Source organism: Electrophorus electricus, chromosome 18 (genome assembly GCF_041902795.1).
Source record: "Electrophorus electricus isolate QZ-2024a chromosome 18, ASM4190279v1, whole genome shotgun sequence".
NCBI lineage: Eukaryota > Metazoa > Chordata > Actinopteri > Gymnotiformes > Gymnotidae > Electrophorus > Electrophorus electricus.
Window position 1 is genome coordinate 19,255,999 of NC_137514.1, and position 72,065 is coordinate 19,328,063.

General features: G+C 39.2%; 2 protein-coding genes across 3 annotated transcripts; one reads left to right on the forward strand and one right to left on the reverse strand.

The window, feature by feature from the left end:
* Positions 1-11,685: 11,685 nt before the first annotated feature.
* LOC145651981 (uncharacterized) lies at positions 11,686-15,403 on the reverse strand. Its single transcript, XM_081700876.1, has 3 exons — positions 15,062-15,403; positions 11,914-11,934; positions 11,686-11,782 (listed from the first exon to the last, which is right to left on the reverse strand). Exons 1-3 carry the CDS (start codon positions 15,401-15,403, stop codon positions 11,720-11,722), a joined length of 426 nt encoding a protein of 141 aa, XP_081557002.1. The 3' UTR covers positions 11,686-11,719.
* Positions 15,404-26,165: 10,762 nt separating this feature from the next.
* On the forward strand, positions 26,166-42,297 carry LOC113591293 (NACHT, LRR and PYD domains-containing protein 3-like). Of its 2 annotated transcripts, XM_035534927.2 has the most exons (10): positions 26,196-26,247; positions 29,758-30,028; positions 30,333-30,488; positions 30,950-31,012; positions 31,625-33,446; positions 34,060-34,233; positions 35,285-35,455; positions 39,026-39,178; positions 40,199-40,245; positions 40,399-42,297. In XM_035534927.2, the coding sequence occupies exons 2-10, from the start codon at positions 29,767-29,769 to the stop codon at positions 40,950-40,952; spliced, it is 3,402 nt and encodes a 1,133-aa protein (XP_035390820.1). In that variant the 5' UTR covers positions 26,196-26,247; positions 29,758-29,766; the 3' UTR covers positions 40,953-42,297. The 2 variants fall into 2 exon arrangements, with proteins under 2 accessions (XP_081557800.1, XP_035390820.1); XM_081701674.1 differs by lacking the exons at positions 26,196-26,247; positions 29,758-30,028 and adding an exon at positions 26,166-26,187.
* Positions 42,298-72,065: the final 29,768 nt, after the last annotated feature.

The window sequence follows — 72,065 nt, forward strand, 5'->3', positions numbered from 1 at the left end:
ACTGGCGGATTGCTGCAACCTTCTCCTCAAAAAAGGTAATAAAATCTTCCGGAGTAAGAGATGAGGAAGGAGGGGGAGTATTAAAGAGAAAAGAAAAAATTGTGAAGAGCTTGCCTGGATCAGATGATGATTCGAATTTCTCCTTGTAGTAGGATGCCTTTGCAGATGTTACTTCCAGTGAGAACTTGGAAAGGAGAGACTTGTATGAGCTAAGATCTGAATCTATGCACGATTTCCTCCACCTCCTCTCTGCAGTCCTTAGTTCTCTCCTGTGACAGCGAAGTGTTTCTGTTAGCCAGGGGACAGGTGGGGAGGACTTAGCAGGTCTAGAGGAGAGAGGGCACAGAGGATTCATTGATGAGGAGAGTGTAGACATGAAAGTATTTGTAACTGTGTCCAAAGAGAGAGCGGATAGAGAGTCAGAGTGAGGAAGGGTGGACAAAATAGTAGAAGTAAGGGAAGAGGGAGTTATGGAGTGCAGATTGCGATGGAGGAAGGAGGAACATGTTGGAGAGGACTGGATGGAAAGAGAGGGAAGGGAGAGAGAGAAGGATAGAAAGTAATGGTCCGAGAGGTGGAGGGGGGTGACTGCGAAGTCCGATGTTGTGGTGGTATGGGTGAAGATCAGGTCCAGAACATTGCCCACTTTGTGAGTCAGAGGAGAGTGGTTGAGGGTGAGGTCAAATGCTGTCAACAGCAGAAGGATACAGGAGCAATGCAGCTTGTCTGATGGAGGGTTGAAGTCACCAAGGAGAATGAGTGGATATCCTTCAATGGGGAATTGACTCAGAAGGATGTCAAGCTCATCAATGAAGTGATCTAGGGAACCTGGAGGGCAGTAGATGACATTGATAAGAAGTTTGGTGGGGAAAGACACTGTAATGGCATGAAATTCAAAAGAGGAGATAGAAAGTGTAGAGAAGAAAAGTGGAGTGAAACGCCACTCTCGAGACATTAGTAAACCTGTGCCACCACCCCTGCCAAGACGCCTTGGAAAATGGGTAAATGAAAAGGCAGAGGACAGGGCAGCCAGAGTCGCCAAGTTCTCAGGGGTGATCCATGTTTCTGTTAGAGCCAGGAAGTGTAGGAAGTGGAGGGATGTCAATGCTGAGATGAAGTCAGCCTTCTGGACAGCAGATTGGCAGTTCCAGAGCCCTCCTGCCACCACGATACGTGATGGTGTGAAGCATTGTGAGTCAGTGAGGTTGCTGAGATTGCAACATCTATGATTGTGTCAAAGAGATCTGTGGAATATGTGGACAGGAATTGTGAAGCACATTTCAGATGCTTGATTTGTAGATGTATGAGATAACAATTGAGATAATATGAGAAGATACTTAGCTGAGTTTATGAAGTCCTGTAGGTGAGATGTAGATGAACTGATTGAGAACACCACAAAACCTCCTCCAGATGTTGATTACTGCTGTTGCGGAGTCGTCCTAATTTAACTCAATTCAATAAGTGCTGAGCCTGCCCCTCAATTCACACCTAAGGTCAGGGCGAAACTATACCTGTAGTGAGTAATGACCACTACCAAGCAACTAACAACTAGGTTTAGACAACAAGCCTTGAATTTCCCAGAATCTAAGACAAAAGTAAGTGAATTCAGAGCCTACCTTAACCAAACAGATGACAATCCAATGAGACAAACCAAAGCACACTATGGTTTCATAAGGGGGTTTCATACCCCATGTAATTAGTATTTATCAGCCAAGGAACAGGAAATTGAGCCCTGTTTATACACATAAAGTATCAATATTAAATTATATTTCTCAATAAGATTATAGGATCTTTGATTGACCTGTGCTCTTCATTCCACTTACTATTCCACTGCAGATTAGCTGGCTGTTATATCACTGTGGAGTCTTGCAAGCCTCTTAAATCAGCTCTACAAACAGAAAACTCCTTGAAAGTACTATACCTCAGTAACAATGTCCTGCAAAATTCAGGAGTGGAGCATCTCTCAGATGGACTGAAGAGTTCACACTGTTCTCAGACTATTTATAATATACACAACAGCAAATCCAAAAAATTGGTATCCTATGAAAAATATAAATAACACACCTGCCAGCCCACACACACACACACACACACTCACACTCACACACACACACACACTCGAGACAAACTACCCACCAGCCAGCACACACACACTCAAGCCAGATAGATGAACTACACACAAGCCAGCACGCACACACACATAAACTACAGCCAGGCAGACAAACTACACACCTGCCAGCCCATACACACAAATATGCAGTTTCTAGATTTGTGATAGTGTATAGAAAACTGTTTAAGGTTGGTGGTTTGTGTGTCTCTGTGTGTGTGTGTGTGTGTGTGTGTGTGTGTGTGTGTGTGTGTGTGTGTGCGTGCGTGTGTGTGAGTAGACTATGTAAACATGTAATGATGTCTGATGGGAGTTTAGCATCTATACTGATAGTACTGCTGGGTGATTCAGGGGCTGAGAAGCCCCTGATACTCCCTAATCTCCATGGAAATGGGATCTTGGTCCTGGAAACAATTACACTTGAGTGTTCTGAATAAAGTTGGGAAGCTCTGTAGGATAAAAGAGTCTGGAACCAGTATAGAGGGAGAAAAATGGTCAGAGAGAGACTGGAACTAGTATAGAGGGAAAACAAGAGTCTGAGAGAGACTGGAACCCGTATAGAGGGAGAACAATGGTCTAAGAGGATCTAGAACCAGTGTAATGGGAGAACAAGGGTCTGGAGGAACATCTGCAGGAACACAGCAGCTGGCTGGTTCCAGTTCAGCATGCCAGTTTTACATTGGCAAGCACACGTGACTTTCACTTGTGTTTTGATGTGTGTCTGCACACGAGCACCTGTCCTACTCCAGGAAGAACATGCCAAAGGGGCAGCTCCAACTGGCCCACTTTTATTACTCCTTTAAACATGCCCTTGTCGACTTGCCCCACCACTTCCCCTTAGGGACATCCTCGCTGACATCTAATGAGGTGCGTTAGATGAGCCCTGGGAGGGTGAGAGATCGAGAGAACATTGCTAGACTTCAGGAGCAGAACTTGCCCAGAAGGCACTGCAGCCTGATGCAATTTCCTGTTCCAAACAGAGAAAGAACACAGTAAAATTATGCTCTGTATTGGTGGAGGTTGAAGACAGAGTACTTAATATTTCGAAAAAATAGGACATTTGATTTCTCCTGTTCAAACATACTTTTCCATCACAAGTCACCAAGGAAACCATAGCAACTGAAGCCAGAGTTCTTGCTGCCAAAGCTGATGAAAAAACACCTCTGTAAAAAACACCACTCTGAGCTAACTGCATTAAAAAACCACTCTCACCCAACTCTGTAAAAAAAAAAACAACTACAACAAAAATCACTTTCAGCTAATGCTGCGAACACCAGTCTAAGGTAACTCTAAGTAGCCATGCACAGGCCATCTGCCCTTCTGAGACATGACCAACATTGCCCAAGAATGATAACAAATCAAGGCCCAGGAGAGGTGTGGGGTCACAGGTCACCTTGACAAAGCCATCCATGTAGAGATTGTTATACTGTAATCAGGAAGACACTAGTTCAAGCTAAAATATTTTAGCTACTGGTCCAGCAGATGTGGAATTCCAGGGTAAGAGGACTGCTGTAAGGATTGCAGTCCGTGAGTCTGGATGGAGTGTTTGTGAGGGTCTGTGTGTGAGTCTTGGTGGAGTGTTAGTGTGACACTAAGTGTTAGTCTTGGCAGAGTGTAGAGTGTAGAGAGCATGTTTTGTGATTTGTGAATGTGAGTGGGTCCTGGCGAGTGGTGAGATGGGATTTGTTAAATTAAATTAATGAACTGTGTGTTCACCTCAGTGACAACAGGTAACACATTACCTGTTAGTAGTGTATCATTAAAATTGGGGTGTTTCGCTTGTGCTGTAGTCCTGACAGAGTCTTCTAATTTTATATGTTATTGTCTGATTTTCTGACATATAAAGGGTCTAAGAGCGTTCATCCTTGCTACCTGTCCTCCTGTTAACGTGTGGTTTTTGAATGACTCAGAATGCTGACAGCCACACGCTGATGCAGGAAGAGGGCCATTGCCTGGCGTGACTCATCCCCAGACTCGCATGAGCCGATCACTTGGCTTAGTCATTTTTCAGAGGAAAATCCTGAACTCAGGACATAAGAGTTCTAAGCATCAGCCTGGAGTTTTGCAATGAATCACTTTGTCAGCATTTTTAAAGAGAGCCTTGCAGGACTTTCCCTGTGTCTGCGCTCTGCTGGTCTCTGAAGGACTTGCCCAGTTAGCAGTCTTGCCCAGTTAGCACACTTGCCCAGTTAGCAGACTTGCCCAGGTCGCACACTTTTTCCCTTTTCTCCTGTGTTCTACCTCTGAAACGCTTTCTTTTGCCTTAACTCTCCCAGAGGCTGCACAATAAATCATGTATCTATCTCTTTTTTTTTTTTAGAAAGCACTTACCAGCCCTTTGAACCGCCCGTGTGTATGAACAGGGTTATACAAACAAACTCGCCTTGCTTTGACTTGACTTGAAATCATCAGACCCCGTGACTGGGGCCAACTGTGGCCCTGTGTCTGTGGCCAACACTGATCTGTTGAGTGAAATAATTAATTTAGGCCTAATTGATTAGAATTCATTAACAAAAAAAAATTATTTACTAGAAAAATGGACTGATTCACTAAAAAAACAGACTGTTTAAGGTGTAGGAGGAATAGATACTGTAAAATATCTTTCTGCATTGTATATGGTATTAATATTGTAAGTAATGCACAAAGTCACATTGTGATTTAGTTTACAAAGATATGAATATTACAGTAAATAAAATGTAGTTAATATGTGATGTTTGCAGGGAAGGCAAGAGATACTAACAGACATTTGGGGTGTCCTTATTCCCCGTGAAGATAAACTAGCACACAGTCGTGCGCTTGGTAAAGAGTGAAGGGAAAGCAAAATTGTTGGCAGTAACTCTGGAGGTGCTGAGACGCAGAAGAGCGGCAGTACACACTCGCAGCATCTATTAGCATGAGTGAGGACCAATGTGCTGGACAAGCTGTCCTGAGGGGTAAACAAGATGCAACCCCTAATAGCCCAAACACCTTAATACCCCCCATAACATCCCAAATACTACCAAACAGCCCAACATCCCCAAACACCCTCCCAGCAACCCAACCCAAACCCCATATACTGCCAAATACCCCAACATCCCCATCAATCCAACCCACAATTATCCAAACACCCCAATACCTATTGACAACCTGACTTAGAAATACAGTCAAACACACCCACAACAACCCAACCCCCAAATACTGCCAAACACTCCAACACCCCCTGAAGAACCCAACCCCCAAGACCCCATTCCCATCCACGCAACCTCCAACAACCCAAACATCCCAATAGACCCCAACAACCCATCCCCAAATACTACCAAACCCCCCAAAACCAACTCAACCCTAAACACTCCAACACAACCCAGCCCCCAACACTCTAACATAACCAACCCCCCAGCACTCTTACAACACACCCCCCCAATACCTCAAATGCACTAACTTTGCCAACCCCAGCCCCAACGACCATACACCTCCAACTCTGCAGTGTATATACCCCATGCAGTCATTTGATGTTCAGCATGAGTAGCTGCAAATAAACCACTAATTTCAGTAAAGGACTGAATGTGAGACTTTATATTTGCGCCTGATTAAAGATGTGAGTTGCTGATAAGTTCTGTTGCTGAGTTCATGAATTCTGTTTGTCTGTTGGGCACAGTGTTTGGAGAGCATTTCAGTGTAGTCGGGGTACTTTCAGAGAAGTGGGAACATAAAAAGAAACTGTAGTTCAAAAAACCTAAGGGCTAATTCCACCTAATGCTAATGATGCTTGTTTTCAGTACACAGATGTTACACACAAACACACACACACACACACACACACACACACACACACACACACACACACACACACACACACACACACACACACACACTGCTCCCAACTCAGTGAATCACCTGACCCAGTGTATCAGATGGTTCTGGAGCACTTTTGGAGCTGATCTTGCTGAACTCTGAGTTCTAAAGCACTCTGGGGCCTGCACAGACCCAAACCAAGCATCAGTCCCAACACCATTCCCAACACAATTCCCATCACTATTCCGAACAACATTCCAAACACATCCATCACCAGTTATTTCTCCAACCCTTCAGCAGTGTCTTGCATCCTGCTCCTTACCATGACCTCTGACCCCTAAAAACATCCATTTCTCCAAATTTAAAGACAAACAGTGTCCGCCTGCGAAGCTGCCAGATGACTGGCAATTACGGAACCAGGCTGTGGGAAGAAGGGTTGTGTTGGGAAGATCTCCGAGGTCAAGGGGTCATCCTTTTTTTTAAGGCCTGACTGTAGGAAAGAGATTCAGTTGGTACCATTTGGTCAGATGAGAGGCCACTGGAATAGTTATGGCTCATATAAGTGAGCCCAGGAACCCAGAGCAGTAGAATGTAGAGAGGCCAGGGATGAACAAACACACACATACCCACACACACACACACACACTCACACACACACACACACAGATTCAGACTGACACAGTCTGATTCAGACTCAAATAAACACAGATATACTCTCGGACACAGACACAAGCACATAAACAAATGTGCAAATGAACAAAACAACAATTAAAAGCCCTTCAGTTGTGTTTCATACACACACTTTACAGGAAACATTGTCATCATCCAGACCCCATCACTGCCTGACATCACTCCCTGACATCACTAACTGACATCACTGCCTGACATCACTCCCTGACATCACTAACTGACATCATTGCCTGACATCACTGCCTGACATCACTAAGTGACATCGCTAAATGACATCGCTCCCGGACATCACTACCTGACATCACTAACTGACATCACTGAATCTGAATCAGGAACATACTGAATCTTCTGAATCAGGAACCTGCTGAATGTACTAAATCAATCAGATTAGCCTGGACAGATAAGTCATGAACAGAGGAGTGTGGGCACTTTATTAGGTGCACACATCTTAGTGTTTTATAGTTCTGCTATTATACACTGTGCACCATCTGTCCATGTCAGACTACAGTCCTCACAGTTCAGGCTCTGACCACAGGACTGCTGGCCCGACTTTATTTCATGGGTAAACCATTTTCAACGCGGCACTGACTGCGGCATGGAGGAGCGTGTGATGTGCTGAGCGTGTCAGACATGGCAGCGTTGCCAGGGATTTTACACATCGGTATCACTGTTGTGAACAGTCTGCCAGCCAAACATGTCCAGCCAACGGCCCTGAAACTGGCCGCTGACGAACAGATGGAGGATGGCAAACAGAGGGATGTTATGGTCTCTCCTTCAGCCCCCCCCCTTTACTGTGGTTGTAAATAAAGGCTCCTTCCTAATAAAGTGCACTTGGGATGCCACGGGGGTCACGGCTTTCCAAGCGAAGCAAAAAGCATGTCCTATTTTATTCAGAGGGAAAAGACCTAGCGCAAGAGAGTCATTTATCATGCTGACGTCCCCAGTGATGTGCCCCCTTGATTTAATAGCACCTCCTAGAACCCGCCTCCCGCCTGTCCTTCCGTTAGCATAAACTATTAAACTAATTGTCCTCTGGGCTCTTCATTAGCATCTAATAGCACCTTTAATCTCACGTGATGTGACATGGGGTAGAGCATCTGTGAATTATGTTGATTGTTATCACGGCATTTTTCCACACTGTGCAGCATACAGCCAAGCTGCTGGGATGATGGTATGGTCACCAGACACATCCAGATCGGGAACGATGACTGGGACAGCCTAGAGCAGCTGAACTCTCAGCGCTCTTTGAAGAGGCGTTAGGGTCTTCATTCAGGAAATCTGACGTAAGATCAGGCGGCAGAAGATAATTCCATCAGTGCACACACCAGTGCAGTAGAGTTTCAAAACTGGTCTTTACTTCTCTTGAGGATGTTGGTCGAAATACAAGCAGTGCGAGGTGGGCGAGGAGAGTTGAGAGTCATTGGTGTAACAATGAAATGAGATGTCACGTTTCCTAAAGTACAGAGCCAGAAGAAAAAAAGGTCCCAGTGTTGACCCTTGTGGGACACCTGTGAAGAGCCATCAGGGATTTGCAGGGGTTACTCTCCATGGCACCTGTTCAATTCAATCTCGCGACTAACTGTGCTGAAACCGTCAGAGAGGTTGGGGAGTGTGAAGAGAGGTGGCAGCTTGGGCCGATCTGGTGGTATGAAGCTTCTGTGTAACTGCGGTGAGTGCGGCTTCTGTGGGTTTGGAGTCACACTGTTAGGGGGTGGTGTTAAAGTCCATGCCAAACACAGCACCATGTTTAAATTTGTGTTTTTCCCCACACTGGCACCACATCTTCTGTAGGCGCACTGAATTTGCGTTGTTTTGGACTTCAAGCCATCGTGTTTTGGCCTGTATTTGGGGCAGGGGGTAGGATCTTCTCTTTGGATGGATCAATCGCCCCCAAGCTTTGCTTTTTTTTTTTGCTTTTTTTTTTCCTTCCACAAGACACTCCGTACATTAGCTCTACTCCCTACCACCTGCGATGGCACCCCGGCGAAGCTCCACCTCATTTCAAGCTCGGGTGGCAGTTCCTCGTGGTCACCGAACGGTGAGATTGCCTTCGTGAGCCGTCGCGTGTTCTGCCGGAGGGCGTTCGCCGGAGCGTTCACGACGGCGGCACGGAAAGACGGGCCGGGAGGGCAACGGAGATGGAAGAGATGCGAAGAATGCATTGTGACACAGACGAGGAAGCGATCTCAGGGAGAGGAAATGCAGAAAGGGGGTTTAAAGAAAACATGTTCATGGGCGTTTCTTATGCAGGATTGCCAGGGGCTACGTTCACTGTTCAGTGGTTTACTCACCCATGTCTTGATGTGCAGAGGCTGGTTTGTATGGTGCAAAGCAGCACCTCCAACCACAGAAACGAGGATCATATTTACAGTCATTCTTTCTTACCATAAAGGTAATGACCGAGTGTGGATCGGTGATGTATTTGCATTCAATAGCCCCTGGAGATAGTTATTGACATGGATTGATGTGCGTTACTGCATTGCTGAAAATCTGTTACTGTAAAAAAGCAATTATTTGAGTTTACAAACCTTAATTGGAAGAGGAGGACCAGAGAACACTGCATGTTCCAGAGAGGTCGCTCGGGGCACGTCTGAGGCCTGAAGCTTCAAACATCACATCGCTACTCACTTCTGGTTAAGGTGGTTAAGGTAGTGAATTAGTAGCCAGAAGGTTGCCAGTCTGAGCCCCACCATGGTCAAGTCACCACTGTTGGGCCCTGAGCATGACCATCAATTGCTCAATTTGTACTCAGTCATATTTGAAAGTTGCTTTGGCTAAAAGTGTCCAAAAAATAAACAAGACAAGATCTTTTGAAGAGGTGCAGGGGCATATTAATAAGGCAAGATCTGGAGATGGATTAAAGTATTATAAATAAGGTCATTCAAACTAAGAGTGGCATTCTTCTTCACCCTCTAGATATTATTCAGACTGCCCAAAGGTGGGCAGTGGTTTTGGTAACCTCTGCTAGATCAAAGCAGGCTTCAGAAGACAGAAGCCCGGATTTGATAACAGCCTGCGCTAACTGCACACACCTGGGGCTCTCTTCCAACCCCGGGCCACAGACCAGACCTGGAACATGCTGGTGCCTTGAGGATTAGCAATCAAGCCATAAATGGCTGAGCTGGCCTGGATGCCCTGGCTCCTGACCTTCTCTATAAGGGTCATAAGATGATGGATGGGAAGGTGAGAAGTTTACCAGCCTGAGTATATTGTAAGGAACTGAAGACCATAATTCCATTAGACTCAAATTTTTACCAGAGCAAGTAACTTTTCCCATCCTACAGATTCACAAAGTAACAGTTTACCATTTGATCTACTACGATGTCAAATAATCAACCAATAATGTATGGTGATTTTATTATAATCTCCAAATTGTGATGTTTGCTCTTTTTATTTTATAAATACCTGTTGTCATATTATTCTGTTCATTACTTGTCCCTCATTAATTTGTATTACTGACTCATATTACCTCACCCGTATGTTGCTTACCTCATGCATAAACAAATTGCTACTCACTCCTAGTTGTGTTTAACATAAATCCTATATCAACCAATTAGACAATATATTACAGGTAGTAGTTTGTAAGGTCTAGAAACCAGGAAAGTAATGCCAGAGGGGTGGAGAGCGAACACACTTGCGAAATGCCAGCACCTTGGATCTTATGTGGAACAGAACTAACGAAAGATACCATATTGAGAGTGACAAATAGAATAGAATAAATAAAGAGATTTAATAACAAACAGACAATCACAAAACAAAACGGAACAGACAGGTTAACATAAAAAAAACAGGCTAACAAGATGAGTGTGGGAACTGGGAAAAGGTGCATACACTTAGAGAAGACTAATGGAGAACAACAATGATAAATATAACGACATGCATAAAGACTTAGACAAGTGGGAATAACACAGAACCGGGCTACATAAGATAAACAAACAATATTCACGACGAAGATACAGGTAACAGAACTAAACAAGGAAAGCAACAGACAGTGAGGTTAACTAAACAGAGAAATGGCGAGGAATGAGTAGCTAGATAAAACAGGAGATAACTAAACAAATATGAGCAAGAACAAACAAGATCTAACTAAACAGAGGAGCGAGGATCTAGGACAAATGGGATCTTACTAGAAACATAATAAGCACAGACAAACGAGAACTAACCAGAAACCATAAAAGACAATGACCGACAAACAAGAGACCCAGAAACAAGGTTTAAATAAGACAACAATTAGGGACAAACTCGGAACAGCTGGACAAAGGGGCGGAGACAAGGAACCATGGAAACTGACTAAATCGCAGACGTGACTTGGTTGCTAGGGAAACGGGGAATGCTCAGATCTGCGGAAGTGACGGCTAATAGCCTACTATCTTATCTATCTACCTGTACCCACCACGAATTGTTTGTGTTACATTTAGCTGGTTTACATTGTTAGGATTGTGATTATAATGATTATAGTGAACTAGCCACTCCTGGTCATTAGTAGAATCTAAGTTATTTATTGTTGTGCATGTTTTCCTTATCTTTGCTTATTCAATAAACATATCTTATTACATCTGTGAGCCCAGAGTGATATTATAATGTTTGGTAGATGAGAAATAATCATGTATCGAATTGGCAACTTTCATGAGTTGAGACTGAATTATTACTCATTAATAAATTAAAGAAAATTAATAAATTTTCCGTGTTAATCAGGATGGTGCCCCAGTTAAATTTACTAACTGAACTGACAATTCATTAAACGTAATAAAATCCTGACTCCTATATGGTGACCATACAGAATAGCCTGTGTTCTTTTTTCTGACGACTTAATGACTTGATCATGATTCCTCTGATTGTATCCATCCACCTCCTTTACTTGTTTCAGCTGATTTAAGCATAACTCTTTTTTCCAGTGGATTGGTTCCTCAAAATATGTCCAAATTTAGATAGTGTGTTAAGAGAGCATGTCAGTCTATGAGCAAATGATTAAGCACTTGTATAAATTGCTCTGAATAAGAGCGTCTGCCAAATTCCGTAAATGTAAATGTGTTAGTTTATATATTAAACAGTATTATATGAGAGGCATAGAAATAAACACACAAGTAATGGCTAGAAATGTTTTAATTAGAAATAACATTTAACCAAACAGGAAATTATAATCAGATTTTTTTAAAACGTGTGTAGGGTGCTGTAATCATGCTTTCTAGCATGTGACGCTCCATATGCAGGTTCCTAAAACAGCAAATAAAAACATTCTCACAACACAATCTTTATATTATGTCACCTGAAAATAGGTAGATTTGCCTAAATAAATACAACTTAAAGGCTAAGCAAAATGATAACTTCAAAATTCATAGACTTACCCTGAGAAGACATGACATCACCTGAATCCAGAGGAACAAAAAGGTCATTGGTGTGAGTCTAAAATAATAGTTATACAGAAAGCATCTGGTGCGTAGGCAAGCTTGGAAATTTGGAATAATGCAAAAAGTTGTTTGTGTGGTTGCCTATAAGAGAGTTTTGTTTTTCTGGGTGACAAGGGAAATAAACCATCAAATGAAAACTTATGGGCCTGGTCCTAGTTTTTTTTTTCTTTTTTTTTAATAACACTTGCCCTTTTTTGTATTCAATAAAGACCTTTTTCTAACCCTTGGATGCTTGCACTCTCAGATTCTGCTCTCATGTGACTGACCTGGAACCGAACGACAATGAGAAATACCCGCTTCTCAGTATAGTTCGTTTAAAATATTGATGTCTCCTACTTACAATCACTGTGTTAGTAGCCTGCTCATCGAGAAGCAATAAAACCTGCGAATGGATCCTTTTGTTTATCATTACATAATGTGCAAGTCTGTCTTTCTATAATACATTATTTCTATCCAAATATATACTGCAAAGATGACTATATAATATACAAGAAATAAATGCTGACTTCATAGGGAAAATTACTTCATAATAGTGAAATTATGTCCATGAAACAATATTTTACTTGACATTCAATCTTAAAATAATTTGGTTCCAGTCTAGAAATGCATAGGCTCTGAAGAGTGTTCAAATGTTTGAAAAACAGAACATGCAGGTTTTCAGATCAGATTAATTGAGATCAGACTTGTTAAAGCACAATGAATGAAATACACTGAATATTTGCAAATAATTCTTAATTACTTTTCTATTCTAAATTACTAACCTAAATACTTTGAGGTTAGAGAGTATTTTATGTAAAACATCTGTTTCGTTCCCTTCTGCTATCAGACTTTTAAACTCCACTTTACAATTTTAATGCATTTTTAAAATGAGCTCGTTTTCTATGGTTTTATCAAATGTCTTAGATGTGTGCATGTATGTACGTGCAGTTAACTGAGACAAATTTCTCTCATTCAAGTACTGACAGATATGGCAATAAAGTATTGAAAACTATTGAAATACATTTTTGCAAATGAAAAAAAAATGAAGACCAAGTAACAAGAAAGTAAATCACTAATTTAAGTGGAAATACTAGTGAAGTTTAATTTTGCTGTTAATTGAGGCACATTGCATCGTCTTGAAATGGATATGCCTAATTATTTTATTAATTGTCACGAAACGCTCGCCTCCCGCGAGTCACGTGGGTTGGGAGGATCGTTGTTAGTGGCCTCACCTGCACACACCTGCGCCTTGTTTTGTTTATGTATTTAAAGCTTTGTCGTAGTGTGCAGGATTGTTGGTCATAGTGGATGTAACGTTTTGATGTAGTGTTTCTTTTGTCGTTGCTAAACGTATGCGTGTTTATTGTGCTCGTTTCTTGTTAATCGTTTCATGTTCGTAATGTTTGTGAGTGCCATTATCATTTTGTGTTTATATAAATAAATGTACCTCGCAGTCGCTGGAGTCTGTGCGTCCTGCCCCTCGCCCTGCGGCACTCAGTCCACCACACGTTACATTAATTTAAAACTAGTGCTTAATCTCAGAGTATACATCTTATAACAGTAAACTGAATTGGTCATTGGACCACTGAAGCATAAAAATACAGTTTGAACATGAATTCCATTTTGGTAGGCATTTTTTATTTGGTCAAAGGAAAGTAAAACAAATTTAAATAAAATAAAAAAGATACTCAGTATTTAACAAATTACTACTAGACCACCACTAGGCCACCTCATCTCAGCAGTTGCAGAGCAGGTGAGCAAAAGTCACACCTTTAACAGGATTGCACTTTCTTTGTCTAGATGGGATGTCAACCTGTGAAGGAACAGCAAGAGAATAACAGCACTAAACATTCTATTGCCCATTGAAATCTAAATACTGCTAGTTATTTAGTTTTGAAACTTAAACAACTTTAAATAACCTCTAAACACAAATACTCCCTCAACTATATTCACTTCTAAGCTTAACCATCATTTAAAAAACATTTGGGATTAATGAACCATCCTGTGAGAGAAACGTCCACAATGGCACAAAAGTAGGGCGTTCTCATACGTTCTCTAAATGTTGCGGACGTCAACAAAATGAACTATGATCATCTCGCATCAAACGTTAAAAAGAATAACGTTATAAAATAATATGAACGTCGGGAAAGTCCTGGATATCTTCGTTGTCTGATGGTTCCCCCCATAGAGTTTGCCAGTGAGTAAACCACAAATGAACGCCGAACGCCCAGTTCATTTACACAATAGTATTTTTATTAAAACATGATTTTCCACCCAGTTCCGTGTATGCGGTCATGCGTCTGCACTTCGCAAAAGCTCCGTCCCCCTATCTACACGGAAAGTTGGAATGCGCACCTACGTCTTGTATTACGGTAGCGCGTTTGTGAACCGATGTGGGGGAAAGCTTCTCGTACTTTTAGTAAGGAATTTGACAATCTAAGTGAAATGTTTTCTACAGATTAATTAAACATATCTTACTGTGGTCTAATGCACCAGAAGAAAATATTTGTTAAAACATGTAGAAGAGAAAAGTCTTAAATTTGTTGGAAATTCAAGCCTTCCCTGTTAAAATCTTGCTTTTGAGTTTAATCCACTACATTTATACGTAGCAATCAAAGATCATTCAAATCTATTCAAATCTAGTTCATTTTTAATTAAATCCACAATATTTATAACGACCAAATTCTTAGCTATTCAGGGTAAGAATTCCTTAAGCAAAATTGTGAATAATATATATTTGAATTGTATAACTCTAATTATCAATTCATTTGTTACCAATGTCAGTAAATTTTGGCCATATCTCTGCCTTACGACATTTCTGAAACGTGCATGTAGAGGTTCCTGAGTTGTTTTGATTTTTAGCCTACAACTTCCAGAGAATTAAGGTAATGTGAGGGCTCTTAAGAGCTGTTTCATCTCAGAATTTAAAGTCCTAAACCGTACAGATACGTACACTGACATTTCGATGGTTAGGATTTGTACCCTACAACATGCAAACATTTAAAGTCGTTTAATATCCTGTCACAACATAACACCAAGCGATCTTTGCGTGCGGTAAAACACGCGGCGCCTACGTACGGGCATAAACACAAGAAATTACTCTTACTTTTGATATGGTTGGCTCTAATAAGTGCCGGTGGTTTCGTGTTGTTTGATATCGAAGTTTAACCCAAAAGAGTGGTGCCTGGCATTTCAGAGCAAAAATCACATCCAAATAGGTGACGGTGTTCCTCTTCTCGTGCTCGATGTAGGTAACTGCATCCCTGATAACGTTCTCTAGATACACTTTCAGCACAGCACGGGTCTCCTCGTAGATCAGACCGGAGTTACGCTTGACGCCGCCACGACGGGCCAGATGGCGAATAATGGCATTAGACATGACCTGCATGTCGTCACAGCGAACCTTGTGCTTAGTTCCGCCTTTGCTGCGCTTTCTTTGACCTGACATAGCTAGTCGAATAAAAGTGAAACACTGGAGCTGTAATTCCAACATGCCTGTATTATTTTCCTCTAAAGGAGCTGGTTGGAGACAACCAGGTGGTGGCGCGGGTAAAGACCATACTCCTCCAGTTCTTATTCTTCTTGAAACTATGATTATTTTATAACTATTGCTTCTTCTTTTTTTAACTCATTACTGGGGCCCACTAGTTTGTTTCACAGTCATTCTAATAGCAAGAATTCCAGCTCATCAACTAATTATGAAACTCTTCTTAAATTCGATCATGCAAGCAAAGTTTAAAACTGCAGGTTAATGAGTCCTCAGAACTGGTGCTGAAGAACTGGTGCTGAAAACCCCAAAAATCGAGGACTCCCATTTTAAAATAGGGAAATGACATACACACTGCTAATGTATTTTTTACTAGGCTGCTTGGGACTTCATAGCATCAAAGAACCATGGGTTATCTGTTATTGAAGCATGTCGGTTTTCCAAATGCTATGTTGTAAACTCTAATTAAAGCTAATAACAGAAATTGATCAAAATGAGGGGTTAGAGTGTTGTACTGACAAGAAACTTAAAAAAAACATAAATAGATGGCAGTATGGCCAATGGAATTAAGGCCTATATTTTTAAATAAGTAATTCAAATTACTTTACCAAATATAAAAACAACTGCAAAAATGAATCTGACAGGATTAAAAAAACTTTGGATGAATAAAATGAATATGCGGTCCAATTTATTTTCATCTATCAAAAACAAAGAAGCAACTATTCTGATCATCCCTAGACAGTCTTGTTTCTTGTAAGCATAAAATTTCAAATTTGGCCATCAAAATATTTCCTTTTTGCAGTAGACTGAAGTCCACGGACATTTCAGCTTACAACTGCTATGTCAAAACGTCCTTTTGTTTAAAGTACATTTTCCAGACCTTCGCTCTCTCAAAGAATCCTTGTTTCTTTTCATCTCCTTCATAGCAGAGGTCCAAGGCTTTTCCCTTCCTTTTGTCTGGTAGCTTTTTTTAATGTTGAGAATTTTGTTTTTAATTGCATCATTTGTTTTGTAACTGGAGTTAGCAAATCCATATTAATTAGCCAAAACAAAATACATTTGAAATATTGTAGCATTTATTTTCTGTAATTCTTATCATAAGCTATTCATATGTTATACATATTTATGTAAAATTGTAATAAATATTTTGAGGCTTCTGAGGTTCTATTATTTGTTTGACTGAACAAATGATCGTGTTCTTTTTCTTTCTGCCTAAGCTAACAATTTTAAATTTTCATGTAAACATAAATCAGCCTGGAGTAGCTCTGACCACCACAGCTCAGTGACCCAGCACAGACCACCATAACTCAGACTGTTCTGGGAAAGACCACCACAGCTCAGAGTGACCCAGGAGAGACCACCATAAATCAGAGTGACTCTGGACAGACCACCACAGCTCAGAGTGACCCAGGACAGACCACCATAATTCAGAGTGACTCAGGACAGACGACCACAGCTCAGAGCGACCGAGGACAGACCACTACAGCTCAGAGTTACCCAGGACACACCACCACAGCACAGAGAGACCCAGGACAGACCACCATAAATCAGAGTGACCCAGGACAGATCACCACAGTTAAGAGTGACCGAGAACACACCACCACAGTTCAGGGTGACCCAGGACACACCACCACAGTTCAGAGTGATCCAGGACACACCATCACAGCTCAGAGTGACCCAAGACAGACCACCATAATTCAGAGTGACTCAGGACAGTAATTCAGAGACCCAGGACAGACCACTACAGCTCAGAGTGACCCAGCACAGACCACTACAGCTCAGCGTGGATGATCTGTCAAAGCACAGGCCCTACATAGAATTAATGATTTAAAGTAAAAGTGCTTGATTTTTGTTGATGTGCAAATTGGAAAGTCTTCTTTTGTTCCTTTCCATTTTATACAATTGTAAATTAGTATTATGTATTTATGACTTACAAAAGTTCTTTGTCATTTACTAATAGAATGTATCCTAGCCAGTACAGTAGAATAGAGTTCAAGATATCATTGAAATACTGTTGAAATACAGGGATCAATGCTTATACCTAGAAGTGAAAAACATGCATAACCTCTATCTCAGGCAATGAAAAGTGCAATAACAAGAGCAGCCAAGGTGCATAAGCGACTTTTACCAGAAACCCCTTACTCACCTGCAAAAAGGAAACAATGTCATGTCGGCAGATGTTCAGGAAACAAAACGTATTAAATCTGCCAGACATGTAAGTGTCACGGTTAGCTGGCCATCCAGCAGGAGGGACATGCTCACTCCTCCTAGGGATCTTACCAAACACCCACACTGCTCCCAATCCCCTGACTACTGATTAGTTTCACCTGTTCCTTCTTGTCTTTCACTTATATAAACCCTCAGGCTTCAGATGATAGCTCTGCACATTAGCCGACCATAGACTGAGAGTCTACCTGCTCCAGTGCTACCACTCACAGAGAGGATTACTTTGTTTCGTTGCATCAGTGCTTCTATTGGTGATTCCCTTATGGAAAATAAAGAGCACTTCCTCACTACCCCACCTCCTGCAGTAAGAGACTGGTCTGTGGTAAACACTCAAACACTGCACCCAAGCTGTGCTTTGAATGTTAATAAAGTGTGCACAATTCAAACGGAACTTAAGTTGGGGGAAAAAAAAAACTTATGACATCTGCAAATGACACCTGTAAGCCCCAAAAAATGTAAGACATTGAATGGGGACAAAAAATTGGATTTTTTGTTTGGTTCTCTAAAGTAAAATATGATAGACATTTGCAGATCATCAAAAATTTCACAGTCCTTGAAGCCTGCAGGCAACAAAAGATAAAACATGGTTGTATGATTTGCATTAAACTGAAATCAATGTTTTTCATCATGATCAGTGATGCAAGTTGATAAACATTCCAGAACAGCTGGTGAAACTCTAGAAGATCAGTGAAGGAGTGTCCTGTAGAAGTTCCAGTGGAATCTGATTAACAGTGTGGAAGATTACAAATGCATTTCAAATGCTCAGCTGAAGAAAGCAGGCAGAAATTATATTGTGGATAAGATGGTGGTGCACTACAGCCCAGATAGTTTAGTGGAGATCACACCGGCCATCCTGAAGAACATGAATCACAACAAACTGGCTGAAGAACTAATGAAAAAACCCAGAGAGAATTAACATATTATCTGTTTAACCACATAAACAGTAATGCTCAAATCATATTTACTACTTACACTCAGAGTAACGCCATTGAATCTATATTCACACTTTAAACTCAGAGACCTTGATTTACAAATGTTTTACATGTGCAAAACTTGATAAAACTTGCAAAATGCTGTCCTCACTGATCTACTGACTTAGTCTATGAATGACCATGTATATCATTTACATTTGCAGCATTTGTGAGATGCCCTTGTCCAGAGCAACTTACAGAAGTTACTTTGTCTATCCAATCCATATCCTCATGTGACTACAGATAGGTCAATGTCAAGAATACTCTTAGGCTTTAAAGTGCATATTTAAGTGCTTAGTGAATTAATGAACAGGTGACACTTTAGTCTTCATTTGAAGACAGCCAGTGTAGTAGCGTATGAATATTTCTTTGTCCAATCTTACCCTTGCAGCCCACAAGTGACCCTACAGCACTTCAGTGTTAGAATAAACAAGTTTTACTATGAACAAATTACCCCTGGAACCAGTAAGTCTGGGTGACACCATCATTAACAGGATTAAAGGTTTAAAAAAATAAACACTTATGACTTCTGCAAGGACACCAGGGTAAGAATAAACTTCTTGATGTTAGAATAAAATTACTCTGTTAGTCTAGGAAGAAGAATCTCATGTTCATTTTATACATGAACTGCCCAGTGACTCCTAAGCTGATGATGCAACACTCTATGTTCTCCATTTGACTTTGAAGGGTACTCCTTGTTGCTGCAAGAAGATTTTGCTAGAACTTATAACTGGTAGCAGTTGGCTGATTGTAAGTTAGTTAAAGTAGGCTTTGCATACAGCTTTGTTTACTGTTTTTGGCTTTTAGCCAACCTGATGACAGTACTGGTGTTTGCTTGTTCACCATATTACAAAAAACCTCCCTGCCTCTGTTTACCTTTTTTTTCTGGTTCATCTCGCACATCATTAACTTCAGTTGTTTACAAATATACCCAACCACCAACTTTTTCTACAGCCAAACCTACACTGGGTCACAACACTACCATCATCCTGTATTTTACTGCAAATTACACTTTGTATTGTATTTTAGATTGAACACCAAATTAAATTCCTAGTAAATATAATGTACTTTTGGTGTAGGTGTAGCTAACATGTTTCTGATTAATATTTAGATGATTTTACATATTAGATTTCTTTGTAGGAGAGTTTTCTTTTAACCATTGTACCCACATGTCAAGATGGCGCCGGTGAGGTCGGCTGCCGTCACGACTGCTCCGTCCACACCTGGCACTTTTTTCGCTCTTTTCACTATCTTTTTCGTTCTTTTCGCTCTTCCCGCTACCCCTGACTTCTCCGCAGCCCTTCTCTACACACCACGGCACGTATCTCATACAGCAGAGATGCCCTTATTTCTCTTAATCTACATAGCACTCACCTCAAGCCGTCTGTAACCCCGGACCCAAGATGGCCGACGGAGATCCTGAGGGAAAACAGAAGACGCGGCGCGAGGAAAAGGCCTCGAGGGAAGCGAGCCGGCGTCAGGAACAGGCTGAGGGCTCGGGAACACCGAGCTCCCTTACCTAGCATCCTGCTAGCCAACGTCCAGTCTCTGGATAACAAGCTCGATTACCTCTGGGCCAGGATAAAGTTCCAGAGGGACATTCGGGACTGCAATCTCCTCTGCTTCACCGAGTCGTGGCTGAACCCAGCGATACCAAACCACGCTATCCAGCCGGCCGAGTTCTTCTCGGTTCACCGCATGGACAGGACGGCAGATTCGGGGAAGTCGAGAGGCGGCGGAGTGTGTGTGATGGTAAACAACAGCTGGTGCAACAATGCCAACGTTGTTACTCTCGCCTGCTCCTGCTCACCCAACCTGGAGCTGCTCACCCTCAAGCTTCGTCCTTTCTACCTTCCCCGGGAGTTCACTTCGGTCATCATCAACACCGTGTACATCCCACCTCAGGCTAACATGGACACTGCACTGTGTGAACTTCATGAGGCTCTCACACAGTTTCAGGCACAGCACCGGGACGCTGCACTTATTATGGTTGGGGATTTCAACAGCGCTAACCTCAAGCGTGCGGTGCCCAACCTTTACCAGCACGTAACCTTCCCCACCAGGGGAAATAGGACACTAGACCACTGCTACACCCCATACAAGGACAGTTACAAGGCACTAGCTCATCCACCGTTTGGTAAGTCGGACCACGCCGCCATCTTCCTCATACCAAAATATAAACAACGGCTAAAACGGGAAGCTCCGGTTCAGAGGGAGGTTGCGCGCTGGACAGACCAATCGGTGGCCGCTCTGCAGGACGCTCTGGATGACGCAGACTGGGACATGTTCCTGCGCAGCACTGATGATGTCAGCGAGTTTACGGAGGCAGTAGTAGGATTTATTGGGAAACTGGTGGACGACACGATCCCAAGAATCACCATCAAGAAGTTTTCCAACCAGAAGCCCTGGGTGGACAGAACCATCCGCGAGGCTCTGAACTCTCGAACTGCTGCCTACAATGCGGGGATCATCAGCGGGAACATGGACGAGTACAAGTCCGCAGCATACGGAGTGCGCAGGGAGGTGAGGGAGGCGAAGCGGCACTACCGGAAGAAACTAGAGACACAGTTCCAGCAGAGTGGCTCTAGATCCCTGTGGCAGGGACTACGGATGATCACGGACTACAGGAGCCCACCCTCCGGACTGATGAGTGCGGATGAGTCTCTGGCGAACGAGCTGAATACATTCTTTGCTCGCTTCGAGGCTACATCTAGCAGCGCTAATGCTAGCAGCACAAATGCTAACGGCGCTAGTGCTAACAGCGCTAGTGCTAACAGCGCCAATGCTAACGGCGCTAGTGCTAATGGCACTATCGGCGCAGCCAATGGCACATACGCGGGGCCCACCATAGAACAGCGCCCTCTCATCATCACAGAGAGTGACGTGAGGAGAGTGTTTAAAAGGGTGAATACCAGGAAGGCGATGGGACCAGACGGTATCTGCGGGAGGGTCCTCAAAGCCTGCGCAAATCAGCTAGCCCCGGTATTCACCGACATCTTCAATCTCTCCCTGACGCTCGGTATTGTCCCGTCCAGCTTCAAGCGGTCCACCATCGTCCCCGTCCCGAAGAAACCTCGACCCTCCTCCGACCTCAATGACTACCGCCCTGTCGCCCTCACATCAGTCGTGATGAAGTGCTTTGAAAAGCTAGTCAGAGACTTCATCACATCTTCATTGCCAGCCTCCATGGACCCACTGCAGTTTGCATATCGCCACAACCGCTCCACTGACGATGCGATTGCACATCTGCTCCACACTACACTGACTCACCTGGACGAAGGGAGGGGAAATTATGTTAAAATGCTATTTGTCGACTACAGTTCAGCATTCAACACCATCATCCCCTCCCTACTCACTACTAAGTTGGGAGATCTAGGACTGCATACATCCCTGTGCGACTGGATCTCCAACTTCCTAACAGACAGACCACAATCAGTACGGGTGGGCAACTGCTCCTCAACCACCCTCACCCTCAGCACTGGAGCTCCTCAGGGTTGTGTCCTAAGCCCCCTGCTCTACTCACTGTACACCTACGACTGCACAGCCACTTCCAGCTCTAACATCATTGTCAAGTTTGCTGACGACACCGTTGTCGTGGGTCTGATCTCGGACAACGACGAGAGGGCCTACCTGGAGGAGATTAAACACCTGGAAAACTGGTGCCAGGAAAATAATCTCCTCTTAAACGTCAGTAAGACAAAGGAGCTGATCGTGGATTGCAGCAAGAAGCAGGAGCGGCACTACCAACCTGTGAGGATCAGTGGGACCACGGTGGAGAGAGTAGATACTTTCAGGTACCTTGGTGTTCACATCTCGCAGGACCTGTCCTGGTCCCGCCATACCAGCTCCCTGGCAAAGAAGGCTCGTCAGCGTCTTTACCACCTCAGACGCCTAAGGGACTTCAGACTGCGCTCCAAGGTACTGCGGAACTTCTACACCTGCACTATCGAGAGCATCCTCACAGGGAACATCACAGTCTGGTTTGGGAATAGCACCAAGCAGGACAGACAAGCACTCCAAAGGGTAGTGCATTCAGCAGAGCGCATCATTCACTCGGAACTTCCTGACCTGCAGACCATCTACTACAAGCGGTGCCAGACCAAGGCCAGGAAAATTGTGAAGGACCCCACCCATCCCAACAATAGACTCTTCTCTCTGTTGAGGTCAGGGAGGCGCTTCCGCTCCCTGAAGACCAAGACAGAGAGGCTGAAGAGGAGCTTCTTCCCACAGGCCATTCGGGCCCTGAATCAGGGAAACTGATAAACTGTGGGGACCACCACCACCACCACCATGTAACATAACTGTATATCTGTACACCTGTATATATAGATTTATACTCAATTACCCTGTTACACAACAACTGTAGATATGGTATTATACAAAATGGATCTGTACATTCTGTAGATTGTATACATATATACCCAACCATATACATTGTACATTGTGTATATAATCATAATATACATATATTGTACATACATTGTTAATATATTTTTGTACATACATAGAATATATATATTTATCTGCATATATATATATATATTTTTTTTTCTCTATGCAGCCCTGTTTCTCTTCCTCAGTTTGGACAGAGCACTCTCCACCATTTCACTGTGTGTTATATTGTGTATGACTATGTATGTGACGAATAAACGGAACTTGAACTTGAACTTTGTATTAATACACAATGTAGACAACAATGGTGGCACTCACATATAACCTTTGCGGGGAACATGACTATTCACTCAACAAGGATAACCTACACATTACTAGAGATGACACAAACAGGCGTTACCACTACACAGATGTTTAACACTACATAGCGACAATGATCAACAGGGATCATACACTGACAGGGGTTTAAATAGACAGACCAACATGTAATATTAATCCCTATACAGGTATGTGCAATCCCAGGGGGCATGGTTACAAACGACATACATGTGAATCCCCCTGCATGCGGCGGGCTGTACCATGTGACTCATGGGGGAAGGAGCATTCCATGACAATTATAGACAATCCATGATTGATCTGCATTTGACTTGCATCAGCAAAGCATAAGTAACAAATGAATAGTATTTAGGAATGTGTTATAAATAATAAAAACATTGTAAATAATACAAATAAACATTTAGCTACAATAATTAAAACTTTATATGTATATAGACTCATGCCCATGTTTGAACTTCTGCTCATGAATGAATATATTTAAAATGACAGATAAGGTAAAGGGCACATGATGTGGTACAATATCTTAAGTGGAAGGGAGTGGGGATATGGACATGGGGACACACATACACACACACACACACACACACACACACACACACACACAACTAATATAACACATGTTTTCAATGATAATGCAAATCTAATTTAACCATAGGCTTTAAAATAAAAAGATGTTTAACTAAATGGATTACAAACATTGTAAGTATAAATGTGGGTATGAATTGAACTTTTATTTAGTTTTAGTTAAGAATTATTTTATTTAACAAAGATTGTCTTCATGACATTTTTGTCCCAGCCTTTTACCTGGTACGAATTCATGATTTTCAATGCCCAACAGGTCATAGATCTGATTTATTTATATATTCAGAATGAACAAGAGAACAATGATTTAGAACAGGAGGATGTATCTGCAGAAGAAGATGAGACAGAACAACCTAGAGCATGATGAACAACATCATGAAATAACATGAGCCTTGTCAGCATATGACAGTCGGGGCAGGATGCCAAAGAATATCATAATTTCATATCGCTCACTCCCCCTGACCCAGACTACACCAGCTCCCAGACTGTGTCACTCCTCCTAGTCTGAGTAATCTCTTTCGATCTGCCTCACCTGATCAGTAAACTCTTTCACCTGTTGCTAATTTCCTTCTTCTTTTTAATACCTCTGCTTTTGCTATTGTCCTTTGCAAAGTATTTCCATGTTATTTCCATATGTAATTAGTATTCTTTCTGTCTGTTGTTTTGGTTATGTTCCCTGGTTATCACTTTTACCTTATCCCTTTCTGCTTTCATTGTTTGATTGGCCTGACACCCGGTGTGGTATTATTTATTTGAACTGTTTTTCATGACTATAACTTTGGCTCATCCCATGTATTGTATATGCTCTCTCTGGCTTCTGACTCTAGCCTGTTTTTTTACTCCAGCTTTGGAATACCCCTTATATATATATATATATATATATATAATACTCTCTTTTCACATCTGCAAGTGTCTGACTTCACTCAGTACCATTACAATATCATAATACAATGACCCCAATGCCAACACCTTATGCATTTGCCCATCCCCAGGACACTGCCTCAACATTCCCCATGCTCATCATACAATATTGGAGAGTTCCTATAAATATGAAGACAACTGAAAAATAATGGATGAAAATGACCTGAGGGCCTGCATAGAGCTGCTAATCATAGTGGGTGTGTATGGCGAGGCGAGGCTACATCTTGGCTCTGGAATCAGTGAGTGGAAGGACAATTATCCATGCCACAACACCATTGAAAATCCTGCATACTTTCTTAAGAATGTGATGATTTGATAACCTTGAGTCAAGCTTTATAAGATATGTGAGAGACAAACTCTGGCCATAAGAAAGGTTTGGGACCTCTGTGTGTGTTCTCAACTGTTGTTGGCTAATGCTTGTGTGTTGATGTGCATGTTTGTGTGTTCATATTTGCTACTTGAATGAATGTCTTTGCTTTACCATTTGAGTTCTATGTGTTGTAGTTTCATTTTTGTTTAAACTCCTTATTTGTTTGCCCTTGTCTGCATCCTGTTATAGCTTCATTCATGTTTTTGTTTGTTTAATGTCCATAAATATATTTTAGATATTCTGTCCTGATTCATACATGTCCTGATTCTGATTCATTGACCAGTCACGCTTCATAGATACACAGCTGTTGAGGGGGATTGTAAATAAGAAGCAATAATAAAAGATCATTTTAAAAAAGTAATAATAAAAATAAACATCCTCTTGCTGTGTGGCTACAGCATTTTGCACTACACCAGTGCTTGAGGTGTAAATTGTATATATTGTTAGAGTGAAAATATTGATAGCAGACATTTTAAATGACCACATTACTCCAAAGTTGGTGGAAACGGGGATGGTTGACCCCATGTTTTGTTTTGTTTTTAAGTGGGGAATTGGCATCTCCTCACATCCCTCTCAAATAAAGCGCTGAAAATAATGACATGACTAATGACATGCCCACCTATTATGTCTTACTGCCCACCCAGTCAAAGCGATCTAGAACTAGGGCTGAGCCAACTTAATGAATGAAAGAATTAATTACCCAACACAGCTTTTATGTACACCTACACAATGGCGAGAAGTAACAGCCAGTTACGTACAGTATAGTATGAATCGTATTTTTAAAAATACATTTTTTTTTACGACTTAGTGAAATATACACATGGATTTGACTAGAGTATTGTCTCCTTTGGCTTTCCATATGAAACATGAGTTGTCTACTTAAAGATAACGCCCCATACTCCGTTTGCGTCAACGTAAAAAATTGTTTCCTCAATCTATGATACTGTGTAAGTAACTTAAACATTACTAAACCATAGATCGACGGGGTATTTTAAATACACTATATGGTAAGTTCATAATCAACGCTGAAATGTGACATTGATGTATAGCTCAAAAGAAGAAAATGTTTGGTGTACTGCGGATACCAAAGCCATGAGGTGTTGTTTTTTTTTTCTGTACTGTTAACTTGATATCATGGATTATTCTTTCCTCGTGATGTCAAGATAACAAAAGGTATTTTCTCGATAAATTGTTTTTACTTGCTGTCCATCAAACGGTTTCATTTGTACTTGTTTATAAACAAACTAAAGTATAAAAAGTCTAAAGTATTCTCAGGATTTGAAGGAACTCGGAAGTCCTAACAAACGTTTCAAAAAGAAACCATGGGCGTAAGTGCTTTGAAAAGTACCGAGGACAACGTATTGCTGCGGGTTTTGCTTTCAATTCAGATACCTCAATCCACAGCACCAATTTCGTGCTTAGTTGACGATATATGTATATGGTGTCAGTTGTCAGCTCAGAAAAATAGATATAAAAAATGCTACTTTTGGGGGGCTAGCTACTGTTACAGGACAGGACAATTACAGGAGGCTCACGGTTTACGTGATATAACTATGCTAGTTATATTTGTCTTCGTATTTGTCTTGGTGTTTGCAAAAATCTCTATTTTCAAAGCAGTTCGAAGCCGTCTTAACGTTTATTTGGATGGAAAAGTCAAATGAAGCGACATCATTGGTCACATATTAGAGGCGTGACCTAATACATGTCATTTTCCGAACGATGATAATGTTGACTTCACAGACTGGACAGCTATACGTAGCGAATTGTAATATAAAATATTTTCAGAGTACACTTTGATGAAAATGGGGGTATTCTACGACGTAATTTGTTCTGCACATAGCTACAGTACAACAATATAGTTTAATCTTAAAAGGCATGTTGTTATAATGTATGTAACACATTATTGTCAGATGACAATTCAGGTGTGAAAGTGTGTGGTTGTAGCTAAGCATATACAAGCAGTGGCAAGTTCATGCCTTCCTTAGTATAAAATATTTAAAGTATTCAGTTTGCCCACATAGTGACATCTGGAATATGTGATTGAAGCATGATGTTCATTCTGACGCAGGGAGCTAAAACGGAGTCTCACCATTTCACTGTAAAGGATTTAGTTATCTTGATTAGTAATAATAGCATTATAAAGTCACATTTTAATCCGTGATGTGTGTCAGGATCTGACTTAGCTTACTGACTGTGTTGTCCTTAAACATTTATGCTTTATGTAAATGTTTATGTAATTCTGAGGGTGATGCATTTTACACACTTCTTGCTTTTGAATTTAAAAGTGTCATTTGTTGAAAATAATGTCCTTTAAACCATGTGAAATGGTCAAGTCTAAAGTGTGACCACCATTCAGGCCAGTGTAACAGTCTAGTGTTCAGTAAAATAAAATATTATGGATGTAAAGACTGCACCATATCAAGGTTTTGCAGTCTGAGGAATTCATATCACCAATTAGAAAAATATTATTGCTAATACAGATACAGTTATACAAAATTATATTATTATTATTATTATTATTATTATTATTATTAAATTATTGAAAAATGGTGAGTAATTAATTAAACAAAGTCCAGCATGTGTATTTTGCTCTGTAAGCAGCTAGTAGCTGCTTTGGTCTAATCACTAAATGGTCTGATGGGAACTGCTGATAGAAACACTTCTGTATTAACTAGTACTCTCTTCAGCCATTAACTTTGGAGATCGCGAGCTCAATCCCTGATGATGCCACAGCTTCCTGAGTTTGGGAGCATGAGAGAGGATTTGTGCTATCAGGGAGGAAAGGTGGCATACACTCTCTTCCCCTTGTCAGATATTGAAGAAGAGATGATACTCTAGCGGGTGCTGGCTTGCTGGGCTTTGGAAGATGCTCCGGTCCGAGAGCTGGGCATGGAGAGATATTTAGCCAACCATAGGTTTATTGGTTAATTTTACATTGTTGGGTACAAGGCACCTCTTGGTATTACCTGTATGTGTGAGAATATTTAGACTTGTATGAATTAACCTGTATAAATGAGTTGGTATAAATCATTTTGTTTGTGTATGTGGCTGTAAACACAAAGAGAAACAGAAATAAATGATTACACTAACTGTGTCTTCCCACTACCTATATCAGCTGTACGCATTACATTTCACATTGTTGAAATCAGTACAATGACTATACATGGGCATCTAATCTGCAAAGGAAACCAAACAGTAAATTACTGATTAACAGGATTTTAGCAGTAAATAGGATAAGAAATTATACCTAGGTAAGCATATACAACATGCACTTCCTCATTAATTGTAAACAAATGGCTAATATAGTTCTCAAAAATAAAAATAGCACAGAGTATACTAGGCTACATATGCATGATGAAGGATTACCAACTCAATAATGGCCTTTCTCACATGAAATACAATAACAATAATGTCCATAACAATACTACAATCAATGATTAACTTATTTTAATTGCATTGATTGCAAATTGGGGCTCGATTATATATCAAGCATGGCAATATCTTTCTATATTCAGGCAGTATTACACTCACACTGGGCATGCACAATCTACTGCCCAATGAAACTGTGATGTCATAGTAATACAAATCAGCATAACAAAGGCACTGTGTACTTTCTTACAGTTAGTGACACTGGCCAATCACAGGGATCTGTAAGATTATGCTGACAATGTAAGCTTGTGCTGGAAAAGTAAGGTGGAAGAAAAACCAAGGTCATAAGTTTGAAGCTCAGGGAACAAACCTATTGCATATATGATTCATTACAAGTTGCTCTGGACAAGAGTGGCTTTTAAATGCTGAAAATGTATTGTGATCTATAGGCTATTTAAACCATGCTTTACCAAAGTGAAATTTACACAATTTTCCATTTATTCCCTTATGTAGTCCATAAGGTAAGACAAGTTTGGTGTCTGTCAGTTCCTATTAGTTTTGCACTAGAGGTATGAAGCTAATGTAGATATTAAGGTTTTTGTGTAGATTTCAAGGCTTATTCATGTCTAGAGCAAGTAAATAATACTGAACTTGTATTTATGAAAATGGTTTGGGTGAACATCTTTCAATATTTGATACCTAAATTACCCCAATAGCTTCTGTGAAAACTAACACAGGAAACATTGGGTGTCAAATGATGTGCAAACTGTATTACATTACTGTGGTCTCACACTTACATATGGACTGTGTATACTAGTTCACCAAATGTGCTACCTGTGGATCTGCACATACTTATATATGCAAGTTGCTCTGGACAAGATGATACTATCTTGAGAATGAGTTATGCCCCACCCCTGACATTGCATGAGTTACAACTCAAAAACATGGTGTTCATCTTGCATTGCATGCTTGCAAGCTTGTCACAGTCCTTCCCTGGTTGGGAAGCAGGAGAATTAGTCAACGGATGGGAACTGGTTACTACAAGAAAAAAAACAGAGAAAAATAGGGTTGAGGGGGATCTTTTTAGATCTTATTAGTTATTAAACATTTATGTTTAGTTTAAGTCTATTGTCCTTTTTCATGTTCAGTGATACAGCATGGAAAACATTCCAGAGCAGCTGCTGGAAAATCTTGAGAAGCTGGGGAGGAATGACCTGAGGTTTTTCCAGTGGCATCTGACCAATGGTGTGGAAGGTTTTAAACATATCCCAGAGGATCAGCTGTCGGAACCTAATGCATGTAACACTGTATATAAGATGGTGCAGAGTTACGGCCCAGGTGGAGCTGTGGAGATCACAGTGGCCATCCTGAAGAAGTTGAACAAGAAGCAACTGGCTGAGGAACTGAGGATCAAACACAGTGAGAGAAATAGTACTGAAATCATATTCACAATTTAGACACACAAAGAAAGAAATGCTTCTCAACCCAAATTTACTATTTACATTTAAAATTAAATGGAGGTTATTATTTTATGTGGGATTTCATTACTGCTCTGTGCTTGGGTGGATATGGGGTGGGTGGTGATGTGTTGCTTTCACTTGCAGCTGAACACAGGTCATGTACAAATGACAGTGTGATATGCTTGTTGGACATTTTATACTGGATGTTTTGTTCCCTTCCTTTCTATCCAATTTAATACCCTCTTGTCATCATGTGAACACAGACCAGGCAGGTCTAGTTCAGACCACCACTGCTCAGAGATGCCAAGTCCAGACCATCACAGCTCAGACTGGAGGAAGTATCATTGCACCTACTCTACAAGGAAGTGTGTTTTATGGTGCAGTTAATATTACCTGTGGAAATAGTTCTAAAGCAGAAGGTAAAACCGAAGCATCACTGTAGATCCTCACTGACTCATTTGCATTCATTCTCTTTCTCTCTCTCTCTCTCTCTCACACACACACACACACACACACACACATACACACACACAATGGTAACATAATAGTATAAATTTACAAGATAAAAGGTATCATTAACTCCTAACTACATCTAACTACATAAAATAAAAATTAAATAGCTACAATACTAGCAGAATGTGATCTTTGTAACAAGGGAAAGAAACCTACTTGACCAAGTGTACCTCAGCACGTGGGGTGCCTACAAGCCTGTGTCCCGCACACACACTGAACAGTTTGACCACATCTCTGTGTTCCTATAACCGGGACAGACCCCAACCAAACCTGGACAAACTGTGATGTTTGGTCAATGCAAAAACTGGGAAGGTTTGTAATTATAATTAAGCTGTTGTCTTCTTTTCTCCCTCTCTCACTCCTCTAGGTCAGGTAGCTTCCAGCACAGAACCACTTGGACTTTGCAATAAGAATGCTGCTCTCACTGAAGGTGAAAGTACTACCAGGGTTATGTGGTTGGATTATGTATACTCTCAAACCTCTTTCTTATTCCTCTCATTTCTTCTTACTTTTGTAATCTAAATTTACATGTAACTACTGAAATGCTGTGTCATTAATTGGATGTTACTGACCATTAAATGCCATATATATATATATATATATATATATATATATATATATATATATATATATATATATATTAGACACACACATAGATAGATAGATAGATAGATAGATAGATAGATAGATAGATAGATAGATAGATAGATAGATAGATAGATAGATAGATAGATAGATAGATAGATAGATAGATAGATAGATAGATAGATAGATAAATTCTGCAGGCTCAGTAATGGGCCAATTATAATAGTGACACAAATATTTGTTCTTAGAAGATGCAAACAGCTAGAGAGTCATTCCACCTGTAGTGATTTTATTATCCTCTGAATGTAAAAGTTTTCCTGAAGAGGTGTATAAAAAGAAAAAGAAACCCCAAAAAGTAATCCACTATGAATAGAGCTTTTAGTTATATGTAATATGTTCTTTTTATATATATTATATTTGTTGACCATGGGTAAGACTTTGTCTCTCTATTCTACAGGTGAACATAAGGATTCAGAAACTAAGCTGCTCAAATCCATTTTGAGAAGCCAATATTCCACAATATATGAGGGAACAGCAGCAACAGGAAGTCACGTGAACTTTAATGAGATTTACACAGAGCTCTATGTACTGAAGGACTGGAGAGGAGGAATCAGTACAGACCATGAAGTCATACAGATAGAGTCTGGAGTCTTGAGACGGGATACAGCAGACATTCCACTCAGTTTCAATGATGTTTTCAGTGATGAGAATGGGAAAAAAGTTCTCACACTAGGAATAGCTGGGATTGGGAAAACAGTGTGTGCTCAGAGGTTTGTATTAGATTGGGCTGAAGGAAAATCCAATCCAGATATAGATTTTGTCTTTCTTATTCCTTTCCGAGAGCTGAATCTTCTGAAAGATGAACAATATAACCTGCATGATCTTCTTCTGTACTCCTACCCAAAACTCAGAAATTTAAAAGAAACTGGGCTTTTTGACGATAATTGCACATGTGTGTTCATCTTCGATGGATTGGATGAAATGAGAAAACAACTGAATTTCAAACAGAAGAAAATTACAGATATAACTAAGAAGGCATATGTTGATGTCCTGGTAACAAACCTCATCACAGGAGCTCTACTTCCAACTGCTTCTGTCTGGATCACCTCCAGACCTGCAGCAGGAGATCAAATCCACAGGAAATACATCCACCTGATGACAGAAGTACGAGGATTCATCACTGACCAACAGAAGGAACAGTACTTCAGGAATCAAATCAGTGAACAGGATCAGGCCAGCAGAATCATCTCACACATTAAACAGTCAAAGACCCTCAATATCATGTGCCACATACCCATTTTCTGTTGGATCACAGCCATAGTGCTTCAGCAAATCATGAATCAATGTAATAAGGCCCCCAGGAGCCTAACAGAAATGTTTGTGCACTTTCTTATTATTCAGATGAGCACAAAGAGTGAGAAATATAATGAAACTCCTCAGAAAGACACAAAAAAACTTCTGGAATCCAACAGGGCCATGATTCTGAAACTGGCTGAACTGGCATACAGACAGCTAATAAAAGGAAATGTCATGTTTTATGAAGAGGACCTGAGAGAGTGTGGCATTGATGTCACCGAGGCCTCAGTTTATTCTGGGGTTTGTACAGCGATCTTTAAGGAGGAATCTGTGCTTTACCAGAGGAAGATCTACTGCTTTGTTCATCTGAGCTTTCAGGAGTTCATGGCTGCTTTCTATGTGTTTCACTGTTATGTGAACAACAACATGGAGGTACTGCAGAATTTTAAACAGCAGTACATGTACACGCCCATGTATGCTGATGTGGACAATTACAACTACAGGTTTGGGGAAGATTCACTGCATGATCTGCTGAAGGCAGCAGTGAATAAAGCCTTAAAGAGTAAGAAAGGACAGCTGGACCTTTTCCTCCGTTTCTTGCTGGGCATCTCGCTGGAGTCCAATCAGAGTCTCCTACAAGGCCTACTGACACACACACAGGGCAGCTCAGAAAGCATCAACAAGACAGTGAAGTACATTGGATACCTAATAAGAACAGAGGACCATTGTACCGAGAGATCCATCAATCTCTTCCTCTGTCTGACTGAAATGAAGGACCAATCTCTCTCGAGAGAGATTCAGGAGTATCTAAAATCAAAGAAACAGTCAGAAAATAAGCTCTCTACTGCACACTGCTCAGCAATAGCCTACATGCTGCAGATGTCAGAGGAGGTGCTGGATGCACTGGACCTAAAGAAATACAACACATCACAGGATGGTTACAGGAGACTGATACCAGCTCTCAGCAACTGTAGAAGGGCTCTGTGAGTGTGTAGCATTATGACACTGTAATACATTTTACACACATTGGCAAATGGGGCATCACCCCAAAAAGGAAATCGGGAAATTTTAATTGGATCACGTGATTAGAAACATCAGAGATACAACCCAAAGGCCACAAACATTGCAATTTGGTAATCAATAATGATGTAAACAATGTACTAAATGACAGAATGAATGAGGGATAAACAAATAGGAATTAGATACACAGGAATTAACTAGTGGATTACTATATAATGTTTAATCACTAGTACTGATTCCAATATATATTTCCAGTATACAGTATAATCCAATAATCTGTTTGTGAAGCAATAAAGACATGAATGACCATCTCTAGTTCCAAAAAAGAAAGAAAAGACTTAAGCTTAAGCTTTGCTATAGTTTAAACCTTCACAGGCCAAGATGACAGAAGCCAAAATTTTGAACACCTGCCATCCAATCATAAATGGTTAATTTCCTAGGCTAGAATATGATGATTTTTTCAATCAGTACATTATTCAACATTTGTTCAACATTTGTTTAGTTTGACCTATTTTCTTCCTCAGGCTGATGAGGCCATTTTTCTATGACCTGAGTTTATTCTCATTGTTTTTGCAGACTAGTTGGCTGTAATTTCACCACAGACTGCAGTGAAAAACTCTGCTCTGCCTTGACATCAGCAAACTCCCACTTGAGGGAATTGGATCTATGTTACAATTATCTTCAGGATTCAGGGGTAATCATACTCTCTGTGGGACTAAAGAGCTCAAACTGCCAACTGGTGATTCTCAGGTAAGATGAATTGAGAAAAGGTGCATTGTGAATGCAGCATCAGCATAGCATAAGCTTTAATAAGTACGGAAACCATGAAATATCATTAACTTGCAGTCTTGTCATCATACAGCATCCACAGCAGTGCATAAACTATTATGTTGCTAGTTAAACACATCCAGATTGAGAAAACCAAAAGTATAGCTGAGTTTCACATATCTTCAAAATATGAGAAAATGCTTGATCATACAGTGGTTACTTGAGTTGTGCTATTGATGCAATTAAACAGTCACATCTGCTTCATGCACAGAGCTAGAGAGTACAACACATCCATTTTTTTAAATACTTGCAAAGTTAACAATGATTCAAGTAACAGAACAAAAGAATAATTAATAAATAAATATACAAAACTACACTATACAAAGATTAACTCATTTTCTAATGCAAAATGGCTCATCAGCAAACTAGCTAGATAGTTCTCAATGGTCTTGCTTTTATTAGTATGTGCCTGCAAATATAAACCCAAGTTATACTGATATGTTTAATATTTCTGAGGTTTCAACAAAGCACAACAGACACTCACAAGTAATGACTAGAGAAATCACTACATTTCTTTAACATGTGGTCTGGTCAACAAACACCCATTAGTCCACATGGAACAGGCTAATATTAGTGAAAACTGGAATGAAATCTTAGGTTATAAAAATGACTGAAGGAATGTTTGTTTCTAAATATAACTTGGTGTATGTATATTTATTAATCTTATTACTGATATAAATATTTTCTAAACATAAGCTTTTGGCTAGATAGCTCAGTTTGGTACTGAATATTTTACAGGAGGTTGGGAGTTTGAATCTCCAGTGTGGTCACTTAGGCAAAGCCTTTATTGCTACCCACCTACCTAAAATATAAGACTCTCATGCACAAGACTGGAAATATATATATTCTTGATTTAAATCCTGATATGTAATTAATACATATTTCCCCCACACTATATTTAATTTCATTAGCAATTCCTCCCTTAATTCAGCATACTCGTTTCGAACCTCTATTCTTTACTTCTCCTTTGTAGATTATCTGGCTGTGGTCTCACTGGAGAATCCTGCAAATCTCTCACATCAGTTCTACAAACAGAAAACTCCTTAAAGGAGCTGGAGCTCAATAACAATGATCTACAGGATTCAGGAGTGGAGGAGCTCTGTGCTGGACTTACGAGTTTACGCTGTATACTGGAGATACTTGGGCAAGTTTCCAGTTAAATAGTTCTTTAATAAAACCTATACACTATATTGCCAAAAGTATTCACTCACCCATCCAAATAACTGAATGTAGGTGTTCCAATCACTTTCATGGCCACAGGTGTATAAAACCAAGCACCTAGGCATGCAGACTGCTTCTACAAACATTCATGAAAGAATGGGTCGCTCTCAGGAGCTCAGTGAATTCCAGCATGGTTCCATGATAGGATGCCACCTGTGCAACAAGTCTAGTTGTAAAGTTTCCTCACTACTAAATATTCCACACTCAACTGTCAGGGGTATTATAACAAAGTGGAAGCGATTGGGAATGACACCAACTCAGCCATGAAGTGGTAGGCCACATAAAATCACAGAGCAGGATCAGTAGATGCTGAGGCGCATAGTGCACAGAGGATGCCAACTTTCTGCAGAGTCAATTGCTACAGACCTTCAAGCTTATGTTGCCTTCAGATTACCTCAAGAACAGTGCATAGAGAGCTTCATTGAAGGGGATTCCATGGCCGAGCAGCTGCATCCATGCCTTACATCACCAAGCGCAATTCAAAGCATCAGATGCATTGGTGTAAAGCACGTCACCACTGGACTCTAGAGCAGTGGACAGACATGTTCTCTAATGACGCTTCTCTGTTTGGCAATCCAATGGATGAATCTGGGTTTGGCGGGTGCCAAGAGAACAGTGCGTGTCTGACTGCAGTGTACCAAGTGTATAGTTTGGTAGAAGGGGAATCATGCTGTGGGGTTGATTTCAGGAGTTGGGCTTGGCCCCTTAGTTCCAGTGAAAGGAACTGTTCATGCTTCAGCATACCAAAAGATGCTCCCAACTTTGTGGGAACAGTTTGGGGATGGCCTCTTCCTGTTCCAACATGACTGCGCATAAGTGTACAATGCAAGGTCCATAAAGACATGGATGAGTAAGTTTGGTGTGGAAGAACCTGACTGGTGTTTGAGTCCTGAATTCAACCCAAGAGAACACCTTTGGGATAAATTTGTGCGGCGACTGAGAGCCAGGCCTTCTTGTTCAACATCAATGTCTGACCTTACAATTGCACTTCTTGAAGAACGGTCAAAAATTCCCATAAACACAGTCCTAAACCTTGTGGAAAGCCTTCCCAAAAGAGTTTAAGCTGTTATAGCTGCAAAGTGTGGGTCGACATATTAAACCCTATTGAGATTGGGATGTCACTCGAGTTCATATGTGTGCGAAGGCAGAGGAGCGAATACTTTTGGCAATATACTGTGTGTGTGTGCGTGTGTGTGTGTTCTTAGAGTTGGTAAAACAGGAAGACATTGCTTTGCATATGCATCTCCCTTTTTCAAAGAGCAGAGATAAGGGAACAACACTGCACATGGTACAGCCAGTATGCTAGAGGGGTACACTAAATTATGCATGTAATAAAATAGAATAGCTTTTAAATTCTGTTAACACACTCACTCAGTATCTAGAACTATCAGAGCTTGTACTCTAATGGTAAAAATAAAAGGTTTGTGCCATTGCTGTTGTGATGTACGTTAGCCGTTAAGACATCTGAGATCTTTTAATCTCCATTTGAATCAATGAGCAGACATCCACACAACTACATCATTAAATTCTCTGATGCTACTGCTATATTAATCTGATTGTATAATGATGCTCTTAATATACAATTATAAGTATTAAGTAAATAAAACTGACCAGTGATGATGCATTCACATGGAAAATCTATGATGATGCACTGTGTTCCAGATTGCAGCAAAGGTTATGTTTTTTAAATAAAGTTTGCTTCTATTTTATCAGGCACTTTTATAGTTTAGAGAGAGTTTTAATTCAATATTGTTTGGAGGCCTGGTAATGGCAAAGTCAGTTATTTATACAATATTACAAAACACATTGTCACAAAGAAGCTTTACAAATGTATGCGTCCAGATGCCTAATGAACAAGCCAAATGTGACCGTGGCAAGGAAAAACTTGATAGGTGGAATTAAGGAAGAAACCTTGGGAGGACCAAGACTCAAGTGGGAACCCATTCTCCTTTGGGTGACCCAGCTAGTAACCAGTTCATGCTTTGATATGCTATTTCTAGTCCAAATTCAGTGTTGATGTGAATCTTCAGTTACTCTAGTGCGTCTAATTTTGGCAGGCTGTTTCTGAGATGGAAGCGTCAATGGTTTCTGAGATGGAAGCATCTACAGGTGGGACTAGGGTATTTTCTTAGAAGTTTTGTTGCCAGTGAGTAGGTGTAATCCAATGTTGACATAATCTATGCAGTAGCATACAAATAAAACAAAGATTTACATTAAATCTGTAAAGATTTAAAGACACCAGATGAACAGTCACTATACAGTAGACATGCCAGTGATTAGCATGTATCAGGGTTATCTATAGCAGCATAACTTAAGGGGAGTGCCTGAGGATGACTACAGTCCTGAGGGCTCTCTGAGATATTGCATTCCACCCATATCATCATCAGAAACCTGAGTGAACACTTGAAGTGGCTGGACAGTAGCATCAACATCTCAGATTACCAGAAAACTCTGCGAGCTCCAGGCCATATTATGCAGAAGGTTAACTGAAGCCTTGAAAAAAATTTGAAAGTCTTAAGCCAAGATTTAAAAATTGGGAGTACGTCTGAGTCTCAGATTGAAGCTGGCAGGTTGTTCCATAACTGACTATCTTTATAAGACAAGGGTCTACCCTGGCCTGTAATCCTACTAATTCTAGGGACAAAGAGAAGCCCTGCATTTAGAAAGCACAATAGGCAAGGTGGATTATAAAATGAAAATGAAATTTCCATGAAATACCATGGAAAAGAATGTGAAAATTGCTTAATGCACAAACAGTGTTTTGTACCATAATGGAATAAGATAGGCAGATGGCTGCATGATGTTTTCACCATAGCTATCTATGGATGGCATTCATTCATAACTGACATTCTGTCAGTTAAACAGAAAAAAAAAAAAAAAAAAAAAAAAAAAAAAAAAAAAAAAAGAAGCTACTTTAGAGCTGTTTTAGAATTCCCAGCACAGGTAGCAGCTGATTAGATAACAGTCTGTTAAGATTCACAGGATACTACAGTTTCAACAGCCTCAATAATGCAATTCTTAAACAACACTGAATGAAATATTGTTGGCATGATCAGGTTAAAGACTTTTGGCACATGTAGAAGCATCTTCAAGAAGACAAACAGAGCAGGATAGATAGTTTCACAACAAGAAGACACTTTGACAGTACTCTTATAATTTAGAGCATTTTAGACATTACCATCAAATATTAAACAATCAGTTCTGCAGGTTTTGTGTCCCCTGCTCTTCCAAGCACATCCAATTACTTGTTGAACTGTGAAAATAAAAGACTCACAGTGACCAAACAATATGGACCTAAAACGTCAGATGCTCATATGCTTCATGCGGTTGATTGGCTGTTCATCACAAGATTTTATGTGCACATGCACCCGGGATCAGTAGCATAGCCAGGAATTAAATTCAGGAGAGAACGAGGAAATGTACTAAATGAAATTGCTGTGCAAAATGTACTTGACAATGCAGTACTAGTGTTTTTTTCCCATCCTTTCTGCAGATTGTCTGGTTGTTTGGTCACAGAAAAAGGCTGTTCTTCTCTGGCTTCAGCTTTGAGTTCAAACCCCTCACATCTGAAACAACTGGATCTGACCTACAACCACCCAGGAGACTCAGGAGTGAAATTGCTCTCTGGTAGATTGGATACACTCAGGTATGTAGAAATCCCCTGTCCTTGCTCTGATCTGCTCTGTTCTACATTAAACTGTAAATTTACATTCTCAGTATTTAGCAAACACTCTTATCCAGAGCGACTTACTATAGTGCTTTGTCATCAACTCATAGAATGTATCCTAGCCAGTATAGTCAGTTAAAGTTCAAGATACTGTTGAACTAGAATACTGTTGATATAGAGAAGTAAATGCTTGTACCTAGAAGAAGTGGAAAATAAACATAAGTTCTATATCAGACAATGCTATGTGCAATAATACCAAACAATAAGTACTAGAGTTTCAGTTACTTAGCATAAGCACAGGATCAGTATTCATTTAAATATTCCACAAATAGATCTTCAGTCTGCACTTGAAGACAGCAAGGGACTCTGCTGTCCAAATGGCCAACTGGGAACAAGGTTAGAGAATAGTCTCAATGCTTGTGCTTGTCTTCCATGAGACTTGAAGCATGGTGTTTCATGCCGAGCTGTACTCGAGGTTCAAAGTACTCGCGGTACAGATCAGTCTTTGACCAGTTTCATCATCTAGGGAGGGGCTGGTCCATTTTTGACTCTGTAGGTGAGCATCAGGGTTTTAAATCTGATGCAGACAGCTACTGGAATCCAATGAAGGCATGCAGAATGCAGTAGTGAAGTGATGTAAACTTTGGAAGATTGAAGACTAGTTATGCTGCTAAATGTTGCTAAATGTAAATGCTCTCACACTGTGGAACAAGCACATTATGCAGTCAGTCTGTTGCTAGCCAAGAAAACAGGCTGATATTCAATAAGCTCAGGTAATTAAGTAATTCTTTTTATATGTTATAGATAAAATGGCATACCATATAAAAATGGTCTTTAGCTAAATATCCCATCCAAGCAAACAGACACACACACATGCATGCATACATACATACATAAATGTATATGATTCCAGGTGAGTAATAGCATTGTACTGTAGTAAAAGATGTAGAGATAATCAACAATTTGCTTAAGAGATACATATGTGTTTATTTTCTTTAGGGTGGAGAAGGCAGGGGAGATGAGAATCAAATCTGGCCTAAGGAAATGTAAGTAGCGCATGCGCACGCACACACACACACACACACACACACACACACACACACACACACACACACACACACACACACACACACACACACACACACACACATGGTCATTCAGTATGTGCCATCTCATCTAATGTCTCTTCCTGGGGGCAGACGTGTGTGAGCTCACACTGGACCCAAACACAGTGCACACGCGTCTCTCTGTGTCTGACGGGAACAGAAAGGTGACACATGGAAATGGAAAGCAGTCGTATCCTGATCATCCAGAGAGATTTGATGGCTGGTATCAGGTGCTGTGTAAAGAGGGACTGTCTGAACGCTGTTACTGGGAGGCTGAGTGGAGTGGAGAAGAGGCTGTTATAGCAGTGTCATATAAAGGAATCAGCAGGAAAGGACACACTGGAGACTCTCAATTTGGATACAATGAAAAGTCCTGGAGTCTGAACTGCTATAATAACAGATACTGTGTTATGCACAATAATCAGACAACTGTCAAAACTGACTTTAAAGTTCCCTTCCAAAGGAGAGTAGGGGTGTATCTGGACTGGCCGGCCGGCATTCTGTCCTTCTACTGTATCTCTGCTCTAACAGACACACTCATCCACTTATATTCATTCCAGTCCACATTTTCTGAGCCTCTCTATGCAGGCTTTGGGGTTGACACTGAGGATTCTGACTCGTCAGTGTGTGTGTGTGACATGGTATAGCATATATGTGTCCTGGAGGAACACCTACAGAGAAATACACAAAACTCTAAATATACAACTGGTAGAATGATGACAGAACTGATGAACATCATAATATGCCCCTGCTTACACAAAACGCACAATAGAATTTATTTTCCTTAAAAAAAGAAAAAAAAATTGCTGGAAAAAAAAAAGTTTTATTTTAGTAATTGGAGATATATTTTTGTCGTGGTCAAAATCTTGTAAGAAATTTGACACTTTTTTTCCCCAATATGTAATGCTCAAGGCCAGAGCAAATTCAGAAGGGTTTGTTGGTGGGGTACCTGTCAATCATTTTCGACTGCAGCCAAATAGATTGAAAATACAAAAATTAAATATCAGGAGCCCTACAGTGATGAAGTAGAATCTGTCCAAGTATGTGGCAAAAGACTATAATAGCAGTTTAAGTGAGCGTGTACTGTGTTCAAGCATGAGGAACTGCTGCTTATAATGCAAATGAAGTTGATTTTAACACGACAGCCACTAGGTGGTGCCCTTGTTCCTGCCTATGTTTTGTCTACATGAAGATCTTGCTGACTGTGATTCGCTGTACTGTATATGACTAGGCTGAATAGTGTGTAGTCTCAGTGTATTAGTGAAAGTGACTGTAGGTGAAATGGTCTGTACTCTGTGCATTTATGAATGTAAAAATCAGGCTCTTTCTGTCTTTGGTGGAATACAAGTTGAACCCACTCACTTGTTTTAGTGACAATGTTTGGACCAGTTAAAGTCTCAACAGATGATACCATTATAGATAGAGGAGAAACTTTCTTTAACATCTTTCTTAAACATCACAGAGAAAATATGGAGAGGATTTCATGTCGAGTATAAATGCACAGCAGTGAAAAAACATTAAATGCACAACATGACTTGTCAGTAGCAACATGCAGAATAATTGCCAACATGAAAAGCAAAGCCTATATTATATGATTTTTGTGTCATTTAATGTCTTTACTGAAAAAAAATATGTGGGGCTTTGCATTTTAAAAAGAAAGAAAAATGTGTGATTTTTTTTGTTTGTTTGTTTATGAATTAAATGCTGAATTCTTGTCAGACTCTCAAGAACAGGAGAGCAATATAGTTGTGTCTCAATTACATTTCAAGGTGTATTGTATTTCATGTTTTTTTTTCTTTTCACTGTCATGACTGCATTTCAATTTGACACAAATTCCTCTCCATATAATAAAGGCCATACATTTTTTTAATGAATTCTAACATGTCCTATGTATGCAGAAAGTTTTTTTTTGTTTTTTTGTTTTTTTTTTCATTAAAGTCATCTTAATTACAGTTTTGTTTGGTTTCTGGTAGGTAAAAGTGGATTGTAGGACCTGGGCAATCTGGTCTAAAATACACATCATGGTATAATTTGAATCATGGGCAGTATTCATGTGTGTATATATATCACAACATTTTTGTTTTTATTACACTTTTTTGGCCTGATTTGGAACTGTTGACAGTGGAGTCCGGATGTATATAAACCATGGATGATTTGATTTGCCTTATTTCGGTTCAGACGAAAAACGTGTTTGCCTGAAAAGAATCCTGAGGAAAAGCTTTTTGCAGCGTTCGTTTGTTGTAACTGCATGACTAAATCCTGAGTTACAACACATCACTCCTATCCTGCATTCTGTGAGCACTGCTGCCTGAAGACCAAAGACAGACAAGAAAGTGGAATTAGCCATAGACAAATTAGGCCTATGGCCAGAGTTGTAATACTCTTAATAGTGCCAAACTATTCACTGGGCTTTTGACTGAATTTGCTCAGAGAGATGATTAGAGTAACTTAATTCCTAGGTCAAGTATGCTTAAGTTGCCTTACTGAAATTAGTCAGCAGAAGGGAAATATTTCAATCTCAAGTGTGCAAAGAATTATTGTATTTCATGATAAACTGTTCAGCATGATAAACTGTTAATCAGACATGGAAATAGTTCCATTCTTGTGATTTGTGTGAAAAAGAATTACATTTGCCCTTCAGATACAGCAACCTTTTATCCTTCTCTAACCACTGTAGAGATTTTAATACTTTTAATGAATTGTCAGTTAAGGATGGTAAGATTAATTGGGGCACTACCCCAATTAACAAGGAAAACTTATTAATTTTAATTAATGTATTAATGACTAATCATTGTCTCAACTCATGAAAGTCACCAGTTATGTGATTATGTATTGTCTACCAAACATTATAATATCATTACTGGCTCACAGATATAATAATCTAGGTATGTTTATTGAATAAACAAAGACAGGAAAAGCGTGTACAAGAATTACTAAGACTCTATAATGACCAAGAGTGTCTAATTCACTAGAGTCACTAGAATAACAAACCTAACAATGTGTGACTTTAGATCTGGGATTTAGTATGAAGCAGACTCTCGGGCTGAAAGAATTTGGAAAGGAGTGAACTTTTTTTTAATGGCTGAGCAAGAAAATGAATGGTGCTTATATCAAACAGAAGATATGTAAAAACAACATGGAAACACCATATAGAGAGCATGGAGTCAGAGGGGCATAAGTGACATTTTGTATGAAAAAAAGTTAAAGCTTTGATGTGATCTATCTAATGACAAAACACTCCTACAATTATTAAATCAATGTTTTAATAAATTCATGTTATAAATAATAAAAATAAACATAGATAGGACAATGGCTGAAATGTATTTGTGCTCCCCTTTAAAACTTATAAATATATGTATATATATGATGTAGATAGCAGGCAGAGGGAGCACTACTACAAACAACTTGCAATGTGTATCAAAGTGCAGTTTTAAAATTTGATGTGCAGGTGAAGCCAGAGTCATACACCTGAAGCCAGTGTCACACACTGCGTGTGTTTTTAATAATGAGGTGTGCAGCTGATGGCACCAGAGGATAATAGGTTGTTTCAGGTGTTGTGGGGTGTTTCTAATAATGTTGATTATACAGGATCTTCAGTCACCATCCCTGTTATTTAGTCCCAGGCCTGGAAAGACACAACACCACATAGTTAATGTTTCTAAATAACTACATAGCTACAACAAATAAATGGGTGAATGGATGGATGGATGTCATCATTCCCCTCTATGTTTGCAGTTCCCATGGTGCCCACATGACATGGTTCTGCTGTTTTAGTTTTGTTTCTGTCTCCACCACATCTAGTGTTCCATTTTCCCCATGCTGGGTATTGATGGCTGTAGCATTTGGTCTCATTTTTCAAATTATGTGTGTTTTTTTGTCTACCAAGTCCCTGAGGTTGGAATATATCACCAATAGTTTTTAATTTTTTTCCCTCTTTGCTGTAATTCAGGCTTCAAGTTATTCAACTCTCACTAACCAGCTATAGCATTACAAATTTTCCCTATGTACACCATGATTTTCCCTATGTGCACCATTCCCAACTTCGACCAGGGTCTCAACCACACATCCCTCACTCCCACATTAATAACCGTGACCTGCAATCTCCCATCCCTAACTGTAGTGATGATGTGTTGCACATGGTAAGATCTATCTACATCCAGACACTGTAGTTTCAAAGTTCTACCATCACTTGACACTCTCTTCCTTTTACACCAGAAAAGGAGGTGGCAGCAATCATCTGTACTGAACCTGCAGACACTTTCACTGCCTGAGTAAACTCTTACCATTCTCCTAACTCCCTTTTCCTCAGTGCACATTTGTACAAAGATTTGTCTCCACCCCTTTTGATGCCCCCTTTAGACCTCACTGTAACCGTATTACACTCTATAAACTGAGAATCAGGGTTAGGGCAAGAAAAATATTGTTCCCCTCCCCAATTCAGGCCACCCCTCTTCTGCCTCTTTCCTCAAGATGGAAAAAGAGGTATATGGATGCCAACTAATTGTTTTCTTTAACTCCTCTCAAAGGTCTGGATCTCAAACTGCCATGGCAAATTGGTCTCTCAAAACATTATCCTTATCAGGCACTTCCCCAGGTCTACAGCTAATCATATCCTCCAATAAACATGCTATAAGCATGCTATCAAGGAAGGCGTGGTTACAAATAATACAATGTGAAACCCACTGCATGCAGTAGGCTGTACCACATGACCAGTGGCAAGGGGAGCATTCCATGACATAAACAAAATTGTGAAGATGTATTTCCTAAATTTGAAGAAGGAAGAGGGGAGAATGATGCCCCCACTCCACTATGGAATGAGTAACATTATTAGAACTACATATCCTTTGCATCCTTAGGTCTAGCCAACGTTTAAATAAAAAACACAGAACACAGGAACCCAGTTTACTATATAGTAGGCATGCGCATTTTACACATGAACCATGCAACAGACTGTTGAGTGTGTAACTAGTTAGTCATGTTGGCTGAGGGGAAAGATGAAAGGTATCACAGGTGGTATTTATGATAACTCCTCCTGAATGAGTGTCAGTGATTATCTTGCACAGCTGTGATATGATATCTGGTTGCTGCCTATATTAATTTATTACTGATGACTGTAGAAACACCTGCATGAGTCAAATGGATTATTATGGATTATGGATTATGGAATGCATTGGTTTAAATATTTTCCTTTTGTGATTATGAGCATATACAACCTGAGTTATTTCATATGCATTTAAGGTCCTGTGTCCATTGGCCTCTAAACAGTTTTCTAACAACTTTGCAATTCTCAACCATGTTGGTGTGTCTCAAAGCTCTCAATAGAGTGGGGAGGCAGTGTTTCAAAAAGACCACTTACAAATAAAAGGTTGAAAAGGTTTGTGGATGGAGAGGCAGGATGTTATAAAGCCTTCTCAAAAACACTGATCAGGTTTGTGAATGGAGAAACAGTGGATAATGACATCTTGAAAAATAGCAGCATGTATGCTGAACATCAAAATTCAATGTCCATTTTTACATCTAACTATCATGTGCAATTGAAGAGTCATGTGACATATAGTACTCAACTGACACAGCAGTTTATTTAGACACATATAATTTTTAGACATGTTACACATGTACATGAGATTATTATTAGGAGTCTTGCCCAAGCACCCTCATTCGAATAGCATAGAGCATTTGCCCAGATGGGAAGACCTTTTCAAATCTGCATAAACAATTAATTTCAATTTGAAATAAATATGATATTGTCAATATTTCTACTCAGTATTTCAACATGTGAAAAGGCATTTTTATTAGCTGTAGGCACTGAGGCAGACTGGAGGTTTGCCAGGCCTGTGTTTTGATCAGTGCCTAAGTGATCAGTATCATCATGTTAGAGTGCTGTATTACATGATTAACATAGGCAGATTAATAAAAAAACAAAAACTGTCTGAATGGGCATTTTCTGAACTGTGCTTTATATACTATAAAGTTATATACTATTACATTACTAAAACCATGAAAATGGCTAACGTGTAGCAGGGATTTGCCTCCATTCAATAGACTCACGACCACACTTCCTTCAGACTTAATCCTCTTAGAATGCTGAAAAATTTCCAAAAAAACCCCAATTTTTTTTTACTGTTATTCTCATCACTGTGATGAGCTATATTTAAGAAATTATGTGTACCAAAAGAAGGAACTAAATTTGTCCTGTACTGATTCAATAAGCAAAGCATGCTTTTGGTTGTTGTTGTTTTTTGTTTTTTTCAATATGGGGAGATACTGCATTATAAGCAATAGGTGGCAGCTCTACTGCCCAACTAACTTTGACTCCCAACTAGGTTAATGAGACAGACTACAGACAAATGCAGTGCAAGCTAGCAAATCAGATTAATGTTACTGTTATTTCAATTCACTCTCAAGGTTCAATTTTTTTTTTTTTTTTTTTTTTTTTTTTTTTTTTTATGCCCAGAAGGACAGTCCTTCTTCATCTTCTCATGACACATGAAACGTGTGGTGAACATGAGGCGCCGAGTGGCTCTGGGCACACACTCGCAAGGAAGAACGGGTTCAGCAATATAAAATGAAAATGGGCAGATAGGTGTTTTGACACACCAAATTGGTAGAGAATTAAATTTTTAAAAAAGCAGACCATGTTGAGATTGTCCTCATTTCCAGGGAACAAAGCACATGTATCATTGCAGAAGATTTCAAACAAAGCCACCTAAACAGGTCTCCCAATACCCACACTGGCCTTATCAAATGTTTTGCTAAATTCCAAGAAACCGGTTCTGTCACTGTAACGTTTGGCAGGGACGAGGCAAGAGGCAGGATGCAAGTGCAGGTGTTCTTTATAAGAGCCAGAAAATGAACAAATATTGGAGGCTAACATGAAGGCTACAACAGATGCGTAGCATAAGGGACACACTAAGGCAAACCAAAACATGACTCAAACAAAAAGCAAGGAAAATATATCAACAGAAAAAAAGACAAAGGCTGATTAATAAAATGTACAGAATTGCACAGAAATGGATAGGATTCAGGAATTAACCAGCGAGTAACAGAGATGATGACAGTGATAGCGACACCAAATCTAAACACAACCAAACAAACCAAAATAACCGACATTGTGGGAAGCCAAAGACAGGGCTTAAATACATGATCTAATGAACACTAAACAAGACACATGCAAATCATGAGGGGTGGAGAAAACAAAACTAAGGAAAGGAATTACAACAATGAAGTAAAGGAAAACAAAGACACAACAGGGAAACCATGGAAACATGGATGTCAGCAGGGTGGCCACCAATTTCGTGACAGTCACCAATTTAGTGAAAACCTTATGAGCAAAAATTCCTATGGGTGTAGCAACAGCAATTACTGTTATGGCCACATTCACCAAGAGCACATATTGTAGCAGTCATCATCAGGAATATGGGATATGGGATATGTCTACCAATAAATGGCATCCTTACAAAATTCAGATGCTGACAAAGGATGACCCACACCATTGGGTAGAATTCTGTCACATCCAGGTCATCGACTATTTTTAGTGAGTTTCTTAGCTTGAAGAACCTATCTCTTGTCATTCTGTTGCTAATTATTGGCACCAAAACATCTTGATTCTTGGGTAACCAAGGCAGGCCATGAGAACTGATATTCCAAAGCACACCATAATTTCCTGTGGTGTGGTATTCAGAGACACTCCTCTAACTTGCAGTTTCCTTTGATTTTTGAACGTTGCCATGTTTTTAAAGATGTTGCTATCAATGTATTGGGAAAAGTACTCAACTAGGCTCAAATTTGCACGGATTGTAGGATCATCTTGGTAATCAGATGGCATAGGTAGCACAGCACTGAATCTATAGGGGTTAAAAAATTCCAAAATATGTTGGTAAATAACCCGAGTAATTATTTTATTTCTAACCACTTTGATCACAATGAAATGTAGTTGTTATTTACTATAAAAATACTTTGCAGCAATTAATAACAACAATGTAGCATATGACGTATTTTACTATGGATAGCATCATGTATGGTTACGCTGGAGACAACGAGAACATACGTGCTAGTCCTTGACCACAGAGGGCGGCGGGTGTCGTGTTCACCTATGCCTGTTAGCTCATCTGATGAGCCTCCTGTCTCTTCTTCAGCACTCTCTACGTCTTCATCAGCAGGTCCAAACTCATCCTCAGCATTTTCCTCATCTGATCAATCTGAATCTGAATCTCTCGCTATTTTTCTATACAAAATCTCATCTGCTTTTGTCCTGTCTCCTACAGCAATGTGGAAAAACATTGTGAAAATGAAAGACATCAAGATTATCCTGGTGTCCACTATAGAGGACATTCATAAATTGGCTACTATTTAACACAGTAATAAGAAAACCTCAAACCTCACTGCATCATTCCTGACATGTTAATAAGCAATACAATATAAAAACATTATAGTTAAACATCAGTAACTAATCAATATTTGACTTACCTTTTCTCTTTCCATAAAATGTACTTGTTCCTATGCAAGGCATTTTGTACTGACAGAAAAAAAAGTTGGGAACCTCCCACCCAGACACATGTGGTAACACTGGAAAGTCCAGCATGTACTCTTTGTAGGACAGCAGGAATTAACAGAGTAACTCAAATGAGTGAAAAGATAGAAGCAAAAACACAATGTCCACTACAGAGGACACAAATGAATTGGCAGGGTCTCAGGAGGATATGAATGTCTGTGTATTTTGAGACACACTCTAGATAGATATGAACCAGTATAATTAATAGTTACTGGAACAGTGCCAATAGGGAAAAGGGGCACCCATAGCTCTCCAGCAACCGTACTCACAGATTCATTGGTGGTTGCTTCTAATGACTCCTTGACAGCCATGCTTTGTAATTCTTTAGAGACTCCCAAGACTGCTTTATGTGCCATCTGGCCAACAATGACTGTTTTGTCCAGGGCTGTTCCTCTGTCAGTCATTGCTCCTGTGTTACCTGCTCCTGTTCTTGGTTTGGTCTTAGTTCCTGTATATGTATCCATACCATTTCAAGTCACTGTAGTAAATACTGTTACCCTGCCTTGTGGCATTAGCATTCTAGTAGCTAGTCATGTGCCTGTACTCATGACTGTTTTTTTTTCTTTTTTTCCCATTCCAGTTCCTGTCTCTGTTGTCACCTCTGTTTTTGCTTTTGTTCCCGTCTCCGGTCCCACAGATGTTCCTAATACCAGTCTTTCTCCACCTCTTGTCCCTGTACCTGCCTCTTATTTCAGTCTTGTCACCAGTTCAACTCCTCATCCTGCGTCTGTCCCTGACCCCTTCTTGGCTCCTGTGTCTGTCCATGGCCTTACCCCAGCTATTGTGTCTGCCTGTGGTCCTGTCCCAACTCCTGAGTCTGCCTCACTTCCAGTTCCTGTCTTTTTTAGTCCTTTACTATTATTTGTAAGTATGTAATATATAAGCATATTTTAGCCCAACCTTCCATGCATAATAATACATAAAAACATTATATATAAACACAGGACAAGGAGTTAAAAAACTAGACTATCTCAATCATTCAACAGAGTAAAAGACTAACTGGTAAAAATAGAATTTTAATCTAGACTGAAAATCAGGGGGGGAAGGTGTAGATTTAATATCCAGGGTAAGGCTGTTCCACAGTCTCAGTGCTACAACTGTAAAAATTTGGTGATCTTTGAGCTTCAGCCAAGACTCTGCAACAACCAAGAACAACTGATCAGATGACCTCAAAGACATGGAATTTGGATAGGTTTGGAGCAAATCTCCTGTGTAGGACAGAGCAGATCCATGTAAGGACATAAAAACAAATAATGAATTTGTCACTTTTTAGTTTTTGTTTTATTTATTTGATACACTCCAAAATGCCAGCAAATCAAAATAATAACTAACACTCAACAACACCAGATACGTATTGCTCTCATAGGGCAAATGATAAGCCAATAATTAAAAAAATAAATTTAAAAAGTGCCCCCATTTTTTAAAGGACAAAGAATTGAGCTTGGACAACCAGAAGAACACATGCTGAGGAGAAACATACCACAGAAACACTTTCCTTTTTCCTTTACTGTCCTTTCCAATTCCTTTATATGGCACTCCTATATCAGCTCTCCCACCATTCCACTCAACCTTCCCCTAACAGCATCCAGACAGACTCAGAAAGAAAAAGATGTGTATGTGCTGTGTTTGGGTCCAGTGTAATCTCATTTGCATCTGTACACAAAAAACAGACAATGCAAGCATTTGTGCATATGTGTGCATTTGTTACACAGAACACAGTGAACTTACATATTCTTAGTAGCGTTTTGATTCTGATCTTCCCTGTGTGCTATACCCTAAAGTAGAAAGAATAAACACATGCACACACACACACAAAAACAGCAGAGCAGATCAGGGTGAGGGCATGAGACATTTGTGTGCAGTGAATTATAACACCGTCCGCACACATTGAGGTTGAACGATTGCTAAGTGAGACACAAAGAGAGAGAGAAGTACACAGTTTTACATACCAGAGAGTGTCAAGTTTGCAATGTGGATCCTCCAGTCTTGCAGAGAGCAGCTTCACTCCTGAGTCACCTGGGTTGTAAGGTCAGATCGAGTTCTTTCAGATGTGAGGGGTTTGAACTCAGAGCTGAAGCCAGAGAAGAACAACCTTTCTCTGTGACCAAACAACCAGACCATCTACAGAAATGAGGGGGAAAGGAGAGACATGAGTGAGACATCTCTGTTTACAGAGCAGCCTGCATGGTGTAACTAGAAAAGCTAGCAACTGTAGTGGAAGATCATCACGTACTTCACACTGCCACTCAGTTAAATTTTTTTACTGTTGAAATATGATTGGCCAGTAAGAGAGCAGAAAACAGCTTAAATGTAAATGGTCGTTGAGAACTACAGTCACAGCTTGTATGTGGTCCTGGGAGAGCTTGTGATTTCCTTGAGACAAAATAAAACAGAGATATGAGACATTTGTTTGACAATATTGCAGTTTATAAAGTGCAGCTTTGAATCCTGCATCAGCCAGATATTTCAGCAGCCTTGTTGAACCCTCTCTGCACACCTGCTTGTTTTCAGCAGTCAGTATAATGTCATCTGCATATTGTAGCTCTATACAGTCTTCAGGTAGCTCACTTGATCCTTGTGTTCAGCTTATAACCTTTGGGGGATATCTCTCATCTCTCAGGTAGTCAGTGATCTGTATTTGTGGGTCGCTATCTGTGGAGTCAAAAATGAATAGCCACACTGCATAAACACTGACATTCTTCCATTTTCAAAAGAGATTGACAAATTACATTTTGACATACTATCATGACCGAGTAGATTAAATGGCAATTCAGGAATAATCACAAATCTGTGTAAAAAGGAAATATTTGGGTCGTTTGAACAGGTTACAAGCAGCTGATGTGTTTTTGCACACTGAATTGGCACCTCACTTACACCCATAGACTCAATAATAGCACCAGATATGGGACCATCGTATTGATTACCACTAATTGCTGAAAACGTTGCTCCTGTATCAACCAAAAAACTATATTTACAACTGTCTACATATAAATCTAAAAGTGGAAGATTTCCTGCAACTAAATGTCAGTTTCTGACAGCATACCCGGGGGCTTTTTGGGGTGCATTCTGCAGGCAGCCCTAGTCGCTGTTTAATCTGTTTAATTTAGATCCCTCATTTTTCGCGCTATTACCCTACTTTGTTTGTGCATTTGACTGTTATTTAGACTCATTAGACATCTTTTTTTTCTACAATCCTTAACCCAGTGCTAATCTTTTCTGCAATAATGACATGCACCCACTTTTTTTCATGACAGCAAACTTTATTAGGTTTATTCGTTTCTTCAAATTATTGATCAATTCATCACAAAATTTCTTTAAATGAGTCAGATACACCCACATGTACATTTTAGCATTATCTGTAATTCTTCTTTCCACATCTGTAGTGTTGGGACAAACCTCCACAGTTTCTACTTGACCTTAAGATACTGTTTGACTTCTAAGTTCTATGTGTTTAACTCTGATATTCTTCATCATACACTTATGATAAAATCATTCTGTAATCAGGTCCTGACAGTTGCGAATATCGCATCATTTTCATAAGTGTGTCAACAAACTGATACAGTTGTTTTACTGACAGTAAGCTTGAAGCAATTTGCTTGATGACATTAATATCAGGAGCAGTTAGTTTTCCATTTCCATTTACATTTATAGCATTGGCAGATGCTCTTATCCAGAGTGACTGAAAAAAGTGCTTTGTCATTTACTCATAGAACACATACTAGCCAGTACAGTAGGTTAGAGTCCAAGATACCATTGAACTAGAATACTGTTCATTTATTCATGTAATCATAATCCCTATTTGTATCTCCCTGACCATCTCTTATTCAATTAGTGGCCAGCCTCATATGACGTTCTTCAAAAAAAGCCCACCCCTCTGGTGGGTAGGGTGGTCCAAAATATGATTTGGACCTTTCGGTCCAATTATCTACACATATTCTGCTATTTCTGATCATCCATGCCCTTGGAGTCTCTCCTTTTGTTTCACAATTTTTACCCCCCATTTTATCTGAAGAACAACCAGGATGAGGTTGGGACCAGTCTTCGTTGCCTGGCCAGACCAGGAGCAGATAAACCCAGTAAACTAGTGTGTCTCCCTGAGACTGCAACTGCTGACTGCAGAATTATATGCAATTCATAACTGGTATATTCAAAATAACCCCATGGCCAATAGGGTCAGAATAGTCGCCGAAGAGGATGAGTAAAAAGGACAAAAAAACAAAATAATAATACTCACCTCCAGGAGACCATCCCAATTCTGACACCAAATTGTAAAGAAAAATTCCCAATTTTCCTAAACCCTGTCCCTGTGGTCCCACTGTCTGCCTCGCCTGGGTCTGGTTGTTCCACCTCAGGGCCCTGGGGCATGTTTCTCAGAATGAGTGACACAGAGATGCTGGAAGCATGCATGCTTTATTCAGAAATAAATCATATATAGAGAGAACAAAATCATTGAATAAATGGAAAAAAAAAATGTAAATTTGAGTAAGTGGAAATATGTCATTGATATAGCAAGTACAACATGTTCAAACATGACATGATATGCAGATCAAAAATGAGACATTCGTCTATCGCTAACTAAGGACCATATTGGACATGGTTTATCAACTGTCTAAAAATAAACAAGACAGCAAAACATGAAAGCAAATGAAAAAGTTAAGCACTTCTAATTAAAGCATAGGTTATTTACAGAAAAGGGAAAACACTTATTTGATGAACTGAAGCCTTGACATATTGTATTCCCCCTAAATAAATAAACAAAAAAAAATGTAAAAAGCAAAACAAACAGAAAACAGCATATGCTCAGAATTTCTTAAAGAAACAGGAACTAATAGTATTTTGTTGTAGAAAATTACATAAAACACATTAAAAATCCCATAATGTTTCCTTTACAAATCTCCATAACTAAATTTATATTTCAGAATCATTTTTGGTCTTGGTACTGACAGAGAAAAATGTGTTTTTTTTTCCATGTGGCCATCAATGAATCAGTTCCAGGATCTTTAGCATAGACAAGAATATAATAGCCTTCAGAACCTACAGGTACCAAGACTCCCACTACGTCACCATCCAGAAAGGCCTACAATGCCAATACAGCTGGCTTTCTGACTGAGCCAGCTTTGGGAATCAAGCCAACTGAGTCAGGAACAGCTGGGTTGTTTCTGTGTCCATTGGCCCTACATTGTGCACACAAGCTTGTAAACCCAACAGCGCTGCCTCAAGAAGCCACTCTTCTCACTCGAACAGCCGGTTCTGACCTGGTTGATTCCAACGACGTGTGAGGCCTGCTACTCTTCATACATTCAGTAGTTTGCCACCAGTAAGGTCACCATATTTTTATATATCATAATTGGATTATGTAAACCCCTTTCTCTTCTATTCTGCTATGTATTCTACTCAGGCCAAGTTATTTCCCCTCACAGCATGCTTTAATATACTTAATATACTTAATATGTTTAATATGCTTTAATATACTTTTTTTTTCTTTTAATAGTGCTTGGTTCATCAAAAATCTTAATTTAAGTTTGGTTAAGTAAGTTGTTAATTGTTATTACAAAAGTAAGTTGTTAATTTTTGTTTTGTTATTGCTCTTGTTTAGGGAGTTCAATACCTCTGGTCATTACTTCAACTATTACTCATTCCCTTTTAATTAAATTCAGTTTAAATTTCATTACCTTAGGATATTTTTGCTGATCAATCAATAAAACATTCTATTAGTTGTGATGCTTTTGGCTGGCTTGTATTCCTAATTTTGGATAAAGAAATAATCAACCTGTAGAACTTGCAACATTTATGATTTGATACTGAATTGACATATTCATCAATTTAATACATTTTAATTAAAATGTATTTTTCCTGCTAATCAGGGTGGTGCCCCAAATAATCGTAATAATTTTGATTTACATTTTATTGAGGTGTTCATACCTGTTGTGATTTTTTATTTATTTATTTTTTAATGCAGAGAAAAGAGTCAGGACAAAATGGAGGCAGAGTGTTGCTTATTAAGCTCAATATCTGTCTACAACAGAGCGGTCCCAGTCCCAGTTCTAGTTTCAAATCTTCTCCAGTTCTAATGTGCCAACCATGGAGTGGCTCTTTATACCTGGTTACAAGGACTGTGCCCCTTCCTAATGTCACACAGTTCCCCCAGGAGAGGTACGGAGCACCTGGTGTTATTTAACAAACTTCTGTTGAGTCACACAGAGCATGAGAATCACCAAGATAAGGAGCTCTCTCAGGAAACACACAAAACATCTGGTGTCACAAATCCATCAAATGAGTTGTGCATGTCTTGTTGTTAAACACGTTTAAGTTTCTACAGGTAAACCAAGAAACCCATTATCTGCTTTTATTACACAATGATATAAAAGAAAAGACAAGGATATAGAAATAAAAAGAAAGAATACATAAATTCCTATATACCACTACAATACATATCCTGATATTATGTAGACCATGGTGTAGTCCAGGAATCCTTACTGATGGACAGTGGGAGTGGTGATTCTCTCCTGGTGTAGTACAATACAATGGGGGCAATGGTGAGTGCCAAAACATAAAAGTTATTTATCAGGCAGCAACCTGGCCAGTCTCTGCTTTGTCAAGTTACTCTTAAAAGTCGATTTAGATTCTCAGTACAGACACAGTTTGGTGATCATTTATCATTAATGTATTAGCTAGCCAGCTAATACAATTTACTTGAGTGTACAGTCACAGCTGTTGAAGTGAATTGTGATACTCACTGTAATATGAACCAATAGCTCTGTGCATTTGACATTTACATCATCATTTGGCAGACACTCTAATTCAGAGCAATGCATTTTTCAGTATGACAGTATATGTGCTCTATAAGAATCAAACCCATGACCGTGGTGACCAGTTCAGCTACAGGGCATACATAGCTACATACAGAGCTATGCTTATGGCTATGCTAAGAAATTTTCTTGCAATGATCCATATTTATGCTCAACGTCTATGCATTTTCCACTTCCCTCAACCATCAGCAATACCTCTTCATTATCTTGGAAGCATATAACAGTGAGGGATTCATAGTACAATGTGAGTTGTACTTCGACTATCAACCAGCCATGAAAGACCATATGAAGTGTTCATTATCTGTCTCCCCAGGCCCAGTGGTCCCTTTTCTGTTTGCGATTCCACATGCTACTGGTGGCTCTAGATGCAGAAGGAAGAAGATCTCCTCCTGCTCCACCTGCATTCAGAGAAAGATGGCCCTTTTGCAACCGGCTGGTAAACAGCTCCCTCTACCTATGCCAGACAGGCCATGGTCCCACATAGCAGTGGAAGTCATCACTGATCTCCCAGAATGTAGAGGCAATACCGCTATCCTCACTGTCGATGATTAGTTTTCCAAGATGATCTGATTAGCATCTATGTTCTCGCAGCTTTGGATGGTCTCAGCCTTGAGTACAAAACCACAGTCACATAGGGTTTGGAAACAGGTTATATATAACTGCTGTTAAATACACATTATCTTACATATTTTTTATACATTTACATAGAAATTTGACATACCAGAGAAGAAAAGAAGAACTAAAATTAATACCATATCAATCTGTAATCTTCAGCAAATCAGAAGCCTGTAGAGTCTTATCAACATTTGATATCAGTTCTTGCTCAAAGTCCCACACCCTTGTGTCAACAGCCAGTTGTTCTTTGGTAAGATGCCCCTGTAGTGGTACTCTCACATGAACAATATGACTTACATCAAAAGGTACATAATAAACATCCCCATATTGTTGCAGGGTGGAATGCACTGATGTTTGTATCACGCTCCTTGGGTTGATGATCAGTTTTCTGGGGTTGAAAACATTTTTTCTGTCTGGTTCTCTATAAATGTGTTCCATAATATTGATGCTAGGTATACCTCTCCATTCCGATCGATTGAATCTACCAGTTTCCTCAAATTGTGTCTTGGGGAAAATGTGGTTCTCAATAAGAAATACCCCCACATCTCTGTTTTCCTGTTGAAGATCCTCCATCAGTAATGGAAGGTTAGCATGCTTATAAGGCATGATGATCTCATCAATGTCATTCAGAAGAACATATTTGGACTGATACATGTTTCGATAAATACACTCATTGAGGTTTACCAACTGACCATAATAGTGGAGGTCTCCACCATGCTCTACAAAGTTCCATCCTTTAGATGGGTTAAGGAAATGGTCGATAGGCCATGGAACAATCTCTAGTATTCCTTCTTTCTTGTAATGCTGTAAGAGTTTCTCCAGGTCAGGACCACAGCTGCTGTTGTAGATCACTACATGTTGTACACCCAAAAGCTTGTACATTTCCATGGTTTGGACAAATTGCAGAACATTATTATAGCTTCCAAAGAGGTTTGAGATACATACACTGAAGTTGAACTTAAATGATTCCCTGGTCACTGTGTTCTTAATTGGTAAGAGATCTTCAGAATAAATGGCAGAGATGTTTCTACTAGTTGAAATGGATACAAATGCTGCATCTTGAGTGTGTGGACTTCAGCCTCAGCAGTCTGTCAGTTATGGTCATTGTTACAGTAAATGCAGTAAAGAGGCTGCAGACTGTCCCTTCTGATTATGCTGATAACTCGAATGGCCTTATTGATTCTGTGATCGATGAATGCAGACACCATTAAATGTTTTGAGTATTTAATGGGGGTTATGGAAAACAAACTGAATTTGTTTGTTTCAGAACCATTGAATCTAGATGGCAATATGTCCATAAATGTATATCCAGTAAACATTTGGGTAAGGATGACCCCTAATAACACAGAAACTACAATCAAAACAAAAAGAGGGAATTGCTTTTTTTCCATCTTAATCCACTATCCAGAAAAAAACACCTGCAGATTGAAACAAAATAATTGCATTAATACAACCACTACAAGCAGTTTCTGTTTATTTTTGGAATACACGTGTATACACATGTCCCACTATAATGGGAAAATTAGTGACCAAAAAAATTAAAGAATTAAAAAATAACAAGGACTAAAAAATGTTCTGCGATGTGAGCAGGCTTGTTATTGTCCTATAATTAGAAGCTGAGCATGAACTAACCACTAAAATCTAAACAGGTTGTACTTGTAACAAACGTTCTACTATAATTGACGTTAAACTTACCCATTTATGGGTAAAGTATGTGCACTGAGTTGCCATTTCATAGATACACGTACTCAATAGCTGTACCAAAGTGTCTATCAGTGCTGGGTTGGGACCAGATATACAAGATATGCAATGCACACTCAACCTGTTTTTGATTGGCATGTGGAATCCAAGTAATGTTGAAATGGATTTACAAGCTTGGGGGGTGGGGGGTGGGGGTGCGGATTTTGACTGTATGACATACAGTGTTATGGAATATGTTTGTATTAGAGTCATACCTATCATCTAATCGGTCTGGCGTTGTGGAGGGGACTGCTACCTAGTTACCGAATTTCATGTCTGTTGGACCTTTGTTCTCGTCTGGGCGATTCGTTTTCGTAATGGATCTGAATAAGAATTCTTAAACAAATCTCTAACATATAATAGGGTTACAGCACTGGACCCCTAATAATAATGGCAATGATGCTGTTTACAGCGTCTCCCTTATTTCTTATTTTCTCTGCGTTTTGTAACGTGCATGCAATTAAGGTTTCTCCGTACTCTTTTTCAAGCCAGGCATTTGTAATGGTGGATCACGCGCGCAAGCAATAATTTTAATATTTATGAATTATGAATTAGCAGGAATTACTCATGAAGAATATTAAGTAATTATTAGTAGGAAATAAACTATCTCTAGTGTTATTAAATGTAGAGAGGCAAACTGGCAGAAAATTGTCGACAGACTAAATGCGTAAGCACGCTTTTTACCACATTTATGGGCGCTTTAAAATTTAAAATTGTTATTGGAAAGTATAATACAACATAATCCAATTTAAACGGGCCAACACACTACGTTTTAGAGTAGGCAGTTCTGTTTTAAAAAATGCGCCTCAAGCTACTGTAGCCTACATTTTAGCGAATCTGTATCGCCAGCAGTTGTATCCATTCACTTATGAACTAATGATAATCGACAATTTTCAGCTTTTATATTTAAAATGAATAAATATGAATTGCAATGTGCTGTTTACGTAAATACGTGTATTATCGTAATGTTGTACTCTGAAGGCCTAAATGAAAATGTACGCAATCACATTTTAGCATGATTACCTATTCAGCATTAATAATGCCTGAGTAAACTGCAAATTGCCCAAAATTATATTTAAATACAGTACCTAAATACAGCCATATAGCTATTGTCCACCTTTGCAAAAATACATTATATAAACGGGATATGCAAAAGGCACTGCAGTTAATCGGATAGTACTGCCGCGGAGAGTAGCTCCTGAAGAGAGTGTTTCAAGCCAGCGAAAAACTGTGAAATGGATTAGTTTTCGTCTAGCTGCTCGTTCCCATCTGGTCCACGGGTGCAGTAAACTAAGAAGTACTTTATACCCATTTATTAAATTTCGGACTACGAAGACCAGTGAGAAACTTGCAGAACTCGTTCGTTTTCTCACGCCATTCGTTAGTTTATTCTTTTCTCATTTGGTTAGTGGGGATTAGTGACAAATATAAAGGTATGTTGAAGTATAAGGGTAGTCTGAATGCAACGAGTCTTGGTTTGAACTTGGTCAAGACCAGATTATTAATGAAGACTAATACACAATACAAACAGTTTACAGGTCTCTGGTACAGTCAGATGATTTTAGAGTATAATAGCGGCACCAGCTGTGTTTCAAGCCACAGAAAAAAAAAACGAATTAAAACTCTATGCATGCATGCTTTATTCAGAGATAAATAATATATAGAGAGAACAAAGTCTTTGAATATATGGAAAAAAAAATGTAAATTTGAGTAAGTGGAAATATGTCATTGATATAGCAAGTGCAACATGTTCAGACATGACATGCTATGCAGATCAAAAATGAGACATTCGTCTATCGCTAACTAAGGACCATATTGGACATGGTTTATCAACTGTCTAAAAATAAACAAGACAGCAAAACATGAAAGCAAAAGAAAAAATTAAGCACTTCTAATTAAAGGATAGGTTATTTACAGAAAAGGGAAAACACTTATTTGATGAACTGAAGCCTTGACATGTTGTATTCCCCCTAAATAAATAAACAAAAAAAATGTAAAAAGCAAAACAAACAGAAAACAGCATATGCTCAGAATTTCTTAAAGAAACAGGAACTAATAGTATTTTGTTGTAGAAAATTACATAAAACACATTAAAAATCCCATAATGTTTCCTTTACAAATCTCCATAACTAAATTTATATTTCAGAATCATTTTTGGTCTTGGTACTGACAGAGAAAAATGTGTTTTTTTTTCCATGTGGCCATCAATGAATCAGTTCCAGGATCTTTAGCATAGACAAGAATATAATAGCCTTCAGAACCTACAGGTACCAAGACTCCCACTACGTCACCATCCAGAAAGGCCTACAATGCCAATACAGCTGGCTTTCTGACTGAGCCAGCTTTGGGAATCAAGCCAACTGAGTCAGGAACAGCTGGGTTGTTTCTGTGTCCATTGGCCCTACATTGTGCACACAAGCTTGTAAACCCAACAGCGCTGCCTCAAGAAGCCACTCTTCTCACTCGAACAGCCGGTTCTGACCTGGTTGATTCCAACGACGTGTGAGGCCTGCTACTCTTCATACATTCAGTAGTTTGCCACCAGTAAGGTCACCATATTTTTATATATCATAATTGGATTATGTAAACCCCTTTCTCTTCTATTCTGCTATGTATTCTACTCAGGCCAAGTTATTTCCCCTCACAGCATGCTTTAATATACTTAATATACTTAATATGTTTAATATGCTTTAATATACTTTTTTTTTCTTTTAATAGTGCTTGGTTCATCAAAAATCTTAATTTAAGTTTGGTTAAGTAAGTTGTTAATTGTTATTACAAAAGTAAGTTGTTAATTTTTGTTTTGTTATTGCTCTTGTTTAGGGAGTTCAATACCTCTGGTCATTACTTCAACTATTACTCATTCCCTTTTAATTAAATTCAGTTTAAATTTCATTACCTTAGGATATTTTTGCTGATCAATCAATAAAACATTCTATTAGTTGTGATGCTTTTGGCTGGCTTGTATTCCTAATTTTGGATAAAGAAATAATCAACCTGTAGAACTTGCAACATTTATGATTTGATACTGAATTGACATATTCATCAATTTAATACATTTTAATTAAAATGTATTTTTCCTGCTAATCAGGGTGGTGCCCCAAATAATCGTAATAATTTTGATTTACATTTTATTGAGGTGTTCATACCTGTTGTGATTTTTTATTTATTTATTTTTTAATGCAGAGAAAAGAGTCAGGACAAAATGGAGGCAGAGTGTTGCTTATTAAGCTCAATATCTGTCTACAACAGAGCGGTCCCAGTCCCAGTTCTAGTTTCAAATCTTCTCCAGTTCTAATGTGCCAACCATGGAGTGGCTCTTTATACCTGGTTACAAGGACTGTGCCCCTTCCTAATGTCACACAGTTCCCCCAGGAGAGGTACGGAGCACCTGGTGTTATTTAACAAACTTCTGTTGAGTCACACAGAGCATGAGAATCACCAAGATAAGGAGCTCTCTCAGGAAACACACAAAACATCTGGTGTCACAAATCCATCAAATGAGTTGTGCATGTCTTGTTGTTAAACACGTTTAAGTTTCTACAGGTAAACCAAGAAACCCATTATCTGCTTTTATTACACAATGATATAAAAGAAAAGACAAGGATATAGAAATAAAAAGAAAGAATACATAAATTCCTATATACCACTACAATACATATCCTGATATTATGTAGACCATGGTGTAGTCCAGGAATCCTTACTGATGGACAGTGGGAGTGGTGATTCTCTCCTGGTGTAGTACAATACAATGGGGGCAATGGTGAGTGCCAAAACATAAAAGTTATTTATCAGGCAGCAACCTGGCCAGTCTCTGCTTTGTCAAGTTACTCTTAAAAGTCGATTTAGATTCTCAGTACAGACACAGTTTGGTGATCATTTATCATTAATGTATTAGCTAGCCAGCTAATACAATTTACTTGAGTGTACAGTCACAGCTGTTGAAGTGAATTGTGATACTCACTGTAATATGAACCAATAGCTCTGTGCATTTGACATTTACATCATCATTTGGCAGACACTCTAATTCAGAGCAATGCATTTTTCAGTATGACAGTATATGTGCTCTATAAGAATCAAACCCATGACCGTGGTGACCAGTTCAGCTACAGGGCATACATAGCTACATACAGAGCTATGCTTATGGCTATGCTAAGAAATTTTCTTGCAATGATCCATATTTATGCTCAACGTCTATGCATTTTCCACTTCCCTCAACCATCAGCAATACCTCTTCATTATCTTGGAAGCATATAACAGTGAGGGATTCATAGTACAATGTGAGTTGTACTTCGACTATCAACCAGCCATGAAAGACCATATGAAGTGTTCATTATCTGTCTCCCCAGGCCCAGTGGTCCCTTTTCTGTTTGCGATTCCACATGCTACTGGTGGCTCTAGATGCAGAAGGAAGAAGATCTCCTCCTGCTCCACCTGCATTCAGAGAAAGATGGCCCTTTTGCAACCGGCTGGTAAACAGCTCCCTCTACCTATGCCAGACAGGCCATGGTCCCACATAGCAGTGGAAGTCATCACTGATCTCCCAGAATGTAGAGGCAATACCGCTATCCTCACTGTCGATGATTAGTTTTCCAAGATGATCTGATTAGCATCTATGTTCTCGCAGCTTTGGATGGTCTCAGCCTTGAGTACAAAACCACAGTCACATAGGGTTTGGAAACAGGTTATATATAACTGCTGTTAAATACACATTATCTTACATATTTTTTATACATTTACATAGAAATTTGACATACCAGAGAAGAAAAGAAGAACTAAAATTAATACCATATCAATCTGTAATCTTCAGCAAATCAGAAGCCTGTAGAGTCTTATCAACATTTGATATCAGTTCTTGCTCAAAGTCCCACACCCTTGTGTCAACAGCCAGTTGTTCTTTGGTAAGATGCCCCTGTAGTGGTACTCTCACATGAACAATATGACTTACATCAAAAGGTACATAATAAACATCCCCATATTGTTGCAGGGTGGAATGCACTGATGTTTGTATCACGCTCCTTGGGTTGATGATCAGTTTTCTGGGGTTGAAAACATTTTTTCTGTCTGGTTCTCTATAAATGTGTTCCATAATATTGATGCTAGGTATACCTCTCCATTCCGATCGATTGAATCTACCAGTTTCCTCAAATTGTGTCTTGGGGAAAATGTGGTTCTCAATAAGAAATACCCCCACATCTCTGTTTTCCTGTTGAAGATCCTCCATCAGTAATGGAAGGTTAGCATGCTTATAAGGCATGATGATCTCATCAATGTCATTCAGAAGAACATATTTGGACTGATACATGTTTCGATAAATACACTCATTGAGGTTTACCAACTGACCATAATAGTGGAGGTCTCCACCATGCTCTACAAAGTTCCATCCTTTAGATGGGTTAAGGAAATGGTCGATAGGCCATGGAACAATCTCTAGTATTCCTTCTTTCTTGTAATGCTGTAAGAGTTTCTCCAGGTCAGGACCACAGCTGCTGTTGTAGATCACTACATGTTGTACACCCAAAAGCTTGTACATTTCCATGGTTTGGACAAATTGCAGAACATTATTATAGCTTCCAAAGAGGTTTGAGATACATACACTGAAGTTGAACTTAAATGATTCCCTGGTCACTGTGTTCTTAATTGGTAAGAGATCTTCAGAATAAATGGCAGAGATGTTTCTACTAGTTGAAATGGATACAAATGCTGCATCTTGAGTGTGTGGACTTCAGCCTCAGCAGTCTGTCAGTTATGGTCATTGTTACAGTAAATGCAGTAAAGAGGCTGCAGACTGTCCCTTCTGATTATGCTGATAACTCGAATGGCCTTATTGATTCTGTGATCGATGAATGCAGACACCATTAAATGTTTTGAGTATTTAATGGGGGTTATGGAAAACAAACTGAATTTGTTTGTTTCAGAACCATTGAATCTAGATGGCAATATGTCCATAAATGTATATCCAGTAAACATTTGGGTAAGGATGACCCCTAATAACACAGAAACTACAATCAAAACAAAAAGAGGGAATTGCTTTTTTTCCATCTTAATCCACTATCCAGAAAAAAACACCTGCAGATTGAAACAAAATAATTGCATTAATACAACCACTACAAGCAGTTTCTGTTTATTTTTGGAATACACGTGTATACACATGTCCCACTATAATGGGAAAATTAGTGACCAAAAAAATTAAAGAATTAAAAAATAACAAGGACTAAAAAATGTTCTGCGATGTGAGCAGGCTTGTTATTGTCCTATAATTAGAAGCTGAGCATGAACTAACCACTAAAATCTAAACAGGTTGTACTTGTAACAAACGTTCTACTATAATTGACGTTAAACTTACCCATTTATGGGTAAAGTATGTGCACTGAGTTGCCATTTCATAGATACACGTACTCAATAGCTGTACCAAAGTGTCTATCAGTGCTGGGTTGGGACCAGATATACAAGATATGCAATGCACACTCAACCTGTTTTTGATTGGCATGTGGAATCCAAGTAATGTTGAAATGGATTTACAAGCTTGGGGGGTGGGGGGTGGGGGTGCGGATTTTGACTGTATGACATACAGTGTTATGGAATATGTTTGTATTAGAGTCATACCTATCATCTAATCGGTCTGGCGTTGTGGAGGGGACTGCTACCTAGTTACCGAATTTCATGTCTGTTGGACCTTTGTTCTCGTCTGGGCGATTCGTTTTCGTAATGGATCTGAATAAGAATTCTTAAACAAATCTCTAACATATAATAGGGTTACAGCACTGGACCCCTAATAATAATGGCAATGATGCTGTTTACAGCGTCTCCCTTATTTCTTATTTTCTCTGCGTTTTGTAACGTGCATGCAATTAAGGTTTCTCCGTACTCTTTTTCAAGCCAGGCATTTGTAATGGTGGATCACGCGCGCAAGCAATAATTTTAATATTTATGAATTATGAATTAGCAGGAATTACTCATGAAGAATATTAAGTAATTATTAGTAGGAAATAAACTATCTCTAGTGTTATTAAATGTAGAGAGGCAAACTGGCAGAAAATTGTCGACAGACTAAATGCGTAAGCACGCTTTTTACCACATTTATGGGCGCTTTAAAATTTAAAATTGTTATTGGAAAGTATAATACAACATAATCCAATTTAAACGGGCCAACACACTACGTTTTAGAGTAGGCAGTTCTGTTTTAAAAAATGCGCCTCAAGCTACTGTAGCCTACATTTTAGCGAATCTGTATCGCCAGCAGTTGTATCCATTCACTTATGAACTAATGATAATCGACAATTTTCAGCTTTTATATTTAAAATGAATAAATATGAATTGCAATGTGCTGTTTACGTAAATACGTGTATTATCGTAATGTTGTACTCTGAAGGCCTAAATGAAAATGTACGCAATCACATTTTAGCATGATTACCTATTCAGCATTAATAATGCCTGAGTAAACTGCAAATTGCCCAAAATTATATTTAAATACAGTACCTAAATACAGCCATATAGCTATTGTCCACCTTTGCAAAAATACATTATATAAACGGGATATGCAAAAGGCACTGCAGTTAATCGGATAGTACTGCCGCGGAGAGTAGCTCCTGAAGAGAGTGTTTCAAGCCAGCGAAAAACTGTGAAATGGATTAGTTTTCGTCTAGCTGCTCGTTCCCATCTGGTCCACGGGTGCAGTAAACTAAGAAGTACTTTATACCCATTTATTAAATTTCGGACTACGAAGACCAGTGAGAAACTTGCAGAACTCGTTCGTTTTCTCACGCCATTCGTTAGTTTATTCTTTTCTCATTTGGTTAGTGGGGATTAGTGACAAATATAAAGGTATGTTGAAGTATAAGGGTAGTCTGAATGCAACGAGTCTTGGTTTGAACTTGGTCAAGACCAGATTATTAATGAAGACTAATACACAATACAAACAGTTTACAGGTCTCTGGTACAGTCAGATGATTTTAGAGTATAATAGCGGCACCAGCTGTGTTTCAAGCCACAGAAAAAAAAAACGAATTAAAACTCTATGCATGCATGCTTTATTCAGAGATAAATAATATATAGAGAGAACAAAGTCTTTGAATATATGGAAAAAAAAATGTAAATTTGAGTAAGTGGAAATATGTCATTGATATAGCAAGTGCAACATGTTCAGACATGACATGCTATGCAGATCAAAAATGAGACATTCGTCTATCGCTAACTAAGGACCATATTGGACATGGTTTATCAACTGTCTAAAAATAAACAAGACAGCAAAACATGAAAGCAAAAGAAAAAATTAAGCACTTCTAATTAAAGGATAGGTTATTTACAGAAAAGGGAAAACACTTATTTGATGAACTGAAGCCTTGACATGTTGTATTCCCCCTAAATAAATAAACAAAAAAAATGTAAAAAGCAAAACAAACAGAAAACAGCATATGCTCAGAATTTCTTAAAGAAACAGGAACTAATAGTATTTTGTTGTAGAAAATTACATAAAACACATTAAAAATCCCATAATGTTTCCTTTACAAATCTCCATAACTAAATTTATATTTCAGAATCATTTTTGGTCTTGGTACTGACAGAGAAAAATGTGTTTTTTTTTCCATGTGGCCATCAATGAATCAGTTCCAGGATCTTTAGCATAGACAAGAATATAATAGCCTTCAGAACCTACAGGTACCAAGACTCCCACTACGTCACCATCCAGAAAGGCCTACAATGCCAATACAGCTGGCTTTCTGACTGAGCCAGCTTTGGGAATCAAGCCAACTGAGTCAGGAACAGCTGGGTTGTTTCTGTGTCCATTGGCCCTACATTGTGCACACAAGCTTGTAAACCCAACAGCGCTGCCTCAAGAAGCCACTCTTCTCACTCGAACAGCCGGTTCTGACCTGGTTGATTCCAACGACGTGTGAGGCCTGCTACTCTTCATACATTCAGTAGTTTGCCACCAGTAAGGTCACCATATTTTTATATATCATAATTGGATTATGTAAACCCCTTTCTCTTCTATTCTGCTATGTATTCTACTCAGGCCAAGTTATTTCCCCTCACAGCATGCTTTAATATACTTAATATACTTAATATGTTTAATATGCTTTAATATACTTTTTTTTTCTTTTAATAGTGCTTGGTTCATCAAAAATCTTAATTTAAGTTTGGTTAAGTAAGTTGTTAATTGTTATTACAAAAGTAAGTTGTTAATTTTTGTTTTGTTATTGCTCTTGTTTAGGGAGTTCAATACCTCTGGTCATTACTTCAACTATTACTCATTCCCTTTTAATTAAATTCAGTTTAAATTTCATTACCTTAGGATATTTTTGCTGATCAATCAATAAAACATTCTATTAGTTGTGATGCTTTTGGCTGGCTTGTATTCCTAATTTTGGATAAAGAAATAATCAACCTGTAGAACTTGCAACATTTATGATTTGATACTGAATTGACATATTCATCAATTTAATACATTTTAATTAAAATGTATTTTTCCTGCTAATCAGGGTGGTGCCCCAAATAATCGTAATAATTTTGATTTACATTTTATTGAGGTGTTCATACCTGTTGTGATTTTTTATTTATTTATTTTTTAATGCAGAGAAAAGAGTCAGGACAAAATGGAGGCAGAGTGTTGCTTATTAAGCTCAATATCTGTCTACAACAGAGCGGTCCCAGTCCCAGTTCTAGTTTCAAATCTTCTCCAGTTCTAATGTGCCAACCATGGAGTGGCTCTTTATACCTGGTTACAAGGACTGTGCCCCTTCCTAATGTCACACAGTTCCCCCAGGAGAGGTACGGAGCACCTGGTGTTATTTAACAAACTTCTGTTGAGTCACACAGAGCATGAGAATCACCAAGATAAGGAGCTCTCTCAGGAAACACACAAAACATCTGGTGTCACAAATCCATCAAATGAGTTGTGCATGTCTTGTTGTTAAACACGTTTAAGTTTCTACAGGTAAACCAAGAAACCCATTATCTGCTTTTATTACACAATGATATAAAAGAAAAGACAAGGATATAGAAATAAAAAGAAAGAATACATAAATTCCTATATACCACTACAATACATATCCTGATATTATGTAGACCATGGTGTAGTCCAGGAATCCTTACTGATGGACAGTGGGAGTGGTGATTCTCTCCTGGTGTAGTACAATACAATGGGGGCAATGGTGAGTGCCAAAACATAAAAGTTATTTATCAGGCAGCAACCTGGCCAGTCTCTGCTTTGTCAAGTTACTCTTAAAAGTCGATTTAGATTCTCAGTACAGACACAGTTTGGTGATCATTTATCATTAATGTATTAGCTAGCCAGCTAATACAATTTACTTGAGTGTACAGTCACAGCTGTTGAAGTGAATTGTGATACTCACTGTAATATGAACCAATAGCTCTGTGCATTTGACATTTACATCATCATTTGGCAGACACTCTAATTCAGAGCAATGCATTTTTCAGTATGACAGTATATGTGCTCTATAAGAATCAAACCCATGACCGTGGTGACCAGTTCAGCTACAGGGCATACATAGCTACATACAGAGCTATGCTTATGGCTATGCTAAGAAATTTTCTTGCAATGATCCATATTTATGCTCAACGTCTATGCATTTTCCACTTCCCTCAACCATCAGCAATACCTCTTCATTATCTTGGAAGCATATAACAGTGAGGGATTCATAGTACAATGTGAGTTGTACTTCGACTATCAACCAGCCATGAAAGACCATATGAAGTGTTCATTATCTGTCTCCCCAGGCCCAGTGGTCCCTTTTCTGTTTGCGATTCCACATGCTACTGGTGGCTCTAGATGCAGAAGGAAGAAGATCTCCTCCTGCTCCACCTGCATTCAGAGAAAGATGGCCCTTTTGCAACCGGCTGGTAAACAGCTCCCTCTACCTATGCCAGACAGGCCATGGTCCCACATAGCAGTGGAAGTCATCACTGATCTCCCAGAATGTAGAGGCAATACCGCTATCCTCACTGTCGATGATTAGTTTTCCAAGATGATCTGATTAGCATCTATGTTCTCGCAGCTTTGGATGGTCTCAGCCTTGAGTACAAAACCACAGTCACATAGGGTTTGGAAACAGGTTATATATAACTGCTGTTAAATACACATTATCTTACATATTTTTTATACATTTACATAGAAATTTGACATACCAGAGAAGAAAAGAAGAACTAAAATTAATACCATATCAATCTGTAATCTTCAGCAAATCAGAAGCCTGTAGAGTCTTATCAACATTTGATATCAGTTCTTGCTCAAAGTCCCACACCCTTGTGTCAACAGCCAGTTGTTCTTTGGTAAGATGCCCCTGTAGTGGTACTCTCACATGAACAATATGACTTACATCAAAAGGTACATAATAAACATCCCCATATTGTTGCAGGGTGGAATGCACTGATGTTTGTATCACGCTCCTTGGGTTGATGATCAGTTTTCTGGGGTTGAAAACATTTTTTCTGTCTGGTTCTCTATAAATGTGTTCCATAATATTGATGCTAGGTATACCTCTCCATTCCGATCGATTGAATCTACCAGTTTCCTCAAATTGTGTCTTGGGGAAAATGTGGTTCTCAATAAGAAATACCCCCACATCTCTGTTTTCCTGTTGAAGATCCTCCATCAGTAATGGAAGGTTAGCATGCTTATAAGGCATGATGATCTCATCAATGTCATTCAGAAGAACATATTTGGACTGATACATGTTTCGATAAATACACTCATTGAGGTTTACCAACTGACCATAATAGTGGAGGTCTCCACCATGCTCTACAAAGTTCCATCCTTTAGATGGGTTAAGGAAATGGTCGATAGGCCATGGAACAATCTCTAGTATTCCTTCTTTCTTGTAATGCTGTAAGAGTTTCTCCAGGTCAGGACCACAGCTGCTGTTGTAGATCACTACATGTTGTACACCCAAAAGCTTGTACATTTCCATGGTTTGGACAAATTGCAGAACATTATTATAGCTTCCAAAGAGGTTTGAGATACATACACTGAAGTTGAACTTAAATGATTCCCTGGTCACTGTGTTCTTAATTGGTAAGAGATCTTCAGAATAAATGGCAGAGATGTTTCTACTAGTTGAAATGGATACAAATGCTGCATCTTGAGTGTGTGGACTTCAGCCTCAGCAGTCTGTCAGTTATGGTCATTGTTACAGTAAATGCAGTAAAGAGGCTGCAGACTGTCCCTTCTGATTATGCTGATAACTCGAATGGCCTTATTGATTCTGTGATCGATGAATGCAGACACCATTAAATGTTTTGAGTATTTAATGGGGGTTATGGAAAACAAACTGAATTTGTTTGTTTCAGAACCATTGAATCTAGATGGCAATATGTCCATAAATGTATATCCAGTAAACATTTGGGTAAGGATGACCCCTAATAACACAGAAACTACAATCAAAACAAAAAGAGGGAATTGCTTTTTTTCCATCTTAATCCACTATCCAGAAAAAAACACCTGCAGATTGAAACAAAATAATTGCATTAATACAACCACTACAAGCAGTTTCTGTTTATTTTTGGAATACACGTGTATACACATGTCCCACTATAATGGGAAAATTAGTGACCAAAAAAATTAAAGAATTAAAAAATAACAAGGACTAAAAAATGTTCTGCGATGTGAGCAGGCTTGTTATTGTCCTATAATTAGAAGCTGAGCATGAACTAACCACTAAAATCTAAACAGGTTGTACTTGTAACAAACGTTCTACTATAATTGACGTTAAACTTACCCATTTATGGGTAAAGTATGTGCACTGAGTTGCCATTTCATAGATACACGTACTCAATAGCTGTACCAAAGTGTCTATCAGTGCTGGGTTGGGACCAGATATACAAGATATGCAATGCACACTCAACCTGTTTTTGATTGGCATGTGGAATCCAAGTAATGTTGAAATGGATTTACAAGCTTGGGGGGTGGGGGGTGGGGGTGCGGATTTTGACTGTATGACATACAGTGTTATGGAATATGTTTGTATTAGAGTCATACCTATCATCTAATCGGTCTGGCGTTGTGGAGGGGACTGCTACCTAGTTACCGAATTTCATGTCTGTTGGACCTTTGTTCTCGTCTGGGCGATTCGTTTTCGTAATGGATCTGAATAAGAATTCTTAAACAAATCTCTAACATATAATAGGGTTACAGCACTGGACCCCTAATAATAATGGCAATGATGCTGTTTACAGCGTCTCCCTTATTTCTTATTTTCTCTGCGTTTTGTAACGTGCATGCAATTAAGGTTTCTCCGTACTCTTTTTCAAGCCAGGCATTTGTAATGGTGGATCACGCGCGCAAGCAATAATTTTAATATTTATGAATTATGAATTAGCAGGAATTACTCATGAAGAATATTAAGTAATTATTAGTAGGAAATAAACTATCTCTAGTGTTATTAAATGTAGAGAGGCAAACTGGCAGAAAATTGTCGACAGACTAAATGCGTAAGCACGCTTTTTACCACATTTATGGGCGCTTTAAAATTTAAAATTGTTATTGGAAAGTATAATACAACATAATCCAATTTAAACGGGCCAACACACTACGTTTTAGAGTAGGCAGTTCTGTTTTAAAAAATGCGCCTCAAGCTACTGTAGCCTACATTTTAGCGAATCTGTATCGCCAGCAGTTGTATCCATTCACTTATGAACTAATGATAATCGACAATTTTCAGCTTTTATATTTAAAATGAATAAATATGAATTGCAATGTGCTGTTTACGTAAATACGTGTATTATCGTAATGTTGTACTCTGAAGGCCTAAATGAAAATGTACGCAATCACATTTTAGCATGATTACCTATTCAGCATTAATAATGCCTGAGTAAACTGCAAATTGCCCAAAATTATATTTAAATACAGTACCTAAATACAGCCATATAGCTATTGTCCACCTTTGCAAAAATACATTATATAAACGGGATATGCAAAAGGCACTGCAGTTAATCGGATAGTACTGCCGCGGAGAGTAGCTCCTGAAGAGAGTGTTTCAAGCCAGCGAAAAACTGTGAAATGGATTAGTTTTCGTCTAGCTGCTCGT

Coding starts and splice junctions, on each gene's coding strand:
- LOC145651981 (XM_081700876.1), bottom strand. CDS start 15,403: ATGTCAGGTCAAAGAAAGCGCAGCAAAGGCGGAACTAAGCACAAGGTT. Junction 11,935..15,061: donor TAGAGCCAACCATATCAAAA/GTAAGAGTAATT, acceptor CTCTGGATTCAG/GTGATGTCATGTCTTCTCAG. Junction 11,783..11,913: donor TGATGTCATGTCTTCTCAGG/GTAAGTCTATGA, acceptor TTGCTGTTTTAG/GAACCTGCATATGGAGCGTC.
- LOC113591293 (XM_035534927.2), top strand. CDS start 29,767: ATGGAAAACATTCCAGAGCAGCTGCTGGAAAATCTTGAGAAGCTGGGG. Junction 34,234..35,284: donor TGCCAACTGGTGATTCTCAG/GTAAGATGAATT, acceptor TCTCCTTTGTAG/ATTATCTGGCTGTGGTCTCA. Junction 40,246..40,398: donor CAAATCTGGCCTAAGGAAAT/GTAAGTAGCGCA, acceptor TCCTGGGGGCAG/ACGTGTGTGAGCTCACACTG.